Below are 72,089 nucleotides of genomic sequence, written 5' to 3'. Positions count from 1 at the left end.
GCACATATATACAATGGAATATTACTCAGCCATAAAAGAAACGAAACTGCGTTATTTGTAGTAAGGTGGATGGACCTAGAGTCTGTCATACAGAGTGAAGTAAGTCAGAAAGAGAAAAACAAATACTGTATGCTAACACATATATATGGAATCTAAAAAAAAAAAAAATGGTTCTGAAGAACCTAGGGGCAGGACAAGAATAAAGACGCAGACGTAGAGAATGGACTTGAGGACATGGGGAGTGGGAAGGGTAAGCTGGGACGAAGTGAGAGAGTGGCATGGACATATATACACTACCAAATGTAAAATAGATAGCTAGTGGGAAGCAGCCACATAGCACAGGGAGATCAGCTTGGTGCTTTGTGACCACCTAGAGGGGTGGGATAGGGAGGGTGGGAGGGAGACGCAAGAGGGAGGAAATATGGGATATATGTATATGTATAGCTGATTCACTTTGCTATAAAGTAGAAACTAGCACACCATTGTAAAGCAATTATACTCCAATAAAGATGTAAAAAAAAAAAAAAAAAGTTAAGGGATCTGGACCTAGAGCCCAGGCCAGGCTGCCCATATACATTCGTGCTCTCTTCTTTTGGTTTCTTTTGTCACATTATTCCAGTTTGCTTTATGTTTTAAATGATTGTTTTTCAGGTACACATACAGGCATCTATTTGAAGGCATCAGTTCCACCCCTTCCCACCTCCAGTCCTGGTCCAGGTAGAGGTAACTCCCCGTACGTCTGTCAGCTGTTTCTCTGAATAAAATGCTTCTGCTGCTATTTTCAGATCTGTGGGGGGCAGACTGCCTCAGTTTGGGTTCCCTCGGAAGTAGACCATGAGACAAGGATTCAAGAGCAGGATGGGGAAGTAAGATGAGGTGGGGAAGGCAGCCAGGAAAGGGTACATCACCAAACCAGCTGCCTCTGTGGGCACCTGGAGCTAGAGCCCAGGGCAAAATGGAGCCAGTGGACAACGGAGCCCAGGATCACTGGGTTAGGGCTGCTCCTGTCAGCAAAGTGAGTTCTGGCAGGCAGAACCCTGGAGCAAAGAAATGCAGAAGCTGGCAACTGGACACAGAGCTGCTGTGTGCTGCCATGGGCAGGACCAGGTGTCTGGGCAGGGCACTGGTTGCACCCACTACAGCCATTGTACCTAGATGAGCAAGTCCCTAGCACACACCCTACTTCCCCTTCCCATCCTCCCAATACCACCATTTTTTAATCCTTCTTTGGAAATCCTTGTAACTTTCAGTATATACTAACAGCTTTCTTTTTTGTTCCATCCACAATAGGCAGCATCTCATCCTCTAAGATGAAGACTTGCAGACACCACCCCACCGCCCAGCCTCCCACCTCTCAACTTCTGATTATATTTTCTTTCTCAGTTGCATTGTTCTATAGCTATACTAAGTCCTGGGAGTTCAGCCTATAGTTTAATTTTAAAAGTGCATTTAGGCGTCCGTGCCCAAGCCTCGCGGGTCTGCGGCCGCAGCGCCAGGTGCCGGAGCTCGAGGGGCGTGGTTTGGGGTCGGGCCGGCTGCCGGCCCGGGAGTCAGGACATGTTCGACGCCATCGTGATGGCGGATGAGAGGTTTCACGGGGAAAGGTATCAGGAAGGCTATGAAGAAGGAAGTAGTTTGGGTATGATTGAAGGAAGACAGTATGGCACGTTACATGGAGCTAAAATCGGATCTGAGATCGGGTGCTACCAAGGTTTTGCTTTGGCTAGGAGATGTCTCCTGCACGGTTCCGCCACTGAGAAAGACAGCAAAAAGATGAAGGTCTTAGAATCGTTGATTGGAATGATTCAGAAATTCCCTTATGCTGACCCTACTTATGATAAACTTCACGAAGACTTAGACAGAATTAGAGGGAAATTTAAGCAGCTTTGTTCATTACTAAACGTTCAGCCCGACTTTAAAATTAGTGCAGAAGGTTCCAGACTTTCATATTGAGGATGACAGATGCACAAAGACGAAACATCAAGCAACAGATGTTCGTATGTTAAGTGTTTAAAAATGTGATTAAAGGCAAAACAATGATGGGGGATTCACTGTTTTGCAGGGAGGGTTCCAGCTTGGCCTGTGAACAGGCTTCCTTCCCCCGAGGTCTGCCGGGTCGCCTCGGTGCCCCCCATGGGGCCCCTCCACACAAGCCCGTCCTTTGTTGGGCCCTGTCTGCTCTGCTGTGTGAACATGGCCCTGGCAGAGCCCTCGCAGGGCTGCTCTTCTCTGGTCCAGGGTCCAGGCCGCTGGCTCACGGGTTCTCATCACCTGGCAGGCCTGCCTGGATCTAGACTCCGGTTGGCTCTGGATAGGATAAACCTCCCCTTTACCCCCTGGGCTTTGGTCAGTGCTCAGAGGGACAGTTTTTTAAAAAATGAGAGCCACAGGGTTGACACGAAGCAGGTTAATGGGAAGGAGTGATGGGTTCTGTGACATTTATTGACCCTTGAGATGTGCCAGTGCTGTGACGTGCTTCTCATGTTTTATTTAGTCCCTTCAGGAACCCATGAGGTGGGCGTTATTCCCGTCTTATAGATGAGGAAACTGAGGCCCAAGAGACTGCCTGATCCAAGGGCACTGGGCGGCAGAGTTGGGACTCCAGCCCTGTCTCCTGGTGCCCGCTCTGGAACGCACAGTCACATCCACAGGCTTGGGGTTCCTGCTTGCAGGTCCCTGCTATGCCCCGTGGAGTCCTGGGGCATCGTCCCCTGTGGCCATGGATGTGGGCATCTGGCTGAAAGGAGAGGCCAGCCCTGTCCCCAGGGAGCCAGGACGTGCTCTTCCTGTGTCCCCTGGTGGGTGGGGCTCTGCAGCATCAAAAATGGTCAAGAGGAGGAGACTTTAAGGCCACCCTTCTATGTGCAGAAACTTAGGAGCCTTACTGCAGCCTTCCTTTTAGTGTGAGTTCTTCTGTCTTCTGCCGGACTTAAAAGGCATCATCTGTACATACCGTACGACCTCAGATGACCCTTTGTCACAGACACCAGCAGCGCTTATCTCTGGCTAGTGGGATGGAGGGGCTTTTGTTGTCATTTTCCTGGGTGGATTTTTGTGCTCCCTAAACTATCTGTTTGGATAATGTATTATTTTTATAATCGGAGAAAAAATAAATAGCATATTTTAAAGCAAAAAATAAGTGCATTTATGTGACTACACAGTAGTGACTACACTCTACACCAGCAGAGCTGGTGTTCACTATAATTACATTTCTTTTGTATTCAGTCTTTTCCATTTTTCCTGAAGTTTCTGTCTTTTAATGTTCTTGCACTTTTTGCCTTTGTTTCATAATGACATTTTTCCTTAACCTCTTCTACCCATCAGGGATCAGGTGTTCTGTTGAACCCCTTTTCTCTGTGGAGTTTCTTTGCAGTGCCCTCCATGGTGCTGCTCCAGTCTGGACTCCTTCTCTCTGCACCTACTGTCAGCCTCAGACTTCCTGACACTGCTTTCCCTGGTTGGATCCACTGTTGCCTATATCCCGTTCTCCTTTTTTTCTTGGTATATTTACTCCCTAGTTTTACTTGAATATATCCTAGAAATAATGTGCGGGAAGTAAACTTCCTTTCACTTTGGAAATTTATTGTTCTCATCTTCAGTTTAGTAAACAGTTGCATTGCTTTTGACTCTAGATTATCACTTTTCTACTTTCTAGGGATACAGCTGCAAAATCTGATGCATTTTGATTCTTATTCCTTTGCAGATGGTCTGTGTTTCCTCCTCCATTTTGGAAGCTTTTAAGATCTTTTCTCTTTATCCTTGGTGTTCTGAACTTTGCAATGGTGGGTCTAGATGTGTGTGCTGCCAGAGGTGCTTCCAAAGGCAGAGGCACAGGGAGAAATACCCTGGCTTCCCTCTTCCTCTGCCCCCCAGTCTCTTGCCAGTGCCCCCACTGGCCAGCTCCCCCTGGGAGCAGGCAGACCTGAGAGCCTGGGAAACATTACCTGGAGGAGTCACATCTAGGAATACAGAGCAGGGCAGGGGAAGGGCAAGGGCAAGGGATAAATCTGAAGGCAGACAAGCCCAGGACCAGGGCAATTAAGATGACAAAATGTCATACAGAATACAATCTCATTTTGCTTTTTATGGTTTTAAAGGTTATAAAAGTAAAACATATTAGTTGTACAAATTCAAACAATATGTAGGTCTCCATTAAAAAGTGAAAGTCCTCATGCACAGCCCACCCATGATACTCCCTGCCCCAGAGAATAACACTGTGGGTTTCAGTAGAGATCCTATCTGTGCGTTTACAAGCTTTATAGACACAGGCACATGGGATATGTACACAACACATTCTCACTGTTTCTTTTACATCCCCTTTGCTCAATTCTGTCAGGCTGATTAAGTTCTCATGTTTCCTTTGTCTTCTTTAAGTAGATTAGAAATTATACAGCTATTTTACAGTTTTGACTCAAATAGTTCAATGAAATATTCTATATAAAAATATATATGTATATATAAAATATGATGTGTCTCCATTACTCAGCCTAAGATGTAACAGTATTGCTGAAGTATCCAGAAAGCCCCCTAAATTATAACCCCCTCCCACCCAACAACAACCACTAATCTGAATGTTGCTTTTCTTAAAACTATGTTTTAAACTATATGTTATTTTTAAATACTATACTGGTAACTAATTGTGGTGGGTTTTTTAAACTTATATGAAAGGTGACATATCGTAAGTATTCTTATACAACTTGCAATTTTTACTCAATATTATGACTTTTTGTTAGATTCAAACATATTGCTATGAAACTACAAAATATTATCAAGAAATTTTTTTTTAATTCATAAATGGAGAGAGATACCTTCTCTTCTGACATCTTTAGAAAGATGTCATTTCTCCCCAAATTAATCTATAGATTCAATGTAATCCCAATCAAATTGCCAGCAGGCTTCACTGTAGACATTGACAAGCTGATTCCAAAATTCATATGGAAATGCAAAGGATCTAGAATAGCCAAAACAACTTTGAAAAAGAAGAACAAGTTTGGATAATTTACAGTACTTGATTTCAAGACTTATGAAGCCACGGTAATGAAGACAGTGTGGCATTAAAATACACAAATAGATCAACAGAACAGAATAGGGTCCAACAATTGACCCACATATATATGGACAACTGATTTTCAACAAAGGTACAAAGGTGGTTCAGTAGAGAAAGAATAGTCCTTTCAACAAATGGTACCAGAACAACTGAATACTCATATGCAAAAGCTAGAACTTCAATCCATACCTTGCACCAAACACAGAAATTAATTCCAAACAGATGATAGATCTAAATTCAAGGCCTTTAAACTACAAAATTTCTAGAAGAAAACACAGGAGAAAATGTTCTTAAAATTTTAAGAAAATCTTAAAAGCTAAGAAAGTTTTCTTAGATATAATACTATGATTCAAAAAGAACAAATTGATAAATTGGACTACATCAAAATTAAAAACTGCTCTTCAAAGACATCGCTAAGAGAGTGGAGAGACAATCACCAGATTGGGATATACCTGAAAAAGGACCTTCATACACAATATATAGAGAGAACGCTCACTACTCCAAAATAAGGCAAACAACCCCCCAGAATGGTCAAAATATCTGAAAAGACACTTAACCATGATGAAACTTATAACTTGATAAGCCTTGACATATGTATACACTCATAAACACAGTTTTTACCAAAACTGGTGGCCAAAAAAAGCGCATATCTTGAGGGAAATGTACATTAAAACCACAATAAGATACCATAACTCCTATTAGAGTGGCTAAAATTGAGAAATATCCACAAAGGCAAGGATGTGGAACAAGTGGGACAATCATGCCACTCCTAGGTATTTACCCAAGAGAAATTAAAAACACATGCCCATATACAGCTTGTACATAAATGTTCATAGCGGCTTATCTGTAATAGCCAAAACTGGAAACAATGCTAATGCTCATCAATAGGTCAGTGTCCATAAGCAAATAGTAGAATATCCCTATAATGGAACACTACTCAGCAATAAAAAGGAATGGACTATTGACACATATAACAACACAAAGGAACAAGTATGCGGAGTCAAAGAAGCCAGACATTTATATGAAATCCTATAAAATGCAAGCTAATCTATAGTGACAACAAGGAAGCAGATAAGTGATTTCCTGTGCAACAGGAAACTTTTAGGGGTGATGGTATGTGCCTCATCTTGATTGTGTTTATGGGTAAATAGATACGTCAACACATCAAATTATACGCTTTAAATATGAGTAGTTTATCGAATGTCAATTATACGTCAAGAAGGCCATGTAAAAAATATGACTTTTGAAGACTCAACTTATGTCTAAGAAGATCTGCTTGAGAAGTTACAATGTCTCCTTACTAAAAATTAGTTTACCTTTGTTCTTCCAAACAAGTTTATTAAATTTGTAACTTCCTCCTTAATCTGTATTACTTTGTACATATTATATAATTGGTATGAGGTACATACTTATTGGCTCACTTTGGAAATCCTGGAGGTTCCATAAAAATACCTGGCTTTGCTCTAAGAAATATGCACTGCAATAGATGACTCCTCCCATAGCAGGGAAAAGCCTGGACAGTTCATTCTAACATTAAATTGGCAATTATGTACATGTGTCCATTTAAGTTACCCAACCAAGGCTGTCAGTATCCTCGTGAGGGCCGCAATCAACAAGGATACAGAGACCATCCCCCACCCCAGTTAAAGTCACCATTCTATTGCCTGGCAAAAAATGATTTCCCTCAGAAGGAGCATATACCATTTGGATTACACTTTATGAGAGTCAAGAGTATAAAGTTTGGACCTAAAAGGCTGAAGTACACTTGGCCTTACCTCACTTTGTAGATCATCTTAATTTGAATCATCTGAAACTGAACAATCGTATCTGGTCCTAAGTGAAAAGCTAATGCAAGATAGGCCATAGTGGGCTTCCCTGGTGGCGCAGTGGTTGAGAGTCCGCCTGCCGATGCAGGGGACACGGGTTCATGCCCTGGTCCAGGAAGATCCCACATGCCGCGGAGCGGCTGGGCCCGTGAGCCATGGCCGCTGAGCCTGCGCATCCGGAGCCTGTGCTCCGCAACGGGAGGAGCCACAACAGTGAGAGGCCCGCGTACCGGAATAAAAAAAAAAAAAAAGGTAGGCCATAGTGTTAAAATTAAAAAATTAAATCAATAACTAGGAACTAACAGTTTATACTTTGGGAATGGTGGTCTTTGGGCTGCTGTGGGTAAAGCTCCCATGACCAGCACCCTCGAAGCCTTGCTCTGTGGGCCAGGTGTCACTATATTACTGGTCCTGTGCTATCACCACCACAGGTAAAAATCAGCCTTCCCATTTCACTTTGCATTGATTGGATGATGGAACAAATACAAGGATCTACTTAAAGAGTTTTGTAACTCCTCTGTTCCCAGTCAGTAAGACAAAGGGTAAATTATGGCAAGAAATCCTTGGAAAATACTGTTCCTTTGGGCTGAGGCTCCTAGCCATTTGCTATATGACTATCCAACCACCTGGGAAAGGAAGAGCTTGATTGTACGAATGTTCCCAAAGGCTGTGCTGTTTGCTTTTAAAGAGAGAATTTATACAAGCTCAACAAGGGAAGGCATGAAGTGGGCTGCAAAACTCATCAGTCAATTCCCCCTCTCTCTCTCAGAAATTAGGCATGCTTGATACTTGGAAAGTCTATATTAGTGACTAGAGAACCATATTTATGGCCCATGGTGCCCCAAATGGGCAAATCTATAGTTGAATAACATCATGAGCAATTATCATGGTGATAAATAAGGCTGTCGGTTCACTTCTCACCTTGAGGGCATGTCCACAGCACTGTACTGAACCTTCTTCTCCAGGTCCTTCTTCCTACCCCTCCTGACCAAGGGGAACTCCACTGCTGGGAATTCTGAAAAGGGGAGGGAAATACCTCACCAGGAGTCACCATCTGCTTATAAGTTAATAGTACCATAAAAAAATAGAAAGAACTTCGCTGAATAACATCATCTTGGCCAATGTATGGCTCTTGATGTTCTCAATCTTTGTGCTCATTGCCTTATAAGAAAAATAAGTGAATTATTAAGGCCTGACAAAGAGAGGAGCATCTCTCATAATCTGGTCAGAATTCCCTAAAATAATAGCCATACATTTTTACTAGTTAAAGAAAACAAACATATGAAATAGCAAAATTTTCAAACTACAGCAAAACTCTTCAGTTGTTTACTGACTTTTTCCTCTCCTTGATATAGTTTTATTACCTTATGAAAGATTTTCTCATTTTTCTCCAGAAGGGACATCTTTATAAAGAGTAAAGAGGGAAGGGAACAAAATCAGAGGAGGAACAAATCACAAACGGATGGACTTAAAAATTTCTCCTCACCTTCAGTCTGCCTGAAGATTCTTTCACTGTAAAAGCCTCGAGCACCCGAGTCATTATTACCTGTAAGTCTACACTTGCACCTTATCACCCATGTCTTCTGAGGGCTTACACTCATATTCCCTAAATCATCCAAAAACAAAACAGATTTAGAAACAGTTCTAACTCCGAAGAATCTTATCATCCTTTTCCACATTACAATTAATTTTACCCTCTTCTTTCCATCTCCTCTCTTTCCCATCTCCTTCCATCTCCTTGAAAAGTGTCAGCTCTCAATTATACTGTTGACTTTTCACTCAGGACACTATTTACTGAACCATCTGGCTGTGAGGCTACATTGCCACATATCAGTAACGTTCTGGGGATTTAGAGATTCAGTAGGCTGAACGATGTGTTGTTTCACGTGAGCAGAGCCCACCACTCTGCGGCACAATAATGCTCATTCCTGAGACACAGAGTACAAGGGGCAGGAGGTGTTTTGAGAGCCAACAGCAAGATAACTGAGTGAAAGACTAATTTGTATTTATTCCCCTTATATGTTCCCTTTCATCTCATTTCAGACAAGGAGTCAGGGCTTTAATATCTCCTTCCCTCAGTGATTTTTAAAAGTGGAAAACAGAAGTCACTTTCAATCAGAGGCTCTTCTGTCTTTTGCAAGCATCTAAGTTACCTGCAGAGAGGATGCCAGGAGTCCCAGGGGATGAGCAGATGGGTGCCTTTAAGAGCAAAAAGGAAAAGGGACAAACCCAGGGCCTGGAAAGGAGACATAGGTTGGTGGATCCCAAGGTATGGAGAGATTCACATTCAACTCCTAACCCTTGCAGAATGGAAAGGCCAGACCCCAGGTACAGATGCCCCATGTCTTACCAACTACCCCCATGCCAAGCACAGCACAGCCATGGGGTCCAAGGGACCATACAGGCTGCAACAAAGGGCCCCTTAGCAGCAACTGGTCATGGTAGACCATGACCAGTGTCCATAGGGGCCAAGATCCCAGGTCACTTGCACAACACTGAGTGGTATAGGAGCTTCCAGCTGGATTTAAGCTAATTTAAAGAAAATTCAGAAATGTCGCATGTTTTGCACATCCCAGTTGGCACACTAAGATTCATGTGGAGACCTCCCCTGGGGGTTGAGTGATGCATATCTGCGGCTGACATTGATTACAGGTTCTGGAATTTAAGCTAATTCATCCTGAACCCATGGTTGTGACTGTATTGTAGAATGGTGTGTAAAAAGATGAGTGTAAACTCTTGGAAAACACACCTGATTAGCAAATACCAAGGATCTGCGATAAGGTTCGGTTTGAAAGAGTAATTCATAATGCTTTAAAATCCCTGGCCCTCTTTTAAAAGTAACAAAATACAAATCACTTCTTCAGTTGCTATTATCTTGACTTGGTGGAAGTAAATTCAAAGCAAGACAATATCAACTAACAAAAAATAAATAAAAGGATTGTTTTCAATATTGTACCATTTGTATAAATTATAAACAAATAAATCCTGGGCAGTTACAAGGTGGTCAGAGAAGGAAGTGAGCACAATGACAGCTTTGTTGGTTTGCTAAGATTCAAGTTCTTTAATTCTTAGGAAAATGTCTAGAAAGATTTTAAGGTCTCTAAGTTAATTTGTCTTTTTAAAAATTAAAATCCTTCCCAGAGAAGGAAAGGCAAAGAGTAGCCTATACACGTGCCATCATGTTGGGACAGCAGTTTCAGGGAAAACCATTGTGTGTGTGATGGACACAACAGTTACAGAAACTGCAAGGTTTTCCAGTGATGTTTCCAATAATGAGACTCCCACCCCCAGAGGAGAGACATCTGAATCTTGGTTAGGAAACATTACCAAGGAACTGTGGCTATTGCAGTACCGGAAGTGCTCAGCAGACAGGCCTCCCTCCAGCCCTCTGTGGCTTCGTCGCCTACTACCTTCCGTTTTGCTCACCCCACTCCAGGCACACTGACCTCCCCGATGTTCCCTCCACCCACGGCCTTTATCTGCATTCCCTCTGCCTGGAATGCCCTTCCCAGACACCAGTGTGGCCTATTCCCGTGCCCTCTTCAGCCCTTTATTCAAACAGCACCTTCTCAGCGAGGTCTTCTCTGCCTAAAATTGCCACCTCGGCCCCAGCATTGCCTTCTACACTTAATCACCATCTGACCTATTACATATTTTACTTACTTCGTTTGTTGTCTGTCTCCACTAGATAATCTCCATTAGGAAAAGTATGGAGTCCTGTTCAAGGCTGTGTCCTCAGCCCCTAAAAGTATCTGACACACAGTAGGTGTTTAATAAATTCTCACTGAAAGAACCAATGAGCAAGTGAATGTTTACAGAATAAATGCCAAGTGGCCCAGGCTTGGGGCACTTCTGCTTTCACAACTAACAATGCTGCAGTGGCCATGGCCAAGCATCTGAGTATAGGCTTGTGGAGCCCAGTTTGCAAACAAACAAAACAAGCAAAAAACAAAAAAACCAGAAGGCTGTGAACAGGTGTCTTCAATTGCACTGTGGTCAGAGGGCTGCAGCAGGTCCAGGTCCAGGCCCAGGCAGCTTGGACCTTTGCACAGCTCTGTCCTACATGGAAGCAGAAGGGCAGATGGAATTTTGCAGGGCATGCTCTCCCGGAGAGCGATTTGATGAGCTCAGTCTGCTCTGTGTTTCTCCCAAGCAGGGAATATGGCAAAGGAGGAAAAGGAGGGTTATTGGTTGCTCCTCTTCACACATATCATTACTCGTTTGGTGCTCTTCTCAAAACAAAGAAATTCCATGAGAACAAAAGAGCTGGGAAAATTCTTATTTGGGCATAGGGAACCTATGCTATACTTTTATACATGTGACCTGATGTAAAGCTCAAAAAACAAAATAGTATAAAATGCAATGCCTGTTCACGTGAAGCTTACGCTCTGGATGGGGATACAAGACAAACGTGTAAGAAACAAATTGGTGACATTTTTCAAATAAAGGGTCCCTGAGAGCCAAGGAGGGCAAATACGTTTTTCCTGGAGGCCGGGTAGCATTCAAGTTGGAAAGCAGAATTTCTTTGCAGTCTTATGTTTTATTTTTTTTAATCAAATTTTATAATCTTTATAGGTGTAAAATCTGCATTATAAAATTGTTTTAATTACTTACCAGTAAACTTACTTAGCTTTTGTTTCCCACAACTTCAAGACACACTGGTACTCCACCAAGATGTGCCAAGGAGTGCCGTGACTTTGGACTCTCTTTGGCACTATGAGCCCCGGGGGTATCACCCTAAATGGTAAATGTGGAATTTGGACATCATGAAAAACATCATCTTATACCAAAATATATGACAGAGGTAATAACTGTTATGGCTGTTCAGAAAAGGCCAAAACATTTGGAAAGACTACAGTGAGTCTTATTCAGTAATTCTATACAGACTATTCAAACTGCTGCCGAAGATATAAACTGCAAGACACAGCCATTCTTTTTGCCTTAGTTGCACTATTTTTTTTAAATGAGGAAACAAGACATTTCAAAAACATTTTAATATAAACAGAAAGTAAATATGCAGTAATGCCAGAAATAAACTATCTTCAACTCCAGACTCTTTTCAAAAGATACAAGATACACAGATAAATCACATTCATTCCTTACAAATGTTAAAGAGCAAACAATTTAAATTCATAATGAACAATGAATATTTTTCAGTAGCTGAAATTTTACTCATTCCATAATTTTACAAGTGAAAAAAGAGCTAATCATGTTCCTTAATATTGTCATTTATGTATTATTCAAAAGTACAAACACCCTGAAGATAGAGTCCCATTCTTATCATATGTATTATAAAAACACTGAGACATTTATCAGGTATAATTAACATAATGAAAACTGTATGTTAGGATATGTTTCACAAACACAAGTCCAACATTTCTCTCTGGTTCGGAAAATATGAGAGGTAGTTTCAAATAAAGTAAATGTCTATTATGTCACTACATTTCCATTAAAATGTTGGCAATTTATAACAAATTACTAAAAATAAAACTTGAGTTTAAGAACTCAATTGAATATGGGGATATATGTATAGCTGATTAACGTTGTTATAAAACAGAAACTAACACACCATTGTAAAGCCAGTATACTCCAATAAAGATATTAAAAAAAAAGAACTAAATTGAAAAATGATAAGAATAACTTCAACTAATAAATATTTTTCTAAGTCCTAATCACACAAATCAGAAAAGATAGTTGATTACAAAAAATGGCTTCAGTAAAATAAAAACATGTTATCAATATTATAAATCAAATTTTCTATATCATAATGTGTTTCTAAGCTGGGGGAAAGAGAAAATATGAATGTACATGTTTGTAAATTGGGCCTTTCATTTATAGTACCAAATATATAAAAATTAATATATACTACTATTAATATATACTATTCTCCTAGCTTTGTGCTGCCCAAATTGAGAATTGCAGGGTCAAATAAATTAAAAGTGAGGGGGAAGTGAGAACGCCATTCACCCATGATCAACCTACTTCATGTAATTAAGAAATTTCAGATAACCAAGAATGGTCCCCAGAAGCCTTCCTGATTAAAATGGAAGTCTGACTCAAGTAGGAAACAAAGGACAAAGAGAAGAGAGATGCTCTTCAGAAACTGATACAAGTCAAAGGGTTTTGTTTCCTGGTGCTTTTCAAAGCAATGACAATAAACAGAATTTTTCAAATAAGTTGCCTTGTGTTGATAATTTAACAGTAATATACTGACAATCAGTGTGTCATCCTGGGAACCAAATAACAGTACAAGACAAATGGAGAAGTGCTCACTGAAATAAATATTATTTTATCACTCTTCCTTACACAAAAATCTTATGAGAGGACTAGGGTATTCACATGCCTTGAAGTTCTGCCGCTTATGTTCATTCTTATTCAGCTTAAAAAAAAAGATTATAGACCTTATACCTATTTGGCTGCTGTAAGATTATGTTTTCATGCAATGATTCTCCATAAATGGTCCTACAAGGAAATTTTAAGAAGTTTATAAAGACATTCAAAATACATAAATAATTTAAGTTTCTAGGTTTTGCAATCATTTTGTTTTTAAGAAAAAGATATTTAAGTATAAAGGAACTGGCATAAACTTGAACCAACCAAAATAAAGATCAAAGATTTATAATTCACACAAAGCAAATTTAGTTCAGCAAGTACATTTTTTCAGATTTAGGATTCCAGGCAGAGATTTGTAGAAAGGACTAATAAGAAAAAAATATAATTTTATTGCCTTTTCAAAACTGTATGAGCTCATCAAAACAATGATTTTTAGCATTTCTGAATGTATAAAATTGAGTCCAAATGTTTGAAGTTACCAATGATTTGCTCTTCCCTTTTGTGAAAAAAAAATACAGCTTCTTTTTGCCATGGACTTGTTGCAGCTCTAGGAGAAAAGGTCACTCTGGAGATGGTCGAAAGTTTCAATAATTATGCTAAAGCAAAACATTCAGCATATCACTTCTGAGTTACTCCTAAAGTTTGTCTCATATTTTCATAAACCACATAACTGATGCCTACAGCAGGAAGCACCTTCATAAAGTTTGGGGTGATGCCTCTGTAAAGTCCTGGTATTCCTTCCTTAGAAATTATTCGTCGAAAGAGCCCAACCATGTTCAGCTGTGCGGTTCCTTCTACCATGGCTAGAAAATTAAAAAATAAACCAGGCTAATTTAATATTCATGCATGTTTTATTATGACTATGCAATTATGATTCAGAATGATTTTCTAGAACGAACAGAATAAAAGGATAAAATTTATTCCAAGGGGCCCAAGAAATAATTCTCCCTGTATGGCACCTAACAGTGAATGCCTTGGTTATAACAAATATGAGTGATTACTCTGTGTTAGATATTGAGTTAGTTACTTTATATACCAATCCTCTAAGGCAAGTGTTATTATACCCATTTAATAAGTAAGAAATCGGAGGTTTAGAAAGATAGAGAAACTTGTCTCAACACACTTAGCTAGCCAAGTGGGAGAGCTGAAAGCTGATGGTCTTTCTCTTCTGTAAATGGAATGAAAACTGCACAGCACTGAAAGAATCAGTAGCAACATATGTAAAGCAGTTGGCATCTGTCAAATTCTCAGTAAATGGTGGCTGGAGTTGTTTGTTATTATGGGACCTACAACTTCTGAACTGATTCCTCCCCACTGTGACACTGTCTCCTCGACTTTGATTACACAGCGCCCTCCTGGCTCTCCTGCCGTCTGATTCAGTATTCTCTTTTCTTATGATTTGCTGGTTTTTATTGCTATGCTAAAGTAGTATTCATTCTGTGCCTTTCTTTCACTTTCTGCTTTATCCCTGGCCAATCTCACCCACTACCATTTCTTTAAACAGTACTCCCTGAGCATTGAGACGCCTCTATCCCCAATCTCTCTTCCGAGTACTAACCTCCCTCCCCCAACCAAGCAGTCAATCATTAATTAACCAGTACTTCCAATGCAGATGATCTGTAAATACAAATGTAAAGAGTGGACTGCATGGCAAATGCAAGTTTTACTTTCTGGAACTTTCTGGAGTTTGGGAGTCTTTTTCCTGAATATTTTCGATCGACAGTTGGTTGAATCCATGAATGCAGAGCCCACGAATATGAAGGGCCAGCTGTACTCTTAAAACATGCACTCTCAACGGGAGCATGAAAATCTTACTCTGTGCATAAACCACAGATATACATACAATATATGCACAGAGTAGCCGTGGTATTAAAATTTCATGAAGAGGAACTGATTTGGAAAAGAATTTCTAAAAAGCTTCCTTAAGGAGGCAATAATGCAAAAACATTGAGAAATACTCTCTTAAAACCACACTCTGCTGTCTCAGTGGAAGCTGAAGTTCCAAAAGCACGTTACTGATGCACTACTTTATCAGCGTCATCCTTGTATCCAAAACTCACCTTGAGCCTGCATGCGTGTTCTCACCAAAGCCAAGGGGTAGCTGGCCAGCTGACCACAGGTGCTGGATAAGGCACCACATCCCAGCAGCACCACGACTCCAGGGTTTACAGAGTCTTTGGCAAAATTATCTAGCCAATGGGACTTCAAGAGCTGCCAGAGAAACAGAAAAGAAGAAAAATAATAAACAACTAACTTTACAACTGCTTTCACTCAATATGAATGTTCTCACAGCTCCTCTCATCCTTATGAGACAGGACACATTTCTGCAAGATTGGGCGGCACAGCCACTGTAGGAAGCAGCAGCTCTGTAGAGAGGTGGGGAAGCCACAGGGGATTCAAAACATGAGAGGTGTGACTGGGTGCTCATCTTCTTCTAACTAAATGTGAAGATCAACAGCACACCAGACTAGGATCTAAACATTTCCTACAGTGCTTATCAATGAAAATAATATAATACTACAAACTGCATCTAATTTTGTACTTTACACATATGTTATTTCATTCAGTCCTTCTACAAAAGCTCTGAGGTGGAGCTATTCTTCTGATTTTAGAAATGAGGAAAATTAGTCTCAGTGGGGTTTTCTAAACAAGGGTGCTAAATCAAGTATATGGATCCTCAGGCTATGGTTTTTCCCTATTATCCTAGGTCTTTGTATTTCCATTAGAAGGCAATTAATTGAGAGAAACATATAATCTACTTTTTAAATAAAAAATATCTGAAGTATTAAAATATATGCTAATATGTGGGGGAAATTATATACTAGTTTAAATATTTTAAGATAAAATGTAACTGGATACTTGGACCTTACAATTATATAACAAGAAAATCTCTATAAATTTGAAAACAAAGATTATATTTAAGTGTCTTATTTAAGGTCCATTTAGTACTGTAATATGACAAGAAAAAGTCAATAAGGCTAAAGACAACCATGTCTGAACTACAAACATGAGAAAAGAGAAGTGATTCACTAGAAACTAAGCAACTATTTACACTATTAACACCAGAATGGGGGGGGGGAGGTAGGAAAATGCACTTTTAAAACAATTAATTTAAAATCCTATAAAATATACATGATCTTGTAAGTCCTCTCTGTGTGTCCCATAATCATTTTCTTCTACATCCTAGGATCCATTATCATTCCTTGCCTCTCAGATCTCACTATATTTTTTTTACTTATTTATTTTATTTATTTTTGTCTCCCCCTCTTTATTGGCTTTGTACCCCTCAATTTATAGGTATTCTCAAAATTCTATCACCTTATGAAGGTTCTCTGGCAACATCAAGGTCATAACAGTGGGGTCCTGATCCAATAGGATTAGTGTCTTTATAAGAAGAAATACCAGAGAATTCATTCACTCAACTCTCTCTCCCTCTCCCTCTGGGAACATAGCAAGAAGGGAGCTGTCTGCAAGCCAGTAAGAGAGCCTCACCTCAAACCAAATCAGCCAGAACCCTGATCTTGGACTTCTAGCCTCCAGAACTGTGAAAAAGTAAATTTCTTTTGTTAAACCCTCCCAGTCTCTGGTATTTTGTTATGGTAGTCCAAACATACTAATACACTACCCAAAGCAAACTGCAAATTCAATGTAATCCCTATTCAAATTTCAATGACACTGTTTGAAGAAATAGAAAAAAAATTCAAATAGAATCTTAAGGGACCCCACCTAACCAAAATAACCTTGAAAAAGAACAAAGTTGGAGACCTCACACTTCCTGATTTCAATGTATATTACAAAGCAACAGCAATCAAGATAATGTGGTGCTAGCATAAAGACAGATACATCGAATAATGGAACAAAATAGAGAGCTCAGAAATAAATTCTTGAATACATGGGTGCATGATCTTCAACAGAGGTGACAAGACCCCACATTGGGCAAAGGATAGTCTCTTCAACAAATGGTGCTGGGGGGACTTCCCTGGCAGTCCAGTGGTTAAGACTCCGTGCTTCCACTGCAGGGGGCACGGGTTTGATCCCTGGTCGGGGAACTAAGATCCCACATGCTGTGCAGTGGGGCCAAAAGTTAATAAACAAAAATGGTGCTGGGAAAACTGGATATCCACAGGCAAAAGAATGAAGTTGGATCCTTATCTTACAACATATACAAAAAACTAACTCAAAATAAATCCAGGGCTGAAACATAAGACCTAATACTATAAAATTCCTAGGAGAAAACACAGGATAAAAGCTTTAGGACCTTGGCTTTGACAACAATTTCTTGGATATGATCCTAAAAGCACAGGCAAAAAAGCAAAAATAGACAAATGGATTTCATCACCTTAAAAACTTCTGTGAAGCAAAGAAAACAACCAATACAGTGAAAAGGTGACCTACGGAATGGGAGAATATATTTGTAAACCATATATCTGATAAGGATTTAATATCCAAAATATAGAAATAACTCCTACAATTAAACAACAATAAAAAATAACCTAATTAAAAAATGGGCAAAGGACTTGAATAGACATTTCTCCAAAGAAGATAAATAAATGGACAACAAGCATATGAAAAGATGCTCAACATCACTTATCAGAGAAATGCAAGTCAAAAGCACAATGAGATATTGTCTCACATCTGTTAGGATGGGCACTATCGAAAAACAAAGCCCAGAAACCAACAAATACTAACAAGGATGAATGAAAATGCACTGTTAGCGGGAATGAAAAATGGTGCCGCTTCTATAGAAAACAGTTTGTTCCTCAAAAAGCTCAACACAGAATTACCATATGACCCAGCAATTCTGTATACTGATAGGTATACACCCAAAGGAACTGAAAGCACAGACTTGAAGAGAGATCAATACTTGTATCCCTTTGTCCCAAGAGGTGAAAGTATCCTTGAAATTAATTCAACCCCTCAACAACTGATGGCATTCCAAGCTCCTCAACCCTATCAGCAGGTTTTGCCCTTAAGACAAGCTTGGAAGGTAACATAAACTTAAAACTCAAGAACGTCCCTGAGAGACTCGGCAAAATCCACAACCCACGTTGGGCAGGCTCATTTGGCTCCCTCAATTAAAATTCAAATTGACCGCAGTCAGCCTCTTCCTAACATTAAACAACATTCTTTAAATCTTGAGACCTTAGCAGGAATTAAACCAATCATAGAGGAATACAAAACACAACACCTCATAGTCCCCTACACTAGTCTCTGTAATACACCCATTCTCCTCATTAAGAAACTCCACAAAAGAGGATGGAGATTTGTCCGAGATTTGAGGGCTATTAACAACATTGTCGCATGGCTTCCGGGAAGATGGCGGAAGAGTAAGACACGGAGATCACCTTCCTCCCCACAGATACACCAGAAATACATCTACACGTGGAACAACTCCTACAGAACACCTACTGAATGCTGGCAGAAGACCTCAGACCTTCCAAAAGGTAAGAAACCCCCCACTTACCTGGGTAGGGCAAAAGAAAAAAGAATAAACAGAGACAAAAGGATAGGGATGGGACCTGCACCAGTGAGAGGGAGCTGTGAAGGAGGAAAGGTTTCCACACACTAGGAAGCCCCTTCGCAGGTGGAGACTGTGGGTAGCAGAAGGGGAAGCTTCGGGGCCACGGAGGAGAGCACAGCAACAGGGGTGTGGAGGGCAAAGCGGAGAGATTCCCGCACAGAGGATCGGTGCCGACCGGCACTCACCAGCCCGAGAGGCTTGTCTGCTCACCCGCCAGGGCGGGTGGGGCTGGGAGTTGAGGCTCGGGCTTCGGTCGGAGCGCCAGGAGAGGACTGGGGTTCGCGGCGTGAACACAGCCTGCAGGGGGTTAGTGCACCACGGCTGACCAGGAGGCAGTCCAGGGAAAAGTCTGGACCTGCCGAACAGGCAAGAGACTTTTTCTTTCCTCTGTTTCCTGGTGCGTGAGGAGAGGGGATTAAGAGCGCTGCTTAAAGGAGTTCCAGAGACAGGCGCGAGCTGCGGCTAACAGCACGGACCCGAGACGGGCATGAGACGCTAAGGCTGCTGCTGCCGCCACCAAGAAGCCTGTGTGCGAGCACAGGTCACTATCCACACCCCGCTTCCAGGGAGCCTGTGCAGCCCGCCACTGCCAGGGTCCCGGGATCCAGGGACAACTTCCCCGGGAGAACGCACGGCACGCCTCCGGCTGGTGCAACATCATGCTGGCCTCTGCCGCCGCAGGCCCGCCCCGCACACAGTGCCTCTCCCTCCCCCCCCGGCCTGAGGGAGCCGGAGCCCCCAATCAGTGGCTCCTTTAACCCCGTCCTGTCTGAGACAAGAACAGATGCCCTCCAGCGACCTACACGCAGAGGCAGGGCCAAATCCAAAGCTGAGTCCCGGGAGCTGTGCGAACAAAGAAGAGAAAGGGAAATCTCTCGAAGCAGCGGATTAAAGCTCCACAATCAACTTGATGTACCCTGCATCTGTGGAATACATGAATAGACAACGAATCATCCCAAATTAAGGAGGTGGACTTTGAGAGCAAGATTTATGATTTTCTCCCCTTTTCCTTTTTTGTGAGTGTGTATGTGTATGCTTCTGTGTGAGATTTTGTCTGTATAGCTTTGCTTCCACCATTTGTCCTACGGTTCTATCCGTCCCTTTTTTTTTGTTTTTGTCTTAATAATTATTTTTTTACTTTAATAACTTTATTATATTTTATCTTATTTTACTTTACTTTATCTTCTTTCTTTCTTTTTTCCTTCCTTCCCTCCTTCCTTCCTTCCTCCCTCCCTCCTTTATTTCTTTCTTTTCTCTCTTTCTTTCTTTCTACTTCTACTAATTCTTTCTTTCTACTTTTTCTCCCTTTTATTCTGAGCCGTGTGGATGAAAAGCTCTTGGTGCTGCAGCCAGGAGTCAGTGCTCTGCCTCTGAGGTGGGAGAGCCAACTTCAGGACACTGGTCCACAAGAGACCTCCCAGCTCCACGTAATATCAAATGGCGAAAATCTCCCAGAGATCTCCATCTCAACACAAGCACCCAGCTTCACACAACGACCAGCAAGCTACAGTGCTGGACATCCTATGACAAACAGCTAGCAAGACAGGAACACAACCCCACCCATTATCAAAGAGGCTGCCTAAAATCTTAAGAAGTCCACAGACACCCCAAAACACACCACCAGACGTGGACCTGCCCACCAGAAAGACAAGATCCAGCCTCATCCACAAGAACATAGGCACTAGTCCCCTCCAACAGGAAGCCTACACAACCCACTGAACCAACCTTAGCCACTGGGGACAGACACCAAAAACAACGGGAACTACGAACCTGCAGCCTGCAAAAAGGAGACCCCAAACACAGTAAGATAAGCAAAATGAGAAGACAGAAAATAACACAGCAGATTAAGGAGCAAGATAAAAATGCACCAGACCTAACAAATGAAGAGGAAATAGGCAGTCTACCTGAAAAATAATTCAGAATAATGATAGTAAAAATAATGCAAAAGCTTGGAAATAGAATAGACAAAATGGAAGAAACATTTAACAAGGACCTAGAAGAACTAAAGATGAAACAAACAATGATGAACAACACAATAAATGAAATTAAAAATACTCTAGATGGGATCAACAGCAGAATAACTGAGGCAGAAAAATGGATAAGTGACCTGGAGGATAAAATAGTGGAAATAACTACTGCAGAGCAGAATAAAGAAAAAAGAATGAAAAGAACTGAGGACAGTCTCAGAGACCTCTGGGACAATATTAAACACACCAACATTCGAATTATAGGGGTTCCAGAAGAAGAAGAGAAAAAGAAAAGGACTGAGAAAATATTTGAAGAGATTATAGTTGAAAACTTCCCTAATATGGGAAAGGAAATAGTTAATCAAGTTCAGGAAGCATAGAGAGTCCCATACAGGATAAATCCAAGGAGAAACACACCAAGACACATATTAATCAAACTGTCAAAAATTAAATACAAAGAAAACATATTAAAAGCAGCAAGGGAAAAACAACAAATAACACACAAGGGAATCCCCATAAGGTTAACAGCTGATCTTTCAGCAGGAACTCTGCAAGCCAGAAGGGACTGGCAGGACATATTTAAAGTGATGAAGGAGAAAAACCTGCTACCAAGATCACTCTACCCAGCAAGATCTCATTCAGATTTGATGGAGAAATTAAAACCTTTTCAGATAAGCAAAAGCTGAGAGAGTTCAGCACCACCAAAACAGCTTTACAACAACTGCTAAAGGATCTTCTCTAGGCAAGAAACACAAGAGAAGGAAAAGACCTACAATAACGAACCCAAAACAATTAAGAAAATGGGAATAGCAACATACATATCAAAAATTACCTTAAATGTAAATGGACTGATGCTCCCACCAAAAGACACAGATTGGCCGAATGGATACAAAAACAAGACCCATATATATGCTGTCTACAAGAGACCCACTTGAGACCTAGAGACACATACAGACTGAAAGTAAGGGGATGAAAAAAGATATTCCATGCAAATGGAAACCAAAAGAAAGCAGGAGTAGCAATTCTCATATCAGGCAAAATAGACTTTAAAATAGAGACTGTTAGAAGAGACAAAGAAGGACACTATATAATGATCAAGGGATCGATCCAAGAAGCAGATATAACAATTGTAAATACTTATGCACCCAACATAGGAGCACCTCAATACATAAGGCAAATACTAACAGCCATAAAAGGGGAAATCGACAGTAACACATTCATAGTAGGGGACTTTAACACCCCACTTTCACCAATGGACAGATCATCCAAAATGAAAATAAATAAGGAAACACAAGCTTTAAATGATACATTAAACAAGATGGACTTAATTGATATTTATAGGACATTCCATTCAAAAACAACAGAATAGATCATGTCTTCGGTCACAAATCAAGCCTTGGTAAATTTAAGAAAATTGAAATTGTATCAAGTATCTTTTCTGACCACAAGGCTATGAGACGAGATATCAATTACAGGAAAAGGTCTGTAAAAAATACAAACACATGGAGGCTAAACAATACACTACTTAATATTGAAGTGATCACTGAAGAAATCAAAGAGGAAATCAAAAAATACCTAGAAACAAATGACAATGGAGACACAACGACCCAAAACCTATGGGATGCAGCAAAAGCAGTTCTAAGAGGGAAGTTTATAGCAATACAATCCTACCTCAAGAAACAGGAAACATCTCGAATAAACAACCTAACCTTGCACCTAAAGCAATTAGAGAAAGAAGAACAAAAAAACCCCAAAGTTAGCAGAAGGAAAGAAATCATAAAAATCAGATCAGAAATAAACGAAAAAGAAATGAAGGAAACGATAGCAAAGATCAATAAAACTAAAAGCTGGTTCTTTGAGAAGATAAACAAAATTGATAAACCATTAGCCAGACTCATCAAGAACAAAAGGGAGAAGACTCAAATCAATAGAATTAGAAATGATAAAGGAGAAGTAACAACTGACACTGCAGAAATACAAAAGATCATGAGAGATTACTACAAGCAACTCTATGCCAATAAAATGGACAACCTGGAAGAAATGGACAGATTCCTAGAAATGCACAACCTGCCAGGAATGATTCAGGAAGAAATAGAAAATATGAACAGACCAATCACAAGCACTGAAATTGAAACTGTGATTAAAAATCTTCCAACAAACAAAAGTCCAGGACCAGATGGCTTCACAGGCGAATTCTATCAAACATTTAGAGAAGAGCTAACATCTATCCTTCTCAAACTCTTCCAAAATATAACAGAGGGAGGAACACTCTCAAACTCATTCTACGAGGCCACCATCACCCTGATACCAAAACCAGACAAGGATGTCACAAGGAAAGAAAACTACAGGCCAATATCACTGATGAACATAGATGCAAAAATCCTCAACAAAATACTAGCAAACAGAATCCAACAGCACATTAAAAGGATCATACACCATGATCAAGTGGGGTTTATTCCAGGAATGCAAGGATTCTTCAATATACGCAAAGCAATCAACGTGATACACCATATTAACAAATTGAAGGAGAAAAACCATATGATCATCTCAATAGATGCAGAGAAATCTTTCGACAAAATTCAACACCCATTTATGATAAAAACCCTGCAGAAAGCAGGCATAGAGGGAAATTTCCTCAACACAATAAAGGCCATATATGACAAACCCACAGCCAACATTGTCCTCAATGGTGAAAAACTGAAAGCATTTCCACTAAGATCACGAACAGGACAAGGTTGCCCACTCTCACCACTCTTATTCAACATAGTTTTGGAAGTTTTAGCCACAGCAATCAGAGAAGAAAAGGAAGTAAAAGGAATCCAAGTCGGAAAAGAAGTAAAGCTGTCACTGTTTGCAGATGACATGATACTATACATAGAGAATCCTAAAACTACCAGAAAACTACTAGAGCTAATCAATGAATTTGGTAAAGTAGCAGGATACAAAATTATTGCACAGAAATCTCTGGCATTCCTATACACTAATGATGAAAAATCTGAAAGTGAAATCAAGAAAACACTCCCATTTACCATTGCAACAAAAAGAATAAAATATCTAGGAATAAACCTACCTAGGGAGACAAAAGACCTGTATGCAGAAAATTATAAGACACTGATGAAAGAAATTAAAGATGATACAAATAGATGGAGAGATATACCATGTTCTTGGATTGGAAGAATCAACATTGTGAAAATGACTCTACTACCCAAAGCAATCTACAGATTCAATGCAATCCCTATCAAACTACCACTGGCATTTTTCACAGAACTAGAACAAAAAATCTCACAATTTGTATGGAAACACAAAAGACCCCGAATAGCCAAAGCAATCTTGAGAACGAAAAACGGAGCTGGAGGAATCAGGCTCCCTGACTTCAGACTATACTACAAAGCTACAGTTATCAAGACAGTATGGTACTGGCACAAAAACAGAAAGGTATATCAATGGAACAGGATAGAAAGCCCAGAGATACACCCACGCACATATGGTCACCTTATCTTTGATAAAGGAGGCAGGAATGTACAGTGGAGAAAGGACAGCCTCTTCAATAAGTGGTGCTGGGAAAAATGGACAGGGCATGTAAAAGTATGAGATTAGATCATTCCCTAACACCATACACAAAAATAAGCTCAAAATGGATTAAAGACCTAAATGTAAAGCCAGAAACTATCAAACTCTTAGAGGAAAACATAGGCAGAACACTCTATGATATAAATCACAGCAAGATCCTTTTTGACCCACCTCCTAGACAAATGGAAATAAAACCAAAAATAAACAAATGGGACCTAATGAAACTTCAAAGCTTTTGCACAGCAAAGGAAACCGTAAACAAGACCACAAGACAGCCCTCAGAGTGGGAGAAAATATTTGCAAATGAAGCGACTGACAAAGGATTAATCTCCAAAATTTATAAGCAGCTCATGCAGCTCAATAACGTAAAAACAAACAACCCAATCCAAAAATGGGCAGAAGACCTAAATAGACATTTCTCCAAAGAAGATATACAGACTGCCAACAAACACATGAAAGAATACTCAAAATCATTAATCATTAGAGAAATGCAAATCAAAACTACAATGAGATATCATCTCACACCAGTCAGAATGGGCATCATCAAAAAATCTAGAAACAATAAATGCTGGAGAGGGTGTGGAGAAAAGGGAACCCTCTTGCACTGTTGGTGGGAATGCAAATTGATACAGCCACTGTGGAGAACAGTACGGAGGTTCCTTAAAAAACTACAAATAGAACTACCATATGACCCAGCAATCCCACTGCTGGGCATATACCCTGAGAAAACTATAATTCAAAGAGTCATGTACCAAAATGTTCATTGCAGCTCTATTTACAATAGCCCGGAGATGGCAACAACCTAAGCGTCCATCATGGGATGAATGGATAAAGAAGATGTGGCACATATATACAATGGAATATTATTCACCCATAAAAAGAAACGAAATTGAGCTATTTGTAATGAGGTGGATAGACCTAGAGTCTGTCATACAGAGTGAAGTAAGTCAGAAAGAGAAAGACAAATACCATATGCTAACACATATATATGGAATTTAAGGGAAAAAAACGTCATGAAGAACCTAGGGGTAAGACAGGAATAAAGACACAGACCTACTAGAGAATGGACTTGAGGACATGGGAAGGGGGAATTTTAAGCTGTGACAAAGTGAGAGAGAGGCATGGACATATATACACTACCAAACGTAAGGTAGATAGCTAGTGGGAAGCAGCCGCATAGCACAGGGAGATCAGCTCGGTGCTTTGTGACCGCCTGGAGGGGTGGGATAGGGAGGGTGGGAGGGAGGGAGACGCAAGAGGGAAGAGATATGGGAACATACGTATATGTATAACTGATTCACTTTGTTATAAAGTAGAAACTAACACACCATTGTAAAACAATTATACTCCAATAAAGATGTAAAAAATAAAAAAAAAATAAAAAAAATAACATTGTCATCAATCATCATCCAGTTGCCCTTAACCCTCATACCCTTTTAATGGCAATACCTACAGAGAATAAATTTTTCACTATAACTGACCTCTGTAGCACCTTTTTCAGCATCTCTGTGGATTGTGAAAGTCAAATTTTATTTGCTTTCATGTGGGAAGGACAATACATCTGGACTGTCATGCCACAAGTCTAGACTAAAAGCCCTTCCTACTTTTTACAGATCCTAAAAGCAGATTTAGCAGGTGTCATTTTTCTGTAAGTGTCCATCCTTTTCAATAGGTTGATGACCTTCTTTGCTTGTCTTCCAACGGGGCAAGTGAGCAAGATAGCATCCATCTCCCCAGGCTGTTAGCAACTAAAGGTCATAAAGATCTCTAAAGAGAAATTACAACTTATTCAAACACAGGTCAAATACCTAGGACCCTTGATCTCAGATTAAGGACTCCTTTAAGACCCTAATAGGATTCAAAGTGTCTTAAATTTCCCATAGCCACAGACCAAAAGCCAACTTTAAAGATATTTCGGGCTGACTGGATACTACAGAAACTGGATAGTTAATTTTTTAGTTGCCCAGCCTCTCAAAGCTTAAAGACCAGATCCTTTAGAGTGGGAAGAAAACGTCTTTAGGGCTCCAGAACCTGAAAAGTGGACTCTGCAGTCCCCTGCTTTAGGACATACTAATTATTAGCTTCCCCTTTTCCACTTCATGTTCGAAAGAAGAGAAATGGTTTAGGAGCGCTTACTCAAAGGCACAGAGGTCAACACCAACCCCTTGGATATTACACTCAACAATCAGACCCGTAGCCAGAGGCCTTCCTCCAGCATGAGAGCTATTTCAGCAGCAACAGCCCTTACAGCATCAACTGAGGAAATAGTTTCGGGCTCTCCACTCACCATCTATGTTCCCCCATGCGGTAGGAGGCTTGCACAATTCTCATCACACTCAACACCTTCCTGCAAGCTGTCTTACCCCGCATGAAATTTCATTACTGACTTCTCACACAACCCTTTCCCGCTACAACAACTTCAACCCTGCAACCCTTCTCCCTTTACTTAGTGACAAAACTCCTCATGACTGTCTGACCCTGGCTGATCAGTTATTAACCCTTAGAGCTGACTTACAAGAAACCCCTGTTGCTAACATTGAGATTTCATGGCTTACTGATGGTTCTTGTTTGAAAAACAAGAAGGAAAGGAAAATATTGTACTGGGTATGCAATCATCTGCTCCTTTGAAGTAACTGAGGCAGCTCCACTGCTGACCGCTACTTCAGCCCAGCGGCAGAACTCCATGGTTTAACTAGAGATTGCACCCTAGCAGAAGGTAGAACTGTGAATACCTATACAGATTGTCGCTTTGCCTTTAGGGTAGCTGATGACTTTGGCATGCTTTAGAAACCAAGAGGATTCTTAACCTCAGGGGGAAGCCAGATTAAGAATGAAAATTGGGTCAATAAATTGTTGGAATCGATCCAACTTCATCTGTCCTAGCCATCATTAGAGTACCTGGGCATCCAAAATTAAATTCAGATGAAACCAAAAGAAATAACTTGGCTAATAAGGCCACAAGGACAACTGCCTTACAAGCCACCAAATCTCCTAGGAGTCATTTCCTGTGCCTCCCTGTTGCCCAATGGTCTAACCCTATGACACTGACTCCTTGAAATAACCACTGGAAATTAAAAATTCCCCCCCAACATGGGACATGACTTTCTGGGACAGGTCCATCCCAGCAATGTGAGACAAAGCAAATCTGTAAGTTGATTGGCAATGCTTTTAGAGAATGATCTTGATCAAAAGGGGGATATGTGACATAAGATGGAGTCACTTATGTCAAGGGGTTTTAAAATGAAGCCGGAAGGTCACTCAAGAGGTGGACCTTATGCCTGTCTCACCAGGTGGAACCATAAACGTATGAACTGGGCCACACCACAGATAGTCCAAGAACTCTGCAAGAACACCTGCAACTTGTCACAGTAATGAACTCTTACCTCCCTCTAATGATAGCCTTAGCAATCAATCATGTTTAGTCAACTAGGTTCTGCCTTCAGCTCCAACTAAAATTCTTTGTAATGCAAACCTCCCTTCTTTACCATTAAAAACCCCTGACTTGGGCTCCCCTGGTGGCACAGTGGGTGAGAGTCCGCCTGCCGATGCAGGGGACACGGGTTCGTGCCCTGGTCCAGGAGGATCCCACATGCCGCAGAGCGGCTGGGCCTGTGAGCCATGGCCGCTGAGCCTGCGCGTCCGGAGCCTGTGCTCCGCAACGGGAGACGCCACAACGGTGAGAGGCCCACGCACCGCAAAAAAACAAAAAAAAAAACAAACAAAAACCCCCCCAGAAAACCCCTGACTTTTATTCCCTAACAGACACTGTTCAGATTGATACACAAATCTGTGTGTACCGAATTGCAATTCTTTGATCCCAAATAAATGCACTGTGTTTGATTATTGTCTCCTAGGTTTCTTCAGGTTGACAAGTACAAGGAATGAATCTGTACTACCCACATCAGTCTCTTGGTTTTATCAATGTTAAATTTTAACAAACCAAAGAAAATGTGCTATTTTTGCTTATTTTTCTCTCCTCAAAAAAATCCCTAATATCATCTGCTAAGCTGAACAACTGTATCTGTAATAACCTTTTTTTTTTAATTGAAGTACAGTGAATTTACAATGTTTTATTAGCTTCAGGTATACAGCAAAGTGATTCAGTTATACATTCTTGTTTTCAGATTCTTTTCCATTATAGGTTATTACAAGACATTGAATATAGTTCCCTGTGCTATACAGTAGGTCCTTGTTGTTAACTATTTTATACATAGTGGTATGTATATGTTAACCCCAAACTCCTAATTTATCCCTCCCACTCCCACTATCCCCTCTGGCAACTATAAGTTTGTTTTCTATGTCTGTGAGTCTATTTCTGTTTTGTAAATAAGTTCATTTATATCATTTTTTTAGGTTCCACATATAAGTGATATCACACGATATTTGTCTTTCTTTCACATAATATGATAATCTCTAGTTCTATCCATGTTGCTGTAAATAGCATTATTTCATTCTTTTTTATGGCTAATATTCCATTGTGTATAAATACATCTTCTTTATCTATTCATCTGTTGATGGACACTTAGGTTAACTTCCATGTCTTAGATATTGCAAACAGTGCTGCTATGAACACTGGGGTGCATGTATCTTTTCAAATTAGAGTTTGCTCCGGATATACGCCCAGGAGTGGGATTTCTGGATCATATGGCAGTTCTATTTTAATTTGGCAAGGAACCTCACTACTGTTCTCCATAGTGGCTGTGCTAATTTACATTCCCACCAACAGTGCAGAAGGGTTCCCTTTTCTCCACACCATTATTATTCCTTTTCTCCACAGCATTTATTATTTGTAGACTTTTTAATGATGGCCATTCTGACTGGTGTGAGGTGATACCTCATTATACTTTTGATGTGCATTTCTCTAGTAGTTAGCGATATCGAGCATCTTTTCATGTGCCTGTTGGCCATCTGTATGTCTTCTTTGGAGAAATGTCTATTTAGGACTTCTACCCATTTTTTGATTGGGTTGTCCTTTTGATATTAAGCTATTTGTGTATTTTGGAAATTAATCCCTTGTTGGTAGCATCATTTGCAAATATTTTATCCCAGTCCATAGGTTGTCTTTTTGTTTTGTTTATGGTTTCCTTTGTTCTGCAAAAGATTTTAAGTTTAATTAGGTCCCACCTGTTTATTTTTGTTTTTATTTCCATTACTCTCAGAAACGGGTCCAAAAAAATATTACTGTGATTTATGTCAAAGAGTGTTCTGCCTATGTTTTCCTCTAGGAATTTTATAGTATCCAGTCATACATTTAGGTCTTTAATCTATTTTGATTTAATTTGTGTATATGGTGCTAGAGAAGTGAACAACTATATCTGAATGTGAGAGTATTCTCTTCATTAATAAAAATAATTAACAGGGAACTCTAATACAAAAGTGACCACAGGCATATGGGGTCTCATATTCAAGGAACTTGAAAAGAAAGATAAAAGAACACACCCTTGAATCTACTTTTGGTCACAAACTGTTTCCTGGTACATATGTACCTCTCTATATAAAGTCAAATTCTAACAATGAGAACTATTTAACTACATTTTCAGATTCAAAAGATTGCTACAAACTCACCTCATACACAGCAAGATCTATACCTGCATAAGGTATGATGCCTAATAAATTGGGAACGTAACCTTTGTAAAAAGCTCCCATGCCTTCATGTTTCAAAATCTTCTTGGCACAATCAAACATCCCAGAGTATTGTCCAGTTTTGCCTACAGCCAGCCTGGTTTTCAGAACCTGGTTATGAAAGAATATAATGAATATTATTATTCACATCAACGCTATCATCACAGAATTCAAAAGACGTACCTTTACGAAGAACAAATATCTAGCATATATTGTCACTCAAATGACTGTCCAGTTTGTTGATGTGTTCTCTCTCACAAATTATCTCTCTTAAGGGTCTAAGACCAGAGCCAAGAAGATCCCTTTTGCTGTAAAGATGATCTGAATTAGGGCAGTAGCAGAGGAAATAGAAGATAATCTATTGACATCTTAACAAAATTGTGATGTATTAGATATGGAGGGTGGGGAAAATGGTAGTGTAAAGGATGATCCCAGTGTTTCTAGCTTGGAACTTGGGATGGGGCCAGCAGAGAAGAGGGAAGGTGATGCTATTAACTGAGATGGAGGATATAAGAGGAAGCCTACATATTGAGTTAGGATATTTTTTGAGGGGTGTGTGGAGCAATATGAACAATCATATTAAGATGCCTGCAAGGAAAGCTATATTAATATGCATACCACAAAGGTGAAAACTAACAGTATTTCTTAAGTCTTATCAGTTATTGAAAAACGCTGTGTCATATCAATAAAGATATCCACATCTACAATATTATTCTTGCTCTAAAGCAGGAGTTGGCAAACTTTCTCTATAAAGTAAATATTTTCGTCTTTGCAGGACTGAAATACCAGGTCTCTGTTGCATATTCTTTGGTATTGCTTTTTTGTTGTTGTTGTTTTTAAACCACCTTAAAAAGGTAAAAATATAAAAACCATCCTTAGCTCAAGGGTTGTACAAAACAGTCCACAGGTCCATGGTTTGCTAACCTATGCTCTAATAAAAGGATGTCCAGTTAGGATTACCACCAAATTCTAAGGTTCCATTACGAACTTTATGGTACAGAAACTCTTTGGAGAGGAATGGGTGCTATAATTCTTTTCAACACTATGGGAGCCAGCCTCCAAGATGGCCCCCAACTATCCCTGCCTCCTGGTATTCACACCATGTGTAGTCCCCTTCCACACTCTACCAGGCGCGGTCTTTGTGACCAACAGAATAGAGCAGATGTGACCAAAGATTGCAGCTTCTATCTTGGGTGCTCTCTTTGATAACTGATTTGGAAAAACCAGCTACCATGTTGTGAGGATACTCAAGCATCCTATGGAGAGGACCCTGCAATAAGGAACTGATATCTTCAACCAACAGCCAGGAAAACCTGGCAACAAACACGTGAATAAGCTTGAAAACAGATCCATCCCCAGTTGAACCTTGCAGTGACTGCAGCCCTGGCTGACACCCTGCTATAGGCTGTGAGAAACCCTGAGCCAGAGGAACCCAGCTAAGCTACACCCAGGTTCCTGATCCACAGAAACCGTGAGATTATATATACTTTGTTTTAAACTGTTAATCTTGGGATAACTTGTTACACAGTAATAGATAATAATACAAACACCGTTAATGCAATCAGACTTCACAATGGTACTTACCTCCATAGGATAAATAAGTGTCTGTGCAGTTGCTCCAGCCATGGAACCAGAAACGAATCTCTCAAAGGTTCCTACTTTTTGTCCTTCCTCAGTAAGCAACTTCTTGTACTGTGTAAATAAAGTTTTAAATGCACATTAATACCTGCTACAGAATGAATTGTGTTCTTCCCCCCCCTTTCGCGTCCCCCCCCAACAAATTCATATGTTGAAACTGTAACCTCCAATGCGATAGTATTTGGAGCTGGGGCCTTTGGGAGGTAATTATGGTTTGATCATGAGGTGGGGCCTCTCTCTCTTTCTCTCTTTCTTTCACACACATGCTCAGTCTCTCCCTCCTTCCTTCCCTATCCCTCACCCCTCTCTCTCTCTTCCCCCAACATGTATGCACCAAGGAAAGGCTATGTGAGCACACAGTGAGAGGGTGGCCATCTGCAAGCCAGGGAGAGAGCCCTCACTGGAAACTGAATTGGTCAGCACCGTGATGACAGACTCCCCAGCTCTAGAACTGTGAGAAATAAACTTCTGTTGTTTAAACAATCCAGCATATGGTATTTTGTTATGGCAGGCCAAGCTAAGACAATACAAAAATACAAATCAGCTCCTAGAAATCAATTGACAATATGATGTTTCTCAAAATGCACATTAATTATTAATTGTTAATGCACTGCATTAACAATATCTAACAGAAAAGCAAGGTTTGAATGCTAATACATTCAGTTTACTGGACAGTGATTTTCAAGTTAGAATTCCACAAAACACAGATGATCACAGAGGGGACCCGGTAGCTCCTTTGCTAAAACAGATTCATCACAACATTCTTCCTCAGATGCACAGGTTAATAAAGTGTTCACAGTTTTTAGATATTTTCCCCATAGTTTTCCTTTTTTTAAGATGAGTTTATTTTCACCAGTATAAGTAAAACTAATAAATAAGTGACAAATATTAACAAAACAACTTAGAAAAACAGTTTTTGTAGGTAATACATTTAACCATACTAACATCTCGACCCCAGAGCCCGCCTGGCCCACCAGTACTAAAGCAACCGACATGGCTGATCTGGCCAAAGGGGGAAATCTGGCACAAATGCAGCCGAAATACCGATAGGGCAGGATGTTAACATCATGGGCTCCACAGTCAGGCAGACCTGGGCTTGAACCCTAGGTCTATGTGGCCCTGAGCAAGTTTATGAACATGTCCACATGCAGTTTCCTCATCTGCGATAACCCCAGTTTCACAGGGTTGTTGAAAGAATTTGATCAGATAATACACGTAACACAGCACAGTGCTGGGCAAATGGCAAATGTTCAGTAAATGTTATTGTTGTTGTTGTTGTTATTACTAATATATTCAATATTGTCTTTCTACAACTTGGAGAGAAAATCTCTGTCCAAACACAGACTGTGGTTATAAGCCAGGTAAACCAGATTCCTTCTCCTAGAAATGTGAGGTGGGTCTACAGGTATAATTAGGCACTGACACCTGAGGGAGAAATGGATAAAGCAATAGAGAAGCAGACACATGGAGAAGGGACAGGTCAGTGAGGTTCCACTTTCTGCACTTCCTGAGGCTCCTCCCCTTAATGCCGCAGGCACCTCCAGCCTCCTTCCCTGAGCCAGCCAGTCTCTGTTCCTGGGATCCAAAGAGCCCAATGCAAAAACACAGGAATACTTTCTCCTAGTAAAACTGTGTTTCTCTGCTCATGATAAAAATTAAATATATTATGATTTCACAAAGTTCCCCAAATAGCAGATATCTGCTTACCCCCAAAGAGCAATGTTTCCACAGGCTCCATTTCCTGAACTGCATCAGAATGTTAACCAAAACTCCCTTCTGCGTAGGCCCTATTGATTTTCCTGCATGTCAGATTATCACCATCATTAAATATAATTTATTGAAAACCGTCCTGCGTATGAACAGGAACCTCAGAGACATCGTTTACATAGTGTACCCCCATCCCAAAAGCACCTATCAAAAGTATTCTTTAGTGATTGGTGAATAAATATTTAAAGTGTAGGGGTTTGGGGCTCCTGCACCCCAGAACATACAATGCACAAAGGTAAGAGTTGAGGACAGAGAGCCTGTACAGGGTTAGGCAAAGGGACAGGTGCTTAACACTATGTCACCAAGCTTAATTCCTACCCCAGAAAGGAGGTAACAGTCACAGAGACTTTAGGTGGCTTGCTCAAGGCCACAGAATTTGACTTTCTCAAAGATGACTTAGCTGTGCTCTCAAAGCCAGCCTAAAATCCTTTTCAGGATTTTAATTTTTCCTTCCTTTCTTTCTTTCTCTCTTTCTTCCTTCTTTTCTTTTCTTTTTTCTTTTCTTTTCTTTCCTTCTCTTCCTTCCTTCCTCCCTCCCTTCCTTTCTTTCTTACAATTTTCTTTATTTCTTTCTTTTTCTTTCTTTCCATCCATCCTATCTATCTCAACTCTCTCTCCATTTGTTTGAATACCATTTCAACCTTCTCCTTTCTCCTCCAGCTTCCAATACCGCTTCCTCCCTCATTCTCAAAAAAAGTCCTTTCTTGGGAACTCAAGGAAGAACAGAGAGGCCACCAAGCAAGGATATCTTGGTATTCCTGCCCACTTCCCACAAAATCACCCACATCCACTTATATCTTTTTCTTCCCGAGCTGACATGAGAACAGTCCTCCACACAGTCAAAGGCTAATCCTGCCAGCAGACTGGTTAGTACCTATTTCTCCCCCAGCCCCTCCACCCCCCACTCCCTAGTCCACACACATACTTCCTCTGAATACCTGCTGCACTTGTCATCAGTCTCTCTCACTTATATTTTTTAACCTCCTTCTTTGTATTGACATGCTTCCTTCAGCCATAGGCATGTCATCAAAATGAAACGTATCAAAACCCAACATGCTTCTAACCTATCACTCTCTCCCTCTTCTTTTCTCCTTCCCTTCACTGAAGTCAAGCTCCCAACAAAGGTGTCTACTGTCCAGTTTTCTTCACCTCCTGTTCACTTCAGCTCATTTCAATTGGTTTATCATCTCATTACCTCACTGAAACATTTATACCAAGCTTTCCCGTCTCGGAGCTGGTAAATTCTGAAAGATAAACTGTTTATTGTATTTAGTACCCTGCAGTATTTGACCCTTCATGGAACCCTCTTCTTCCTCTGACTTCTAGGCCGTCACTTTCTCTGGATTTCCTCCTGTCTCTTTGGCTTCTCTTTCTCAGTCTCCTCTACAAGTTTCTCCTACTTCTCCCTGGACATATCCCCAGAACTGTTCTCGTTCTGTAAGCCTTCCTGGGGGCTCCATTCCAAAGGCTTTTCACCTCAATCACAACCTCCCTGTCCTACTGGACAGCTCCTTGTACGTATTACAGAAACAACTCAAACCCAGCATGTCCAAAATGCAACCTGTTGTCTTCCCTCAAAATCAGTTCCTCTTGTTCCTCTTATTGTGTTCTCTACATACTTAGTTGCTCAAGTTAGAAACCAGAGTATCACCCTTGATTCCTCTTTCTCACCTCTACATTCACTCAGTGAGTTCTGTTGTTTCTATTTCCCAAAATAGTTTTCAGTTCATTTCAGTTTTTCTTCAGTCACTACAGCCGTCTCCTTATACTGGTACTCATTTCTTACCTGAATTCCTGAAATATTTCCTTAAATAGTCTCCCTGCCTCAACTACAGCCTCACTCTCTTCCAATACCTCTTCACTCTTTTTCCACATTGATCTTTCTTAAATGTAAATATACTTATTCCACTTCCCTACGTAAGATGCTTCAATAACCCCCTCACCACATTCAGGATAAAATCTAGACTCCTATCACATCTGGCTCCTGCCTATCTGTCCAGCCTGCTTTCAACATCATCTTCCCGGACACACACTCCACTACACTTAAGCCCAGTGGACCACCTTCAGCTTCCTTAGTGAGTGATGCTCTCCTGTGCCAACATTTCTGTCCACAGCCTGCTGCTTCTGCTCAAATACCCATCTTCCCCTTCATCTTAATGGACTTAAGACTCACACTCATTCAATGAGGATTTACTGGCACTGGGCAAGGTGCCGGGAACACACACCTGAAAACAGATCCTGCCTAAGGAAGCTCACAGTCTCCTTAAGAAGAGAGATAAGTACTGAGATCATCAGAATTCAGTGTGAGAGTGCTAACAGAGGGAAACAAAGGGAGGAAATAACTCCCGAGCAAAGTCTTGAAAGATGTTCACCACCATATGACCTATAGGAAGAGGAATGGTGTGTGTGTGTGTCACTGGAGTGGGGGGTGGGGGAGGGATGACTGTAAAGTACCCTTGGGATATGTAAGCGGAGATGCACAGATATGCAGTGCTCAGGTGGATGTGCAGGTATAGAGCTGAAGAGAAAAATGTTAGAATGGAAAACAGTTAGAATGCAGATGGCAGCTGAAACCATGAGAACACAACACCGTACTGCCACCCTGTTCCTGATCCAATTGAACTGCTATGGCAATGAGGACCCAAATGGACCGCAGCTTTATCCCATGTTGATGTGTTTAAGAGAGCTACATACCAGGCTGAAAATATTCTTTTCTTCGTTTTCTAAACTATTAGTTATTCAATGAACAAGACCTACCTGAATACAGAAGTGAGCTAGTTAGGTACTCTGGGAAATTTGAGAATATATATGGCATAACATTTATGCCAAGGTAGTTTACAACTCACTGGGAAAAACAACGGGTTTTCCATATCCGATGGAAAATTGGATATTCTGTAAAATAGTACTCTAAGGAAACCAGGCAGGAGAGGCATCAGTTTTGGTTAGGATGCTTAGGAAATGCTTCTCATAGGAAGCTGGGCTTTGGACTTAAGAGAACCCTGAGGGATGAAAGGACCTTCAGCAGGGGGCAGAAAATGGACAGGCATAATAGGTCCCAGAGACCACAAGAACACTATACCACACTGTGCAGAGAGCTTTCTCTTGATATCTAAGAAAAGTGAGCATGCAGTAATTAAATATTGTGAAGAGGCCTGAGAAAGGAGCCTGGCTGGATGCCTGTTGGTAGTGTTCAAGGTAAGATTCTGCTAAGTAGCATAAAGTATAATACATACATTTGCTTGCAATAATACAGACTTTCAAAAATATCGACTTCCTGCATATGGAATAATGGTTTTATACTTGAGTACTTATTTATTTTAGGGTCTGGTTTTCCTATCATAAAATCCAAGTATGTGATCAGAATAACCTACAGGTATCTAAAATGCTAGCCCTTACTAGTCGTGATATGTATCCTCGAACGTCCACAGAAGGAAAATACACTTCCCAAAGATAAGCTGTAATTAAAGTCACGGAGGCTACATTTTCTTCAATGTTTTCTTTGCTTCTCTATTTCCTAAGCCAAGAAAAAAACACCACTAGACTTTGTAATCTTCTCAAGAGTCTTCTGTTGCTCAAGAACAAAATGTTCTCCAAAATTATCAAAAATCTATTTGAAATAATACAAAATATAAGGTGGGATTCAATTTCAAGGTTCTTATGGTTAACAATGATGGAAGAAATATAGGAAAGAATAATTTTGTGCGTGCTTAACTAGACAATTCTGCTAATGACAAAGAGAAGCCAAACTCTAAAATCCACTACTGTATTTCCTCTTAACACCAAGTTATGCTGAAGCAGCATCCTAATATCTAAGCATCCTAAACAATCTAAGTCAACAGAGAAGTTGATTCAGAGGTAAATGCATTCATTCATTTACTCATTCACTCACTCATTCTACACTTACTGAGCACTTATCACACGCCAGGCTCTGTCTAAATGCTGGAGTGCACGGAGAAGAAGCCAAGCCCCTGCCTTCATGGAGCTTTCACTCTAAATTCAACTCAATTTTATAGCAATGTCAAATTACACAAAGGACTCCAACTTAAAAGTTTTCCTTCCAGATGCTGGATGGGGATACTTTCACAAAAACTTATGTGAGTGTGCAGCTTCTATTCTGAATTCAAAATGAATAAGCTAAAATCTTACATTTCCTTTAAGAGCTACTTAGAAAAGAACACAAAAGTCTTTTTAAGTAATATGAAATTCAGAATCCCAGAATTGAGTCATAAGGGATCTCTGAGGTTATCTAGTCTAATCTCCTATAAGAGAAATTCCTCATGGAGTATATGTGGAAAATTATCATGTATTAAAATAATAATCTAAAAAGCATTGTATGATAATTGTTATTGAATCAGTTTATTAACTCCCCTTTGATAACAAATTCCACAGGTGATAACTATTACCTGTTCATATGCCCAGAACTTAACAGCTGTCTCAGGAGCAATTTTAATGACATTTGTACCATTTCCTCTCCAAAGTGAGCGGATACCTCCCTCTTTCACCATCTGTCGAAAGCCGCCATATATGTTCATTTTCTCTGATTTTGAACCATGGACCTAAAAACAAAAGCAAAACGATATTAAATACTGGTGGGATGTTATTATTACTATTTCTAAAGTAACCATACAATCCACTCTCTTTTCTTCAGTATTATTTATTACTGCATGAAGATATATTTGAAAATAGACTTTAGAAGGCTGAGAAAATATATATGGGGAAGAACTATTACCATCATTTTAGAAGCCTGACTCTGAATCTAAAACTAAGAAAAATCGTAACCCTGAGTGTGGGAAAGCAAACAGAGAAGGCATGATCAAAAGTAAAATTATGAACAATGTTTGTAAGATAAAATGAACCAACTTATTATTTATTAGGCTATGGAACACCCTTTGGAACATGAGCAAGTTCAGTATAAGAAAAATTAGAAAAATATACTGAATGTAATATATTATCCCTCCCCCTGAGAAGTACTACTGACTTGAAATATAAATGGGACTCAAAACAATCTGGATGTTATGTTTATCAGAGCCATAGAGAATAGAATACACACAGCCTGACACCAAAAATAAAAATTGTAACTTCTACAGCTTATCTCGAAATCTCATGTACCAACTGCCTAACCCAGTGAATACTGATGAATTACCTGGCTCATACTACCGATGTGATAGTTGTTTAAATAAACTAGACCTTATGCTTGCTTCTATATAAAACTGATTAAATCTAATAAACCAAAAGTAATTAAAGAAGTCAGCTATTCTTCTGATTGTTTCTGCTTACACAAAATGAGTGACTACTATTAAAAAAAAAAAACCAAGAAGGGAGGAAGGGAGAGGCTGAAGACTAAAGGTCAGCCATGAGGGCAGTATGTGATCTAGTCACAATAAAAACTCTGGACACCAAACACTCAGGTGAGCCTCCTTGGTTGGTGTGCAACTCTGTGCATGTTGTCACACGCCAATGTCAGGAAATAATACATTCTGACTCTCTGGGGAGAAAACAACAGAAACTCTGCATTTGGTACTTCCCTGGAAGCCCTATGCTCTTCTTTCCTTGGCTGATTTTAATATATATCCTTCACTGTAATAAACCATAACCATGAGTATAAAAGCTTCCAGTGAGTTCTGCGAATTAATGAATCTGAAGGTAGTTTGGGGAAACCCCTGAACTTTCAGGAACAGAAGTCTAAATATATCCATTTTATTTTAAATAAACTTCACAATAAAATACGACAAAGGAAAAGATGAATGCTTATTCAAGCTCTCTCAAAGTCAATTTACTATTGTTCCTAAAGAAAAACATACAAGCCGATTCCCTCTCCTTTTTTTTTAAAGCAGTATCTTTACCCCTAAACATATTTTGAGATGTAGGTACATTCTCAATGGATGCTGGTTTAAAATATTGTCATAAATCATTTTGTACAGAAATCTAATGGCAAATATAAAAAGTGCTGACCATAGGTATAACAACACAACTTTTAAAACCCTTTTTTAAGCAGCTAGTATGTTCTAGCAGGGTGTTCCAGCCTACCAGGCATTTTCACATACCTTACATTATTTAATTCTTACAACCACCCTTGTTAGATATTCCTATTCCCATTCTAGAGTGAAGGAAAATGAGGCCTCAAGGGTTTCATGCAGTGTGAGAACCATGAGCTTTAGAGCCAGAAATACTCCATTCCTTGTCTAATTTGTTGTAAAGAAAAAGTTATTTAACTCTCTGAGCCTCGTGTTCCCCACAGATAATATGAGGATAAAATCCCCCCATGCAGGGTTACTAGAGGATTAAATGGGTTACCATAATGAGCACCAAATAAATATTAATCCTTTCCTTTCCCTCTTTCTTTTCACTCTGACCAGCCAAGCCTACACTGCTAGTAAATAGGAAAGTCAGCTTATAAACCCAGGTCTTTCCTGCCAACCTCAGCTTTAGAATAATTTTTTAAGTTACATCCTTGTTTCAAGATTCTAGATTTCAGAAAAACCCTCTTTTGAGAAAGAATATAAAATACAAGGAAAATATAAGTAATTTAAGGAGAACCCTACAATAATGGCTAGAGATTTCCTTTTCTAATTAAACATTTGAATAGTCACAGAAAGTCAAGATTAAAAGTTCATCACACACATGTACCAACAATTTAAGGTTTGGTCTAACACTGAAATACTTAACATGGACTGAATTTAGGATTAATAGCAATAAAATTGAGAGATTTCTTTTTAAAGGTATGACTATCACTGCGAAATTTTTAAACTTTTTTCAAAGCACCGTATTTCTCATTGTTTCAGGATATTTTGGGCAAACTTAGACAGAAGATCGCAAAGCTCACCTGCATCATGACTTTCAGACGATCCAAAGGGGCAGTGCTTGTGCGAGAGACGGCACCAGCAACACCTCCTGCCAAAAGCTGCCTCCACCACTGCCCCGACTTCTTTTCATCTTCCGTGAATTCATCTGGAATAGTTAAACTATCTCCTATGTCAATACCCTGTTAAAATGGAAGAGAGAGCCCCAGGCTCCATCAGTTAAAGACAGATCATTCCAGAAGGTTTGCTTCTTTGAAAGAAGAATTACATATTTTATAATTAAGATCAGCTTCAATCCTTAGAAAGTACTATACTGAACCAATCTGAGCATATAGGCAATTATAAGTAGCTTATTCACGCTAAATGAAGTACAGTATCAGTCCGCAAGAAATGAAAATTAACAGTAATTACAAATTTACAAAACCAAAAATCACAACTTTTTTCTTAATAGATTCAGAATAACTTTTCTCTTCTAGGTCTAAGTCAGAATGAAAGAGCAGCATTTGATCAGAGGTAGTGAATCCTTTGCTACAGAAAGAAAACAATTTGTCAGTTCTTCAAAGATACACACTTTATCTCAAAATTATATCCACATTATACTTGATAACATGATATGTGCTCTAAAGATGTAAATAAAAATTAAATTAAAACTGTAATTTGAGTACCCCTAAACTCATTTCCTATATAGACTGTCTGTAAATATTTTTATAAATCTGACTTGTCATTTAAAACATGCGATAGATTCTATATAAAATTTAGTTTACAGAGAGGTATTGTTTAAAATGATCTACCTTCCAATCTTCTCTAAATATTACTATAGGTTACAAACATAGCTTGACAGAAACAAAATTCTGTAATAATATTTTTACAACTTTATTATCTAAATGATTCTAGTGTAAAAGATTTTATAGGTAAGACTGTCAGGGTAAGGAGCTTTGCTATAGTAGTAACCCTCTATTTCTTCATTTTACAATCAATAAAATGGATACATGATTGTAGCCTCAACTATTACTATCTCCAAAGATACAATAAGAATTTGATTATGTAAATATGACTTCACATAAGTATAAAATTTATCAAGGCAACTGAACTACAAATATAGTATTATTTTATACTCATAGTTGAAAAGGCATTAGTCACCAATAATTCTACAATGCTCTAGGTAAGTTTAGGCATTGTTACTAGTAACAATGTGAACTCTAGGCTTCATTTAGTGCATATAAAATGTACTGAAATCCAGGAATATGTATAGAAGTCAAGCCCATTAGAAAAATAAAAATTCCTTCAAAGAGTTCCCACTGTTTTCAGGAACAGATTGCAGAATGAAATGAATTTCATTTACCCCAGGATATTTCAGTAGGATATTAATGTAATTTAATTAAAATTTGAAAGTTTAGAAGAATACAGATGGATAGGTGTGCAATACTAAGCAGATGAGCCAAAGATATTTTAACCTTCCATGATTATTATTATAGGTGCCTTAAGCCAGAGATAAATGTAGGTGGTTGACTGAACAAGCAAGTTTCAGAAGGGATCTTTGGTCATTATCAACCACGAGGTACTGAGATTATTTAGGCAATATATTATCTATAAAAAGTAAAAGCCCCAGGACTTCTCTGGTGGCACAGTGGTTAAGAATCCTCCTGCCAATGCAGGGGACACGGGTTCGATCCCTGGTCTGGGAAGATCCCACATGCTGCGGAGCAACTAAGCCCGTGCACCACAACTACTGAGCCTGTGCTCTAGAGCCCACAAGCCACAACTACTGAGCCCATGTGCCACAACTACTGAACCCCGCATGCCTGGAGCCCATTCTCCACGAGAGAAGCCACTGCAATGAGAAGCCCACGCACCTCAACAAAGAGTAGCCCCCGCTCGCTGCAACTAGAGAAAGCCCACCCGCAGCAACGAAGACCCAACACAGCCAAAAATAAATAAAATAAAATTAATTTTTAAAAAAAAGCTTTAATATACTCTGAGTATACACCTAACAGGATACGTAGAACTCTACAAGTTAAAGAGCTACTGAGACGGGTACCATGGCCCATAAGTGTTACAGAGTGCTCTTGGATGATAACCATACCAATTGCTTACAGCTCCAAATAAGTATAAATTAATACATAAAGCGTACTCACAGTAGAATGTTTCCAGAAACGGATAATTTCCTCAATGTCTGTAACAGGGTTAAATAAGAAGTAGTCTCTCCATTCATTCCAGTCCACTGTCATTGTCCCATCAGCATCGATGCTGAAAATAAGAAGAAGCTGATTAAAGAACAAAATAAAATGTATAAATAAAACTAACATTATTGGCCATGTTGCAGAATGACAGTTTCTCTTCCAACTTAATATTCTTAAAAGGTTTTTGGAAAGAGCAACAAGCATTTGATGATCTGTTTTAATCATTTAGATAAAAATAGACCCACAAATTACAGGTCTCACTAAAGGCTACTTTTGGTGCTCTGTCAAACTCCAAGTCAATGAGCTATCAAACACTAATGCTGGAAGATAAAATTGCGGGGTAGCAATGAATGAATTTATGATCCATTTTTTCTTACACTGGCTCAAGAAGATAGTTCTTAATGTTCTATTGTAACATTTGGATGTGACTTCAGAATGTACTCAAAATACACTATCAATTTCCTTCTCCAATTTTCTCTAAGCTAAGAAAATTACCAATGATTGTAAAACATAAAATCAAACTTGGTGATTGGGCCTTCTGAGTCTTAAGAAATCCTGGTACCTTATCTTCAACATTTAAAATTAACATATTGTAGCCTTGGATATTTTTCATTAACTTTTTGCTTATTTTAGTAGGTTCTTGGCAATAATGTCATTTGTACCTGTTTATTTTCCTAAAAGCAACTTTAAACTGCCCAGGATTTTGATAGTTTTGTTCACTACTGTAGACCCAGCATCTAAAGTGGGCAGTACAAAGAAAGTGCTCATTTATTTATTGAATTAATGAATATATCTGAAAAAAAAGTTTTGGTGTCTCCTCTGAATTTATTCTATGACTTGTGTGAAAGTGATGCATAAAGATGGCAGTCAGATAAAATGCTATTTTCAGATATTTATGATTATATTTTCCAGTGTCACTTTTAACTTTGATTGCATCCATGAAGTTACACTTAAACTTTCAATTGTCCCAGCACACAGGTGTTAACATTCCATATTTGCATAAGAGTCCTAGTTACTACTGATGTTTATGACACTATTCTTCTGGGTTAAAATATTTATAGCTCTATTTTTTAATCACTATTTGCTATTTTAATGCAATTGTTTATTGTCTGACCCTACCCCTCAACCCCCCCCACACACATGCACGCATCCTCCACAAGGCAAGGATTTTTTATTTTATTCACTGATATGACCAAAGTGTCTAGAACAGTGCCTGGCGCAGAGCAAATATTTGTTGAATGAATAAATGAATTCCAAACTCTGCAGCTTAAAGCTACAGAACACTTAGTGTTGACAAACTTCTTAAATAAGATAGTCTCACTGTGGGTTTAAATTGCGTTTCTCTTCAACTTACTAACGAATTTGAGCATCTCATTATATTCATCTGCTATTCATGTTTTTCCCCTTGTGAAATGCTTGTTCATATCTTTTGCCCATTTTTCTAATGGGTTGTGTCTTTTTCTTAAATATGTATAGTTCTTTATATAGCTGATTTAATCCTTCAAGTTATAGGTTAGCAAGTACCTTCTCTTTGTCTTTTCATTTTATTTACAGTGTCCATGAATAGATGCTCTTAATTATAATACAGCTGAGTTTATCAATCTTTTCATATATGGTTACTGACTTCTGTATTTTTTTAAAATAAATTCTTCCCTATACTGAGATATAGACATTTGCTTCTTTTTCCTCTAAAGGTACTGTAGTGTAACTTTCACATTTAGTTTGATTTTTTTAAATTGAAGTACAGTTGTTTTACAGTATTATGTTAGTTTCAGATGTACAGCAAAGTGACTCAGTCATACTTATAATTTTTTCAGATTATTTTCCATTATAGGTTATTACAAGATATTGAATATAGTTCCCTGTGCTATACAGTAAATCCTTGTTGCTTATCTATTTTATGTATAGTAGTTTGTATCTGTTAATCCCATACTCCTAATTTATCCTTCCTACCCTCCCTTTCCCTTTTGGTAACCATAAGTTTGTTTTCTATGTCTGTGATTTCTGTGCATGGCGTGAGGCAGGTACCCAACTGTATTTCTGTCTGCATGGATAACCAGGTGCACCAGAACAATTTATTGCATAGTCTCTCCTTTTCCCAGGGATTTGCAGAGTTACTTCTCTCATGTGACAAATCCCAAATACGGATGGGTCTGTTTCTGGGATGGTATGTTCCACTTGTCAACTTGTCTATCTGTGTAGCAATACCACTAAGTCTTAATTATAGCTTATAACAACTCTTTGATATCTGATAGGGCAGGCCCCCAGCTCCTTAGGGTTCTCCAAGAATGTCTTGGTTATTCTTGGGCCGGTATGGTTTCATTTTTCTCTAGAAATGTTTCATAGCCCAAATGCTGGGGCAAAGAGAACAACTGAGAGGGTGGTTCAGGATTGGGGGAAAGTAAGTAGGAGTGGTGGAAGGAATCGATCAAGAGGAGATTGACGGACTGGTGGAAATGAAGGGGCCAGAGATCTGTAAGTCAAAACGCAAGTACCATAGGAGCAAGACAGTGTAGAATCTGGAGGAAGAAGGGTCAGAAGGTAGGATACAGGTTTTTAAGACTTCAGACGAGGAGTGAAGTCTGAAGTCTGAAGTCAGACGAGGAGTGGCTTCAAGTTATGATACAATCCTGAGAGGGAGTGGGCTGCTGAAGCAAAATGGAATAAAAGTCTCAGGTGTGTTGAGGAAGGCAAGGAACACTGACGCTAGAAAGAGGAGTCACCGGCACGAATACTGAAGTTTCCTAGGACTTAAAGAGAAAATGACTACTTGACAAGTGCCACAAGGTCCTCAATAAACGTGGAGCGGGAACTAGAGATAAGAAAATTAGAGGAAAGAGGGATGGATATGAAAGCCTAAGTGGAAAATGGATTTTACTTGAGAGCGGAAGATAAAGATACATGAAGCACACATGTTTGGGAGCGACTGCCTACCTATTTCAGCTACTCCCCACCCATATCGTCTACTGAAAAAGTAGAACTAGGAGGCTGTATTTCAACCAAGTGATTCCTATTCTCAGACTCTGATGACTCAGCCTCAGCTGTTTCAATCAGCACCTTTCAGACTTCTCTCCCATGAATTCAGTTTTGAGTATACTAAGAGACAGTGAAATGGCAGAAAGGAAGCTGACATTTGGAGGTATTACGAGTCACACTGATGGCTGAGCACTCAAGGGAAGGTCCGTGATTTCCACTACTGAAAACACAATCTGATTCTGCCTTTTAAAACACTGTGAGATAATAGAAAATATATAACTTGGTCTCTGTTCCCTGTTCCTGGCAAGAGCCCCTAAAGCCCTTGTAATTTCCTAAGTGATAAGAGCACTAGGGCATCTTTTGTTCTAATGAGGCAACTCTGGGTGGGCTCCTGGATGGCTCCTGGATAAGGGCTGGTCACCAGAAAAACCAAGTCATGATTAGAAGCTTGGAATTTTCAGCCCCCTTCCCACCCCCATCCTACCCCAATTCTCCAGAGGGGGAGAGGGACTGAAAATGGAGTTAATAATTGAGCATGCCTACATGAAGAAGCCTCCATAAAAATCTCAATAGCACGGGATTTAGGGAGCTTCTGGTTAGAAAACACATCCATACACTGGCAGAGTGAAACACCTAACTCCACAAAGACATCTGTGCTCAGGACCCTCCCAGGCCTCTCCTTACGTATCTTTTTGTCTGCCTGTTCATCTGTGTCCTTTATAATATCCTGTAATAAACTAGTAAGCATAAGTAAATGTTTCCCTGAGTTCTGTGAGCTCCTCTAGCAAGTAACTGAACCCAAGGGGGAGAACGTCACGGGAACCTCTGATGTGTAGTCAAGTCAGGCAGAAGATGTGGGTAATCTGGGTACCTACTACTTGCAATTGGCATCTGAAGTGGAGAGCAGTCTTGTGAAACTGAGTCCTTAATCTGTGGGATCTGACACTACCTCCAGGTAGAAAATGTTAGCATTGGGTTATGTTGTAGGACACCCAGCTAGTGTCAGCTAGAATTACTTGTTGTGGGGAAAAAACCCCACATATTCAGTGACCAGAAGTTTCAGAAGTGAAGTGTTTTGTGTGAGTGGTAAAGGAGTCACGTAAAAGGGAAAACAGAGCTTCTTCTACTGCACCAGCCCTGGAGGCCTTGAAAGAGTTTTCCCAGTCCTACACTTTAGGTATATGTATACACACAAAATGAAAAGCGAGAAAAGGGGGAGAAAGATATTGAAAGTACATAGTGAGGAATGGTAAGGTACAAGGATTTGTTTTAAGCCACACTTACAAAGGCAGATCTCTAATACAGGATACTAAAAGTAAAAAAAAAAAAAACTGTCAATAGAGGAAGCGCTTACCTTTGAAGAATCAACTCTGCTTGTTGTTTAGAAATAGTTAGACCTAGTATCTGGAGGGACTGGACAATTTCAGAAGCCTCAATTTTTCCTTTAAAAAATAAAAATTATAAACTTAGAACTGATAAGGACCTTAGAAATCACGAATTTCAAATCCCTCACTTTATAAGGGAGAGGCTTGGACTGATTAAGGTAAAATTGTGAATTTAGATGAGCTATAGATTTGCTTAAGTACATATTGCAACACCAACTCAAATTTCAACAAATACATTAAACAAATATACACACATTATTTCACTCAAAAGTCATAACAGCCTTGTAGGTAAATAATGACACTCCATCTAAAGAAAAGACTGAGAGCGTACATGGCCTTACCAAGAAATGACATTAAGAAGCAGCAGAACTGAGATTCAAATCAAGATACTCTGACTTTGAGGTAAATTCAATTAAGCTAGGATCTATTCATTTTAAAGCATGCATTTCTACATTTTAATAAATGATTAAGCGTTTATTATACATAAATATGTAAGGCACTGAGTTAAAAGAAAGTAGAAAATGACTAAATGAAGCCAAAGAGTGTGGAATATTCTTTTGAGAAATCTGGCAATAAAAATAAAGCAGGATAGTAGGATGATGGAAGTAGGAAAATTATTATTATAAGAGCAATTAGAGCATGTTGTAGAAAGGAGAAGAATCAGAAGAGAAGAAGAAAGAGAAAACATAAGCAATAAATGTAAGATTGCGTTTCCCTCAAGCATCCCACAGACCCATGAGGATCCTAAGACTAAGATGCATGGACCAGGTAAACAAACCAAAGGGTCTGATGCCAAACCAGGATTAACAGCAAAATTCTCCAGGAAAAGAGGAAGACAAAAATTACCGTTAGTGGTGAAAGGAAAGACTCCCTTTAAGGGAAGGACTTTGAAGGAATGACAGGATTTGGAGAGACTTCTCCCAGGGAGAAGAAAGGAGCAGCACGAGAATCTGGACAATGTAAGAGCAGTTAGAGGCGTCACCCTGTTAGCGATGAAATTTTTCAAATACCACTCTGAATAATCTCCTTTATGGCTGCACTCTCAAAGGAGTACAGTTGATTCTCATTATTCACTGTAGTTACTTTCTATAAGGTCACCATGAACACAGAACTAAAGAACCGAACCGCTGTTCCTAAGGGAAATACAGGGTTAGGCTCCTGTGCCTCTGGTCACAATATTCTCATCAACCAATCAATACAAAACCTTGTTTTCTGTGTGTTTCTGTTTAAAGACACCTTGCTTAATATATATTATTGACTCATAAACATTGAACTCATGGTCAACAGCACTATAACTCATGCCTGAGTGAAGCTTTTCTGACACACCTATTTTCTTCCAAAGGCACGTCACAGCCTTCCCACATTTAGGAACACTCGACAGCATTTCAGCACTGTTCTTGGGAGCCATTGCAAATAGTGAAATCACCAATAAAAAGCATAAAAATGCAAAACACATGGCACCAAGTAGACTGCAGAAGGACTTGTTTACAATAAAAAAGCTAAAACAAGAACGCAGCGCATCGCCTCTTTCTATCTCAGCTTTAGAAATGTGCTCACCAAGAAAATGAAATTTGTGGCTGCTCGGCGCAAATCCATGAATGACTGCAAAAGCACTGTGAGTATTGATTTGGGGGTTATTTGTGGAGTTAAATTTTAGCAAGTAGAAAAATTCTCAAATACAGAATTCATGAATAATGAGGATAGACTGTATATGCTTTGCTTTAAGAAAGTCTAATAAACAAAAGTATGAACCTGTAATGAAAAAGTGTTTTTAAATTACAAAAACAAGATAAACTGAGGGGAAACTGTTTGTATTTACTACAAATTTCATCTTTAACACAACATTATAAATCAACTATACCTCAATAAAAAATAAAAATATTTCACCTTTAATTATTTCTTCTGCTTCATTTAGAATTTTCTGAAATGGACCATTGATAGTGCATACTGTACATACTGAACGATCAGCCTCTACTTATCTGGAGATGATCCTGAGGTAACTTCATCTCCCGCTACTGCCTGCCCTAACACTATATAGACAGTCCCTTCTCTGCAGCTGAACTTTAGAGGGTTCAGGGTGGGATGAAAGTTTGTGGGAAGAAATAAATTTGATTGTAAGAATTGAATTTTGCTACAAGATTGGACTAAGGTAGACTTGGAACATACAATGTAAGGTTTATGGGTGGTAACAAATATTCTAACAGTACTACTTTCCACCACAAACTCAGCTCTTCCTGGCCAAGTCACAGATTTGAACGATCATCAAAACCATTCAAAGGGTTTAGTTGTTTCTTTGTTTGAAGGAACTTGCCTTGAGTCTAACTGAAGTTAATGTTCAGTAAAAATCAGGGATCAGCAAATTATAACCCTCTGGCCGAATAAGGCCAGTTGCCTGCTTTTGTAAATAAAGTTTTATTGGAACACAGCCATGCCTATTCATTTACATATTATCTATGACTGTTTCTGCACTGTGACAGAAGAAATGAGTACCTGCAACTGAGATCACACAGCCCACTAAGCTAAAATACTATCTGGACTTCTACAAAAAAAAAAAAGTTTGCCTATCCCTGGTATGAACCATATTTTCTCTCAATTTATTTGTTTAACTTGTTTCTTGAATAACAAATCTTGAATGAAATGGCCTTGACCACTCATGCGTTGGGAGGGGTCTGAGGCTGCATTATACATTTTTATTTTTTTATTTTAAATTTTTTATTTTTTTGGTACGTGGGCCTCTCACTGTCGTGGCCTCTCCCGCTGCGGAGCACAGGCTCCGGACACGCAGGCTCAGCGGCCAAGGCTCACGGGCCCAGCCGCTCCGCGGCCCACGGGATCTTCCCGGACCGGGGCACGAACCCGTGTCCCCTGCATCGGCAGGCGGACTCCCAACCACTGTGCCACCAGGGAAGCCCTGAATTATACATTTTTAAAATAAATGCCCTCTTCCTATCAAAGGTTGCCTCTGGTGATAAGGGTTTGATAGCTCTTCCCTTTCTCCTACAGTGGCCCTTACTTCTTGCTCCACATGACTGGGACTCTAACTCCAAGCTATTAATTTAAATAGAAAAACTATAATCCCAATCAGAAGGTATATATTTAAACATCTATCTGCTATTTTCTTTTTTAACTTTCAGAATCAGAGCATCTTCTTTGATCACATGTATTTCTTTCAAAAAGACTAACAAATATAACATAATCTGAAAGTTGTTTAAATTTTAGAATGTATAATACTCATGCTTAGTATGAATAAAAATAACTCTGTTGCCCAGAGAGCAAAAAAACATAATTATTATTTTTAACCCATAGCTTTAAGTCAAATCAGTATAAGGTTCCATAATTAATATTTTACAAAGGCCCTACTCACAGTTTATGATTCATTAGGCAAAGCTACATATAACTTTTCTTCACTAAAAACATTCTATATAAAAATCACATTACTAAGAAAAACAAGTATTAACACAAGTAATAATTATCATCTAAAAATAGACTGACTAAATATACATTGTTTTAGACTTTTGGAAGCATGAGATGTGCTTCTTCATAGCTGGTGATAAATAGAAAAGAAAGACACACCATCATTATTTTTGTCCAAACTCTTAAATGCCAATTTCATTTGTTTCTCATGGTCTTTAAGGTACTTCATAAATTCTTCAAAATCCAGCTTTCCATCTTTGTTGACATCACCAGTAGTAAAAATTTTCTACAAAAAAGAAAAAAATTAGAGATATTTTTATATGGGTTAAAAATACTAGATGTTTTGTACGTCAAGCAGATTGGCTGTTTTCCTATTAAGACTTGTATTTTATAAATCCCAAGATAGAAGACAAAATCTTGACCTAAATTTAAATGTTTAAAATAGTATTTTTCCCTTTAATTTCCAAAATTAAATAATCTTTTCCTAAAGATGATTCTTATAAAAAGCTGTCATATCAAACTGTCTATCTCTATTAAGAAAAATCATTCCTTTTGAGAAAAAAATAATATATTATTTCACACAAATATATGTATTGATATATACACACACATAATATATATATACATAATATATATGGGTACTATATATATAATTGATATTACTATATATATAAAATTGATAATACTATATATATAGTATATATAATACTATATATAATACTATATATATAATAATACTATAATACTATATATATATAATACTATATATAATATATAGTATATATATATAATACTATATATATATACTATATATATAGTGTATATATATATACTATATATATAATTATATGAATACAATATATAAATTGATACTATATATATACACATATAATACTATATGTATTATACATACACATATGTACCTGTATAATACTATATATTATATATACATATGTACATAATAAATATATACATAACACTATATATGGACACACATACATACACAAGATAAATGTATTACAGTAATCCCAGGTTGGGTTAACATATTTTTTTAAATCTTGTAATTCACCACAGTAACAGAATAAAAAAGAAAAGTCATGTGGTTACCTTAATAAATGCAGAAAAACATTTGATGGATTCAATATCATTTGTGACTAAAAACTCTGAGCAAACTAGGAATGGTGCTTCCTCAAACTAATAAAGGGTATCTACAAAGAATTCTAGCCTTTTTTGTTTAAACTAGTATGACTAGGATTCTCTTATCTGCAACCTAAATGCCATCATTACTCACAGTTTTAAAAGCAAATACATTTGTAGTGTCACTGAAAAATAATTATTGCTATTTAATTACTTTTACAAATTAGACTGAGGATGATTTTCATCTGGAAATTATTTTCTGATTACTCAACACATACACTGAGATTTGCATAATCCACGAGAAAATGTCACAGCATTCTGGGGCCCCATTTATGTACTGAAGTTTCATCTAAGAAGTTTATATTTCGGTCGATGAAAATAACAGTGAACAACTATCATTTTAGAAATCACAAGTTAAAGGACATCTCTAACGCTATCTTTGAACAGCCTGATTTTTTTACCCATATTTCATTAGCCTTTGTTACGGTAAATAAAGATTCCCAGAGTTACAACTGTCTAATGACTCTGACTTTTGAGTTTTCTTGCCTATTCCTCTGTGGAAATAAAGACCAGTCAAAGGAGAAGAGGAAAGGCTGTTTATTCTGAGATTACTATAGCAAGGAAGTCAACCACTGTCACTTGTATTTTGGCTCAAAGGCAGGAAGAAGAGTGGGAAAGCTTTATAGTAGAAAAAAAAAGGAGTTTTGGGGTATGCCCTGATTGGAAACTGTTGGCCTGGGAAAACTGTAGGTGGGCTAAAGCAAAAGTGGGGCATCCTGTGTGACTGGTTAGGCTTTTTCTGGTTGGTCCTAAGTTGGAAGCAGGGACAAAAATTGGGGAACATGTCAGTTATCAATTAATTTCTGGCCATTTGGGGCTGATTGTTACACAAGTTATTGTTTAGCTTCCTGGACTGTCACTAGAGATAGCATTCTGGCTTCCAGTAAGTCTGACTTACAGCGGGTTGGCTTCCTGGATTTTTTATTATAAACAAGGGGTAGTTTTCTGGGTAGGTCTTAGGTCAAAGTTCAAAATTTTTTTAATTGAAATATAGTTGATATACAATATTAAGTTAGTTTCAGGTGTACTACATAGTGATTTGACATTTGCACACATTAAGAAATTCAAAGTTCAATTTTAAATATGGTCTAACACTGTCTATTTGCATATTCAGTCTCTCACCTTTCACAGCAAAAAAACAAACCAAATCAAATATCATTCAAAAAATCTGTTATCAGAATAAAAAGCTGTATCTTTTCTTTCTTAGCAGTATGTAAGTACCATTTCTATATTTAAAAAATCAATTGAATTCTCAATCTATATAAATAAACTTCTACTACGGAATCTGGAGACATGGGGGTGAAAACTCACATCAAAACTTCCTGGAGATGTCACCATCACCTGAAGAAAAGCCACATCAGTTTCCCTGAAATATACGGTTCTATGTGGCTGGTGCAGAGACTGCCAGAGTTTTGATATGTGAGACATCATCAGTCATAAAAAGCCTTTATATGGCTCACACCACCTCTTACCAAAAACAAAAGACAAATATGCAAAAAAAATTGTTTTGATAAAGAAGAAATGTGTTTTAAAGCGTTAAACTTGTTTATGGCATAATCCTGAATTTCTTATGAAAGGTTAGTTTGTATCAAATAAACAAATATCAATACAAGTCACATGTGAAAATCTAAGTACAAGAGTAGCTTTAAAAAAGCATGAAGGAGAGCTGGGGAAGATGGCGGAAGAGTAAGACGCGGGGATCACCTTCCTCCCCCACAGATACACCAGAAATACATCTACACGTGGAACAACTCCTACAGAACACCTACTGAAGGCTGGCAGAAGACCTCAGACCTCCCAAAAGGCAAGAAACTCCCCACGTACCTGGGTAGGGCAAAAGAAAAAAAGAAAAAACAGAGACAAAAGAATAGGGACGGCAGGTGCACCAGTGGGAGGGAGCTGTGAAGGAGGAAAAGTTTCCACACACTAGGAAGCCCCTTCGCGGGCGGAGACTGCGGGAGGCGGAGGGGGGAGCTTCGAAGCCGCGGAGGAGTGCACAGCAACGGGTGCGGAGGACAAAGCGGGGAGATTCCCGCACAAAGGATCGGTGCCGACCGGCACTCACCAGCCCGAGAGGCTTGTCTGCTCACCTGCCGGGGCGGGCGGGGCTGCGAGCTGAGGCTCTGAGGCTCGGGTTTCGGTTTCGGACAGAGCGCAGGGAAAGGACTGGGGTTGGCGGCTTGAACATAGCCTGAAGGGGTTGGTGCACCACAGCTAGCCGGGAGGGAGTCCGGGGAAAAGTCTGCACCTGCCGAAGAGGCAGGAGACTTTTCCTTCCCTCTTTGTTTCCTGGGGTGTGAGGAGAGGGGTTTAAGAACGCTGCTTAAAGGAACTCCAGAGACGGGCGCGAGCCGCGGCTAAAAGCGGGAACCCCAGAGACGGGCGCGAGCCGCGGCTGAAAGCGCGGACCCCAGAGGCGGGCGGGAGACGTTAAGGCTGCTGCTGCGGCCACCGAGGGGCCTGTGTGCGAGCACAGGTCACTCTCCACACCCCTCTTCCGCGGAGCCTGTGCAGCCCGCCACTGCCAGGTTCCCGGGATCCAGGGACAACTTCCCCGGGAGAACGCACAGCGCGCCTCAGGCTGGTGCAAAGTCACGCCGGCCTTTGCCACCGCAGGCCCGCCCCGCACTCCGTGCCCCTCCCTCCCCCCGGCCTGAGTGAGCCAGAGCCCCCGAATCAGCGGCTCTTTTAACCCCATCCTGTCTGAGCAAAAAACAGACGCCCTCCAGCGACCTACACGCAGTGGCAGGGCCAAATCCAAAGCTTAGACCTGGGAGCTGTGAGAACAAAGAAGAGAAAGGGAAACTCTCCCAGCAGCCTCAGAAGCAGCGGATTAAAGCTCCACAATCAACTTGATATACCCTGCATCTGTGGAATACCTGAATAGACAACCAATCATCCCAAATTAAGGAAGTGGACTTTAGGAGCAAGATCTATGATTTTTTTCCCTATTCCTCTTTTTGTGAATGTGTATGTGTATGCTTCTGTGTGAGATCTTGTCTGTATAGTCTTGCTTCCACCATTTGTCCTAGGGTTCTATCCATCCATTTTTTTTTAATTTTTTTTCTTAATAATTAATTTTAATAACGTTATTATACTTTACCTTCGTTCGTTCTTTCTTTCTTTCTTTCCTTCCGTCCTTCCCTCCTTTAGACAAAGAATCATCCCAAATTGAGGAGGTGGTCTCTGACAGCAAGATTTATGATTTTTCCCCATTTACCTCTTTTAGTGAGGGTGTATGTGTATGCTTCTGTGTAAGATTTTGTCTGTATAGCTTTGCTTCCAACATTTGTCCTAAGGTTCTATCCGTCCCTTTTTTTTTCTAAATAAGAATTTTTTAATTCAATAACTTTATTATACTTTATTTTATTTTTACTGTATCTTCTTTCTTTCTGTCTTTTTTCCTTCTTTCCCTCCTTCCTTCCTTCCTCCCTCCCTCCCTCCCTCCTTTCTTTCCTTCTTGCCTTCTTTCCTTCTTTGCTTCTTTCTTTCTTTCTTCCTTCCTTCCTACCCTCCTTTCCTTCTTTCTTTCCTCATAATTATACTAATTCCCTCTACTTTTTCTCCCTTTTATCCTGAGCCGTGTGGATGAAAAGCTCTTGGTGCTCCAGCCAGGAGGCAGGGCTCTGCCTCTGAGGTAGGAGAGCCAACTTCAGGACACTGGTCAACAAGAGACCTCGCAGCTCCACATAATATCAAACGGCGAAAATCTCCCAGAGACCTCCATCTTAACAAGAGCACCCAGCTTCACTCAACGGCCAGCAAGCCACAGTGCTGGAAAACCTATGCCAAACAACTAGCAAAACAGGAACACAACCCCACCCATTAGCAGAGAGGCTGCCTAAAATCATAATAAGGCCACAGACACCCCAAAACACACCACCAGACGTGAACCTGCCCACTAGAGAGACAAGATTCAGCCTCATCCACCACAACACAGGCACTAGTCCCCTCCACCAGGAAGCCTACACAACCCACTGAACCAACCTTAGCCACTGGAGACAGACATCAAAAACAGGAGGAACTACGAACCTGCAGCCTGCAAAAAGGAGACCCCAAACACAGTAAGATAAGCAAAATGAGAAGACAGAAAAACACACAGCTGATAAAGGAGCAAGATAAAAATGCACCAGACCTAACAAATGAAGAGGAAATAGGCAGTCTACCTGAAAAAGAATTCAGAATAATGATAGTAAGGTTGATCGGAAACCTTGGAGATAGAATGGACAATAGAATGGACAAAATGCAAGAATCAGTTAACAAGGACCTAGAAGAACTAAAGATGAAACAAGCAACGATGAACAACACAATAAATGAAATTAAAAGTACTCTAGATGGGATCAATAGCAGAATAACTGAGGCAGAAGAACGGATAAGTGACCTGGAAGATAAAATAGTGGAAATAACTACTGCAGAGCAGAATAACGAAAAAAGAATGAAAAGAACTGAGGACAGTCTCAGAGACCTCTGGGACAACATTAAACGCACCAACATTCGAATTATAGGGGTTCCAGAAGAAGAAGAGAAAAACAAAGGGACTGAGAAAATATTTGAAGAGATTATAGTTGAAAACTTCCCTAATATGGGAAAGGAAATAGTTAATCAAGTCCAGGAAGCACAGAGAGTCCCATACAGGATAAATACAAGGAGAAATACGCCAAGACACATATTAATCAAACTGTCAAAAATTAAATACAAAGAAAGCATATTAAAAGCAGCAAGGGAAAAACAACAAATAACACATAAGGGAATCCCCATAAGGTTAACAGCTGATCTCTCAGCAGAAACCCTACAAGCCAGAAGGGAGTGGCAAGACATACTGAAAGTGATGAAGGAGAAAAACCTGCAGCCAAGACTATTCTATCCAGCAAGGATCTCATTCAGATTTGATGGAGAAATTAAAACCCTTACAGACAAGCAAAAGCTGAGAGAGTTCAGCACCACCAAACCAGCTTAACAACAAATGCTAAAGGATCTTCTCTAGGCAAGAAACACAAGAGAAGGAAAAGACCTATAATAACGAACCCAAAACAATTTAGAAAATGGGAATAGGAACATACATATCGATCATTACCTTAAATGTAAATGGACTAAATGCTCCCACCAAAAGACACAGATTAGCTGAATGGATGCAAAAACAAGACCCTTATATATGCTGTCTACAAGAGACCCACTTCAGACCTAGAGACACATACAGACTGAAAGTAAGGGGATGGAAAAAGATATTCCATGCAAATGGAAACCAAAAGAAAGCTGGAGTAGCAATTCTCATATCAGACAAAATAGACTTTAAAATAAGGACTATTAAAAGAGACAAAGAAGGACACTACATAATGATCAAGGGATCGAACCAAGAAGAAGATATAACAATTGTAAATATTTATGCACCCAACATAGGAGCACCTCAATACATAAGGCAAATACTAACAGCCATAAAAGGGGAAATCGACAGTAACACATTCATAGTAGGGGACTTAAACACCCCACTTTCACCCATGGACAGATCATCCAAAATGAAAATAAATAAGGAAACACAAGCTTTAAATGATACATTAAACAAGATGGACTTAATTGACATTTATATGACACTCCATCCAAAAACAACAGAATACACATTTTTCTCAAGTGCTCATGGAACATTCTCCAGGATAGATCATATCTTAGGTCACAAATCAAGCCTTGGTAAATTTAAGAAAATTGAAATTGTATCAAGTATCTTTTCTGACCACAACGCCATGAGACTAGATATCAATTACAGGAAAAGATCTGTAAAAAATACAAACACATGGAGGCTAAGCAAGACACTACTTAATAATGAAGTGATCACTGAAGAAATCAAAGAGGAAATCAAAAAATACCTAGAAACAAATGACAATGGAGACACAACGACCCAAAACCTGTGGGATGCAGCAAAAGCAGTTCTAAGGGGGAAGTTTATAGCAATACAAGCCCACCTTAAGAAGCAGGAAACATCTCGAATAAACAACCTAACCTTGCACCTCAAGCAATTAGAGAAAGAAGAACAAAAAAACCCCAAAGCTAGCAGAAGGAAAGAAATCATAAAAATCAGATCAGAAATAAATGAAAAAGAAATGAAGGAAACTATAGCAAAGATCAATAAAACTAAAAGCTGGTTCTTTGAGAAGATAAACAAAATAGATAAACCATTAGCCAGACTCATCAAGAAAAAAAGGGAGAAGACTCAAATCAATAGAATTAGAAATGAAAAAGGAGAGGTAACAACTGACACTGCAGAAATAAAAGAGATCATGAGAGATTACTACAAGCAACTCTATGCCAATAAAATGGACAATCTGGAAGAAATGGACAAATTCTTAGACATGCACAACCTGCCAAGACTGAATCAGGAAGAAATAGAAAATATGAACAGACCAATCACAAGCACTGAAATTGAAACTGTGATTAAAAATATTCCAACAAACAAAATACCAGGACCAGATGGCTTCACAGGCGAATTCTATCAAACATTTAGAGAAGAGCTAACACCTATCCTTCTCAAACTCTTCCAAAATATAGCAGAGGGAGGAACACTCCCAAACTCCTTCTACGAGGCCACCATCACCTTGATACCAAAACCAGACAAGGATGTCACAAAGAAAGAAAACTACAGGCCAATATCACTGATGAACATAGATGCAAAAATCCTCAACAAAATGCTAGCAAACAGAATCCAACAGCACATTAAAAGGATCATACACCATGATCAAGTGGGGTTTACCCCAGGAATGTAAGGATTCTTCAATATACGCAAATCAGTCAACGTGATACACCGTATTAACAAATTGAAGGAGAAAAACCATATGATCATCTCAATAGATGCAGGGAAAGCTTTCGACAAAATTCAACACCCATTTATGATAAAAACCCTCCAGAAAGTAGGCATAAAGAGAACTTTCCTCAACATAATAAAGGCCATATATGACAAACCCACAGCCAACATCCTCCTCAATGGTGAAAAACTGAAAGCATTTCCACTAAGATCAGGAACAAGACAAGGTTGCCCACTCTTACCACTCTTATTCAACATATTTTTGGAAGTTTTAGCCACAGCAATCAGAGAAGGAAAGGAAATAAAAGGAATCCAAATCGGAAAAGAAGAAGTAAAGCTGTCACTGTTTGCAGATGACATGATCCTATACATAGAGAACCCTAAAGATGCTACCAGAAAACTACTAGAGCTAATCAATGAATTTGGTAAAGTGGCAGGATACAAAATTAATGCACAGAAATCTCTGGCATTCCTATATACTAATGATGAAAAATCTGAAAGTGAAATCAAGGAAACACTCCCATTTACCATTGCAACAAAAAGAATAAAATATCTAGGAATAAACCTACCTAAGGAGACAAAAGACCTGTATGCAGAAAATTATAAGACACTGATGAAAGAAATTAAAGATGATACAAATAGATGGAGAGATATACCATGTTCTTGGATTGGAAGAATCAACATTGTGAAAATGACTCTACTACCCACAGCAATCTATAGATTCAATGCAATCCCTATCAAACTACCACTGGCATTTTTCACACAACTATAACAAAAAATTTTGCAATTTGTATGGAAACACAAAAGACCCCGAATAGCCAAAGCAATCTTTGGCTTTGAACGAAAGAAGGAACTGGAGGAATCAGGCTCCCTGACTTCAGACTATACTACAAAGCTACAGTTATCTAGACGGTATGGTACTGGCACAAAAACAGAAAGATAGATCAATGGAACAGGATAGAAAGCCCAGAGATAAACCCATGCACATATGGACACCTTATCTTTGATAAAGGTGGCAGTAATGTACAGTGGAGAAAGGACAGCCTCTTCAATAAGTGGTGCTGGGAAAACTGGACAGGTACATGTAAAAGTATGAGATTAGATCACTCCCTAACACCATACACAAAAATAAGCTCAAAATGGATTAAAGACCTAAATGTAAGGCCAGAAACTATCAAACTCTTAAAGGAAAACATAGGCAGAACACTCTATGACATAAATCACAGCAAGATCCTTTCTGACCCACCTCCTAGAGTAATGGAAATAAAAACAAAAATAAACAAATGGGACCTAATGAAACTTCAAAGCTTTTGCACAGCAAAGGAAACCATAAACAAGACCAAAAGACAACCCTCAGAATGGGAGAAAATATTTGCAAATGAAGCAACCGACAAAGGATTAATCTCCAAAATTTACAAGCAGCTCATGCAGCTCAATAACAAGAAAACAAACAACCCAATCCAAAAATGGGCAGAAGACCTAAATAGACATTTCTCCAAAGAAGATATACAGACTGCCAACAAACACATGAAAGAATGCTCAACATCATTAATCATCAGAGAAATGCAAATCGAAACTACAATGAGATATCATCTCACACCAGTCAGAATGGCCATCATCAAAAAATCTAGAAACAATAAATGCTGGAGAGGGTGTGGAGAAAAGGGAACACTCTTGCACTGCTGGTGGGAATGTGAATTGGTTCAGCCACTATGGAGAACAGTATGGAGGTTCCTTAAAAAACTACAAATAGAACTACCATATGACCCAGCAATCCCACTACTGGGCATATACCCTGAGAAAACCAAAATTCAAAAAGAGTCATGTACCAAAATGTTCACTGCAGCTCTATTTACAATAGCCCAGAGATGGAAACAACCTAAGTGCCCATCATCGGATGAATGGATAAAGAAGATGTGGCACATATATACAATGGAATATTACTCAGCCATAAAAAGAAACGAAATTGAGCTATTTGTAATGAGGTGGATAGACCTAGAGTCTGTCATACAGAGTGAAGTAAGTCAGAAAGAAAAAGACAAATACCGTATGCTAACACATATATATGGAATTTAAGAAAAAAAAATGTCATGAAGAACCTAGGGGTAAAGCAGGAATAAAGACGCAGACCTCCTAGAGAACGGACTTGAGGTTATGGGGAGGGGGAAGGGTGAGCTGTGACAGGGCGAGAGAGAGTCATGGGCATATACACACTAACAAACGTAGTAAGGTAGATAGCTAGTGGGAAGCAGCCGTAAGGCACAGGGATATTGGCTCGGTGCTTTGTGACAGCCTGGAGGGGTGGGATAGGGATGGTGGGAGGGAGGGAGACGCAAGAGGGAAGACATATGGGAACATATGTTTATGTATGACTGATTCACTTTGTTATAAAGCAGAAACTAACACACCATTGTAAAGCAATTATACCCCAATAAAGATGTTAAAAAAAAAAAAAGCATGAAGGACGTTTAGGTTTAAAAGGAAAAACACAATTTAAAAATCCAAGTAAACTTTACAGAGATAATATTTTGGACTGGTCTGGTCCATGGACAACATCCAGTCCAGGCCTCTGATGTTACAAATGAGGAAACCAGGACACAGTGCTTGGCATATAGAACGTGCTCAAAATACAAATGATCAATGACTAAGTGAATGACAAAATAAAGACTCCCAAAGTTCACATGGCTAATAGGAAGAGTTTTACCAAATCTTAACACGACAAAACTCATTTGACAGTTTTTTGAGCATGAAGTGCCAATTATCTTAAATGAATTTGCCAGTCTTTAACTCTCATGGATCTCCATCTATTGGGTTAAATATCCAAAGAGCAAAGATCACTGGAAAGTAATAATTATACTCAATAATAACTTCTGAACAGAAGATAACTTGGAAATACACTGATAGAAATATGCATTAGGCACGGCATACTGAGAAGGATCCTCTCATCTAGGTTGCTGGGGAAAAGATTTGCAAAGGAAAAAATGCCCAAGCTCATTCTTCAAAAGTCTGATGATAGGGCTTCCCTGGTGACGCAGTGGTTGAGAGTCCGCCTGCCGATGCAGGGGACACGGGTTTGTGCCCCGGTCAGGGAGGATCCCGCATGCCGCGGAGCGGCTGGGCTCGTGAGCCATGGCCGCTCAGCCTGCGCGTCCGGAGCCTGTGCTCCGCAATGGGAGAGGCCACAACAGTGAGAGGCCCGCGTACCGCAAAAAAAAAACCAGTCTGATGATAAAGGCACCTTATGAGGAAACATCAGCATGGGAGAAACCCCAAGAGTACAAGCCACTCAGGCTGATTGCCCTCCTTCCAAGAACAGAAACCAAAATACACTATTAGAGAATTTCCAACTACCACACAACTCCCAAAACACACAGTGATTATGCCAGTTCCCTAAAGTGGGAAGAGAGCATCTTTGGCCTAAATGCACATCTAGGCTACTAATAACAGGTGAGTACACTGAACAAGGTGACTCCAAAAACAAGGTTGCAGCCAACATCTTGAGAGCAATTTGAATTTAGAAGTGTTATTAGAGCCAGGGAGAAAATTGAGAAAAATGCTTGAGAGGAGTATTAGTAACGTTGTTATTCTTCATGCAGTAACGCTGGTAACAGACCTGAAAACTATAGTGGGGCCCAGCATCAAGCTTGGGAACGTGTAAATTTGGCTTTACCCTTCTCTGCCCAAGGCCCCTCCAGAATCTCAGACCCAACATCTCTCTGACCACAGCCCCACTGAAGCCCACCTTCCCTTCGTCCTGAATGACCCCTACGTCCTGCAGGCCTTCCTGAAGTTCAAGGATGCCCAGGGTCCCATCTTCATTATGGTCTAGGTATGAAAAGAGTTCTTCATCGAAGGCGTCCATCTGGGATGTCTCTGGCGGCAGAGGTGCTTCGGGTGGTCCACGCTGTGACCCCCGTTAGTCTCCCCGAGGTGGAAGTGAGAGGGAGGATGGTGATCTCTGCCCACCACAGGCCGAGTTGGAAAAGACCTAAGGGAGCAGCTGCCTCTCTGCTACCAAAGCCAAAGCCCCTGGGCCAGGTACAGAACGGAAAGGGGACGGTTCATCGCCACGGCTCCAGAGCAGAAGCATGAGATGCGCTGGGAGCCTCGGAGGGGTTGGTGCTGGAGGCCAGGCCTGGAGTGTGAGGCTACGGAGTTCCGGCCTCACTCCCAGATCAGCCAATCAGACTCCCTGTTTCCCACCTCACTCCAGGAGGAGCCTTGTCTCCAGAAGCTTCCTGAGAGACCTCCACACAGGTCTGTCTCTAAAGGTAGAACTTCTTTTTAGAGAAAAGTGGGTAGGGGAGTTTTGAGACATGGACTGTGGGGCCATAATGACTGGTGGTATTGGTCCAACATTTTTTTGTTTTTTAAGTTGTCTGGTCACACCTAAGACTTCTTCTTCTAAGGTTAAGGCACTTGGGAATTATTGTAATGAAGCTTGGGACCAGAATGAAAATCTGACCATGTGGGCCTTTCCTTCCGTGATCCTCTCCCCCAGTTCCTTATCTTCACTCAGTATCTGCAGTGGCTCCAGAGCAAGGCTGCTGAACAGGAGTCCCATCTCCATCTGCACAGATTCCGGCAGCACACTTGGGAGGATAATCTCAAAATGGGCAGAAGTTAAGTCAACTGGGGTCCAGGAGATACTCATAAACAACGTTTATGGCGTCTTCTTCATCGTCACTTTCCGTAACCACTGAGAGCTCTGGCTTCCCTATACACATACCTGTTGGTCCCTCATCGGGCGCCACTGGAAATGTGGAAGTGTAGTTTCACAGTCAAAATTCCACTTTTTACATAAGTTACTTTTAAAAATATGGAGTACTCTTTAAAAACTTGAATGTTAAAATTCATATGGAGTAACAAGAACTCTCATGCTGGTGGGAATGCAAAATGGTACACTTTAGAAGACAGCTTGGCAATTTCTTACAAAACTAAACACACTTTTACCATATAATCCAGCAATCATGCTCCTTGGTATCTACCCAAAGGAGCTTAAAATGTAGGTCCACATGAAAATCTAAACACAAATGTTTGTAGGAGCTTTATTCATAATTGCCAAAATTAGAAGCAACCAAGATGTAGGTGAACGGGTAAGTAAACTGTGGTACATCCAGACAATGGACTATTATTCAGTGCTAGAAAGAAAAAAGCTATCAAGCCATGAAAAGTCATGGAGAAATCTTAAGTGCATATTACTAAGTGAAAGAAGCCAACCTGAAAAGGTTACATACTGTATGATTCTAGCAATATCATATTCTGGAAAAGGCAAAACTATAGAGACATTAAAAAGATCAGTGGTTGCCAGACAGTTGGAGAAATGGGTGGAAGGATGAATAGGCAGAGCAGAGAGGATTTTTAGTGCAGTGAAAAATACCCTGTATGATTCTGTAAAGATGGATACACGTCATCATACATTTGTCCAAACCGATAGAATATACAACACCTAAGGTAAACTATGGACTTGGGGTGATATGTCAGTGTAGGTTCACCAACTGTAAAAAATGTTACCACTCGGTGTCAGATGTTGATCATGGGGGAGGCTATGCATGCGTGGGGGCAGGTGAGATATGGTTAATCTCTAGACCTTCCTCTTAATTTTGCTGTGAACATAAAACTGCTCCCCCAAAATAAAATTTTTTTAATTCATAAAGATAATCTAATCAAGCCGTTATCTGTCAGTTTTTGCTCTATTTACTCATCATGTCAAGTACGGAAAACAAAAAGAGGACCATCCCATGTCCTTGAACTACCCATGCGTTTGCCAGGAAGAGATTATGTCATGGTTAGTCATAAGTACTACTGCAAGCTTCGCAATAAACGTTTCTCCCCAGAGCTGTTGAGCAGTGGCAACCATCTAATGTTGTTTCACAAGATATGCTGTGGCCCAATCAACAAGGAATTCTCCAACAAAAGAGAATTTTACAGTCCACAGGGAATGATCCTTCCCTGGGCATTGCAGAGAATGCAAGTAGTCACAAAGAGTCATAGAAGACAGACATCCAGGCAGGCGCAAGAGTCTAAAGACCAAGTAGAAAAGGTAGAAGTCACAGCCAGACTTCTGAATAAAGAAAACAGACTAACAGCATTTTATATAACTGATAGAAGACAGCAAAACACAGACTTGATCATCTCATCATTTTATTGCCTTAATTCTAAATCCAGATTTTTTTTTTTTTGGTTCTACACTATTCTGAAGTCTTCCAAGCCTAAACTGAACCAAAATAAGCATACTTCCAGCTAAAACTGCTGACTCTTCATCATCAGTTTATTTTTCTGATTTCCATTTCAGTAAATTAAAATTCAGATTATTTCTTCTGCTCTTTGATGTTCTGAAATTTTTTTCCTCAGAGTACCTCAAGTGACATCCAAACATTGGGATTGCCTTTTAAAATGTTCTAACGTGGCCTTTGATGAAAAACAATGAGGAGGGGGAGGCAAAGAGGGAGGAGGGAGGAAACAATGGAAAATAATGCAAAAAGCAGACAGGATTACTAGATTCTTATGGGAAAATTAGTAATAACTACTGTATCTCCTTTTTCCTCAAACTACCTTCTACTCTCAATTCCTGAGTCACAGGAGAACTTAATGTGAATTTTATCTCTTCTAAAACACTAATTTCGTAATGAGGAGATTTGGAAACACATGGAAAAGCAGGGTCACTTCATATCAGAAGAAACCATAGTGAGTTCGCCTCTAGCTAGTTCTTAATTTTGTCTCAGAACTTGCCTTGATGTCTTTTCCCTTCCCTGTATACTTTTGGAACACTTAGTAACAATTAGTTATTGCATTCCTTATTATGTTCCACATTCTTTCCGTTTAAGGCCTAAAGGAACTTAAATAGAAATTTGCTCTCTTCTACTTGCCAAATGCGTTACAAAAGCTTGGCAACATGGAGATGAGATCAAGTCAGGCGGAAATTTATAGAGATTTCACTTTAGGCTGAGTATTTGTTTTAGACGCAAATTATCTTGAAACCTTCCCTTGAAGAATCACCCCATAGTTCTCATTTCTAGATACTCCAGTGGGTAATCTCCCCAATCCTTGACATTATACAAACCATTGACCTATGCCTCTGAAATTCTCCCCCATAAAGACTGACCATGTAACCCTAATTCCAAGTATGTGATTGGCTACTGTCACCCAGGCTCCCCTCCACACCCTCTCTTCCTCCTGTTTTTGCACAGCCACCAGAGTGATCTTCCTAAGTCATAAGTCTGCCTGTGTCCCCTCTTGCTTAAAATCTCCCAAGTGCTCCCATCACTCAATTGATAAAAGTCCAAACCACCTGGCAGGTCCTCAATGCCTTTCATGATCTGGCCCTTGCCTGGCCCTGACATGACACTATTCCTCAAGAAGGCCAGCTGGTCACTCGGTGGAAAGTCAGTTATATTGGGTGCCTCCTGTGGTGTAAGGGGCACTGGGTCTTCCTCAAAGGAAGGTAGGGGTTTCCCTTTCCTGCCCACAAAGGTTCAGATAGCACCACTATCTGGGGGCTTGTGGAATGCCTGATCCACAGGCGTGAAATCCCTACAGAACACAGCATCTGACCAGGGGATCCCGTCATAGTGTAAGAGGTGTGCACGTGGGCCCGAGACCACTGGATCCACTGGCCATTTCACACCGCACACCATCAGGAAGCAGCCAACCTCACAGAATGCTGCAATGTCCTACTGAAAGCACAGCCGAAGCACCACCTAGGAGACAATATTTGGCAAAAATGGGTTGCCACCCTTCGGGATACCGTTATGTACACTAAATCAGAGACCTACCATGTGGCTCTGTGCCCCCAAAAGGAAGAACACATGAGTCCAGGAACTAAGAGGTGGAAGTAGGAGTGGTCCCACTTACTGTCACTCCCAATGACCCAATGGGAACTTTTTGCTTCCCAACCCCACAACTCTGGGCTCTGCAGTGTTAGCTTCTGGTCCCCAAGCAGGATAGATACACTCCTGTCAGGGAACACAATGAGGGTCCCATTGAACTACAAGCTATAGCTTCCACCTGGACATTTGTAACTCCTTGTGTCCAGGGACCAACAGGCAAGAAAAGAAGTCACCCTCTTCGTAGGTGTAAATTGGCCCTGATCAGCAGGAAGCAGGGCTGCTTCTACACCACCGAGACAGGGAGGAATACTTACGGAACTCAGATGATCCTTGTGGACTCCAGGGATGCCCAGTTATAACTGTGAATGGGCACATGCAGCAACATTGGCCTGAGAAGCTCAGATACTGCAGAAAGGAAAGTTTGGGTCACACCACCAGGTAAGTCACAAAGACCTGCAGAGATTCTAGATGAACGTGAGTGGAATTTAAAATAGACAGTCAAGAAGGGAAATCATGAGCACCAGTTGTGACCAAGTGAAGCAACGGGGACCGTAGTTTGTCCCACTGTCCTCCCTGAGGAAGAGAGGCTGAGAACAATAAGGGAGCACTCCCCAAACCTATGCTGAGAAGCACATCTGTGGGTGCCATGGAGTGGCCTGTGGAGGCCAGGTCAGATCACTCCACAGGCGAACACTCCTGTTTCCTCTCCCTTACCCTTCTTTTGCACACTCAATCCCATCGTGGTTTCTGCTCCTAGGAGAACCAGAAATGACGCAGTTAGCACCAGCAGTAGCCCAAGACAAGAGGTAAGAACATGGGGTTTGGGAACTGGCTCATTCACTGCCCAGCAGGCAAAGAGCCCTGAGTGGAACATGGGGCAAGGATGATGCCTTGTACAAGGTGGGAGCCCAAAGCTGAAGATTTCCCAGCGGTGACCTGGGAAAACAACCTGTTTAAGGGGAACACCTGGCTAGTGCAATGACTCAGGCATTTGTAAAATATGGGGGGAACCATGCTATAAGGGTAGGCAAGAAAGCATAATGATGAAAGGAGCAATTCACCAAGAAGCTAAAACAATGCTAAATTTGAATACACCAGCAGTATAGTCCATTATATAGTCTGTTTTTAAAATAAAAGGGAAAATCAACAGAATTATAAAGGAAAGTTAGCAAATGTGCAATTATAGAGGAAATTTTGACAGCAGTAACAGTTTTAGATAATTTAAAGGCTAACTGATTGCTTATTAGGTACCATGAATTATTCTAAATACTTTACGTATTTTAATTCATCTATTCACAATAACCCTATGAGATAAGTACTCATGTTACCTCTGTCACAGATAAGAAAACTGAAGCTAAAAAGATATTTTTAATGGCCCAAAGTTAACTAGTAAGTAGCAGAACCAAGATTTAAACCCAGGTGGTTTGACTAGATATTTCTTATTTTCTTACAAGCTCATCTATGTATGTAAAAAGATGTTTATCTGGAAAAACTATAGAATCAATAAAAAGATCAGTGGTTGGGGATGTGGGAATGAATAGGCAGAGCACAGAGGACTTGTAGGGCAGTAATAATACTCTATATGATATTATAATAATGGATACATGTCATTATACATTTGTCCAAACCCATAGAACATACAACACCAAGAGTGAAACCTAAGGTAAACTATGGACTTAAAGTGATAATGAGGTGTCAATGTAGGTTCACCTTTGGTAAAAAATGTACCATTCTGATGAGTGATGTTGACAATGGGGGCGGCTATGTATGTGATGTTTAGAGGCAGAAGGTGTATGGGTAGGTAATCTCTGTACCTTCCTCTCAATTCTGCTGTAAACAAAAAACTGCTCTAAAAAAATAGTCTTTTATATATTTATCTTATTTTATCCAACATTTCTAGGTTATCTAGCAACAGGAGAATTTTTGGTTTTCTTGTCCTACATATGCTGGAAATAAAAGCACTAACAACTGCTTTACAGTTAAGGTTTTTTTCCTTTTAATTATTTCAAATGAGCCACTGTCTTGTTTAGGGTATTTCAAATCACAGCCTTAAATCTTTTTGTACCACTGTGCTTAGATCACTGAGACATGACCCTCATCTTCAAGATGTTTGGTCTTAGTGGAGGGCACAGTCAATAAATAAAAATAGTACCTTTTGAAAATTATAGCAGTAGCGATATAGGAGACAAAGATCTACAAATAGTAAGGTGAGACCAACTCTTCTATAGGGGGTGGTCCAGAAAAGCTCATCACAGAGGAGGTGATATTAAAAAAAAAAAAACTCTATTTTTTCCTAATCATAAAAATAATAAGGCATGATCATTTTAAAAAATTGAAATAATATAAAAATTGTGAAGAAAAAAGTAACAAGGTAATTTAACTCCTACCATCCAGAAGTAATTATTATTAACATTTAATTGAAGAATATACCCATCAAAAAAGAGTGCTGGGAATAGTTAATAATATCTGGCATGAGCACAGAGTGATACTATGTATATGTATGTAGGTATAAAATATATTTTATGTATATGTATAGAATACATATATTGTGTGTGTGACAAATATACGCCATCCTGTTCTATATGTTTGCATACACACAGTTTTATACAACTTATTTTATAATTTGTTCTTATATAAATTTTGGAAAATTAAAGACATTTTTTTATTCCTGAGTTCCTCTCTCTTTTTATTAATCAGTCTCGCCAGAAATTTGTCTATTTTATTCATATTTTCAAAGAACAAACCAAAAAAGCATATAGTTGGAAATTTAAAGCACACAAATAATTCATGGGTCAAAGATGAAATCATATTGGAAATTAGAAAATACTTAGAACTAAATTACAACAAAAGTACAAACTTACAGGATGCAACTAAAGAAGTGATTAAAGTGATATTGTAGCTCAAAATTAATAAATCAAGCATTTATTAATAACTCAAGAAATTAGAAAAGGGACAAATGAGTAAACCCAAAGAAAGTAGAAGGAAATAAACAAAAGTTAATGGAAGAAAATTTTAAAAATGGAGACAATCTTCAAAAAGTACCAAAAGTTGGTTCTTTCAGTGTATGAATAAAAAAGACAAAGGTTGAAGGGGAAAAAAAAAAGGTTGGCAAGAAAAAAAGATTTGGCAAGATTGAAGAGGAAACGGGTGGGGGGGAGATATCAGGAATAAAACAGAGAACATAACTACAGATACAGTCAGAACTTTTTAAAAATCACAAGTGAATATAAATATTATGAGCCTTGGACAGAAAGTGCAGTTTCCTAAAAGTTGTAACTTACTAAATCTGACTCAAGAAGAAATAGTAACCTGAAGAGGCCTGTAACTACTAAAGACATTGAATGAGTAGCTTAAAATATAACTACTATAAACAGTTTTTGGCTCTTATAGCTTAATAGCACTTTACTCTTGGGATAGGGAATGCCAAAGTGTCCTCCTACGTTTCAGTGGGGTTGGAGAGGTTCCAAATATCTCTGCTGATAGGGGCTGCACTTCAGGGACACAATTAAAATGACTCAGAGAAGCTGAAATTGCTCGTAGGATGGGCCAACCCTTCAGGTCAACTTATGTACTTAGGGCACTAAGAATGTTTTAAACAATGGAATGTTGCCTCTCCTCCTCAACAGGAGGTTGGGGGAAACATACCACTGGTTTTCAAACAGTTTTGAAACAGTAGACAAACTAGCTGGTGTAAGAAAGCAGCTTCGAAGAGATACAAAATGTGAGATTTTTACAGAACTTGGGGCTCACTGAAGTGTGAGAGCTAAAAAAAAAAAAAACACAAAAATGGCTAAATTTTTGCATAGGCTTAAAAAGCCCTGGGATGCATTCAGACCAAAAGTACTGGGCACAGGATTTTTAATTCTCAGAGTGAGTCAGAGGGTCCACTGCACTAATTTTTCTGTAAAAGTACCGGTAGCCTTTCAGATCCTGATGCGCATCCGTTCCGGGGTACCTGGCCCCATTCCCGAGCTTCTAAACCCACTCGCGGGTTGGAAGCCACACTTCCAGCTACTTCCTGCAGAGCCGCGGGCAGCCGCCCTCCGTCCTGGAAGCGCCCAGAGTCCGTGCAGCCCTTCCGGCCCTCAGGCCCCGCAGCGACCCACCTCCTCGGCGTCCTGGCCCAGGGGGATGCCCAGGCTCTTGAGCCCCTCCTGCAGCTCGCAGATGTCCACCACGCCGTCCCCGTTGCGGTCCAGCTTGTGGAAGAGGGTCTCGTAGCGCGTCGGCGGCTCCGCGTCCTGGCAGGCCGCCGCGGGCAGCACGACGCCCCACAGCCAGCGCAGCATGGTCCCGGAGGCGCGGGCCGGCCCAGCCGAGGGAAGCCAGGGAGGCCGAAGGCTGCTCGGGCGCGAGGCCTGGCTGTAAGGGGCCCGCGGCCTGGCTGTAAGGGGCCCGCGGCGCACAAGCTGAAAAGAGCCAAGTCCCCACCCGAGCTCGGCTCGGTGCACGGGGAGTGGCCGCTCCCGCTGCTGCCTGGGGAGGAGCTCGCCCGGCGCCGGCCTCCCCGATAGGCGCGGGGGACGGGCTAGGCACTGCCTTGAGCGGGCAGGAAGTAAAAGGGTTGTAGGGTGCGGCCCGGGAGGGGCTGTGGGACCTGGGAGGTAAGCTCTGCGGCGTCCCTACTGGAGCTGTCAGGGGTGCGGCCCGAGGAGCCAGTCCCCGGGAGGTTGTGGGATTCTGCATCAGCGTATTAAAGGTGGAGCGGGGGACGGAGGAGGGGTGGTGGTGGTGGTGAACGGGAGGATTGAGGGAGCAGCTGGAAGCTCAGGTTACTTAACTTCAAGCTCCCTTCCCTTCGGGCTTGGTACCCTGGCGAACTGCCCAGAAACAGTCCTCTCTGCAGGGACACCGGGCCTTCTCGGGCTTTGTCTCGCACAGATCTCGCACTTTTTCGTGCAACTCCACGGACAGTACACATCTCTGGGACTCTTTTCTTTTCTTTTCTTTTTTTAACATCTTTATTGGAGTATAATTGCTTTACAATGGTGTGTTAGTTTCTGCTTTATAACAAAGTGAATCAGTTATACATATACGTATATTCCCATATCTCTTCCCTCTTGCGTCTCCCTCCCTCCCACCCTCCCTATCCCACCCCTCTAGGTGGTCACAAAGCACTGAGCTGATCTCCCTGGGCTATGTGGCTGCTTCCCACTAGCTATCTATTTTACGTTTGGTAGTGTATATATGTGGGACTGTTTTCTATTTACAAAAAATGAGAGAGTTGGGTGGCTGCTCACTTGGGATGGGAATTAAGCTTTAAGAAGCAGAGGAGTTAAATCTGAAAGCAATTAAGAAACAAAAAGGAACACTTAAAACTAATACAGTATCATATAATTATAGCACCACAAAACTGGGCGCGGGGTTGGGGGGCACTCAAGGGTCTTTTGCAGAAATTATCAACATCCATCCAGGTGGGCAGTGGTAAAAAGAGGGATTACTTTGCCCTACAGCTTAGTTAGTGTGATCTGCCCCGATAAATCTTAGGGAGCATCTGCCATCAGCACTTATTAGGAAAACCTCAGGCCCCTCCTTCTCAAGATGGATGCAGTTACAAGGCTTGGGGTTTATTGCCCAGGAAAGACAGAAATTCTTACTGCATAACATGGGATAAGCAAAGGAACAGTGGACCTCCAAAGAAAATACCAGACAGGGTCCTAATCCTTCAGCTGTGTAAACTTGGAGATGTGGCATAACCTCCCTGGGTAGCCTCTCTCCTCAGTAAAATGAGAGTATGAATATCTGCCTCATAACAACAAGGTTGTATATTGTATGTGAAAGATCGTAACACTCTCAAGTGCCAATCAGATGAGATATTAATTGTAATAATTCTCTGTTCATCCACAGCTGCTTATAGAAACTATCACAGTGTTCCTGTTACCTGCAGGAGATACAGATCTGTACTTGTACTATAAATAAGGATCTGCCCACGTTTTCTGAAACACTAAACAAAAACTAGTTCCAACAAAATCCAGGAACTCAGACCTTGAATTTACTTCCCCTCATACTATTTTATATATTTAAGACATATGCAAATCGAGAGTTTGTAAACTGAGGACTGCTTGTTGAGTAAAATCATCTTGAAACCAATTTGTTTGCTTATTTTACTTACAATTTCCAGTTTTGTTAAGAATTATCCTCTTCCTTTGGAAAGGCTTTCAAACGTCATCAGATTTTCTATCCGTCTTTAAAAACCTCTTTCAATCCCTGCTATGAACACTCTGTAC

General features: G+C 39.9%; 1 protein-coding gene across 2 annotated transcripts; it reads right to left on the bottom strand.

Annotated features, from left to right (window-relative positions):
• Positions 1 to 11,903: 11,903 nt before the first annotated feature.
• Positions 11,904 to 70,239, bottom strand: SLC25A24 (solute carrier family 25 member 24). Of its 2 annotated transcripts, none has more exons than XM_082833526.1 (10): positions 69,969 to 70,239; positions 50,206 to 50,332; positions 46,602 to 46,689; positions 42,227 to 42,338; positions 40,115 to 40,273; positions 37,695 to 37,847; positions 31,471 to 31,578; positions 29,830 to 29,997; positions 15,267 to 15,417; positions 11,904 to 13,753 (listed from the first exon to the last, which is right to left on the bottom strand). In XM_082833526.1, the coding sequence occupies exons 1-10, from the start codon at positions 70,149 to 70,151 to the stop codon at positions 13,605 to 13,607; spliced, it is 1,398 nt and encodes a 465-aa protein (XP_082689652.1). In that variant the 5' UTR covers positions 70,152 to 70,239; the 3' UTR covers positions 11,904 to 13,604. The 2 variants fall into 2 exon arrangements, with proteins under 2 accessions (XP_082689652.1, XP_082689651.1); XM_082833525.1 differs by having other exon boundaries at positions 13,656 to 14,009.
• Between the last annotated feature and the right edge of the window lie 1,850 nt (positions 70,240 to 72,089).

This window comes from Leucopleurus acutus (assembly GCF_964270905.1).
Source record: "Leucopleurus acutus genome assembly, chromosome: 2".
Classification (NCBI taxonomy): domain Eukaryota; kingdom Metazoa; phylum Chordata; class Mammalia; order Artiodactyla; family Delphinidae; genus Leucopleurus; species Leucopleurus acutus.
This window is presented reverse-complemented; position numbering and strand designations above follow the sequence as displayed.

Coding starts and splice junctions, on each gene's coding strand:
- SLC25A24 (XM_082833525.1), bottom strand. CDS start 70,151: ATGCTGCGCTGGCTGTGGGGCGTCGTGCTGCCCGCGGCGGCCTGCCAG. Junction 50,333..69,968: donor TGGGCCAGGACGCCGAGGAG/GTGGGTCGCTGC, acceptor TCTTTTTTGTAG/AAAATTTTTACTACTGGTGA. Junction 40,274..42,226: donor GTTTCTGGAAACATTCTACT/GTGAGTACGCTT, acceptor CCATTTTAACAG/GGTATTGACATAGGAGATAG.